Below are 72,089 nucleotides of genomic sequence, written 5' to 3' on the forward strand. Positions count from 1 at the left end.
TGGATGATTTATTCGATCTTGGTTTTAACTATTCAAATTTTTCTATGGGTTTTTAAATGTGGGATTTGAAGGATTTTATAAAAATTTATTCATTTCTAAAAGAAAATATTTACTAAAATATTTTCGCAATTTTTTAAAGTTTTTATTGAATTCTTTCTACTTAAACTTACCTAATTAACTTTCTCTCTTCATCTCAATTACTGGAGCTTGCCTTAGTTATATCATTATATTAATTATTGAATGTATAAAAATTTAATTTAAAACTTTTAACAAATCAAATATTGATAAATTACTTTATTTTTTATTATTTTTTGATTCAATAAATCTATATAATTTAAAAATAAGTGGATTAGAAGTTCTTTGAAAGTTAAAGTGAATGGGATTTTAAGAGAACTTGCAACAGTTTTTTTGAATTTAAAATTTTAGAAATGATCAAATATTTAACTCTATTCCCTTTTTCTATTTATTTTTCTATCTTTTCTTTAAGTTTTTCCATATTTTATATCGATTTTTAATATCTTAAATGTCAATAAAATGAGGAATAACTTTAAAATGAATTGTAACTTAAAAATTCTGCTACATCATATTCAATTATATACAACTTTTGTTAATAATATTACCTAAAATTATAAATTAATTTAATTAATTTTAAGTGAAAATTATTTAATTTATTAACAAAAATGTGACACCAATTTTAAATTCATCAAAATATACGAATCGTGTCTCATGGCTAATATTTAATAGTAACTAAATTAAAAGAAATTTTCGACCTCATTAATGTTTTAATTGTAATATTAAAAATCCTTAAACGTGTTAATTATTTTTTTACCAAAAAAATTTAAATAAATCTTTAGATATTCGGCATCGTCTTCAATGTTAAAATAATTATACACACACACACACACACACAATTATATAAAACTTAGTTTTAACTGCAGTTCAACTTTTGTCTCCGAAGGATTGAAAGACGTGTGATGACATTAATTAACTGAAATAAAGTTTTTAGTGTCGAAAGTCACTGCCTATCGAAGATCTGATGAAAATCAATTTGCATGTATATTGCTTATGGCTGCCAGCTGAAGACGCAATTAATTGAAAGGCATCATTTGGGAGCTATTCTTTAACTCCTCAGATGAATACCATTCATCATGCATTAAAGTCAGTTTAACTTTATTAAAACGTCTAATAAATCTTATTGGTCTTGCTCTACTTTAATTTAGAAAACCGCTTTCTTTTTTGTCTTAAAAATCTAAAATTTCGTGCTAATTGAGTATGTCTGTGTTTATTATCAACGGAGAAAGTAATCATATTTTATGTATCTTTATTCCGAAATTGCTATATTCTTCAATTATAGGCTATTAAATTAACATTTATCTACTTTGTACTGCTGTAAAATTTCTTAGAATAATTATCTGACTTATCGAAGTATTCATTTGAGAATGATTCAAACAAGAATTGATTATAAATTAATTTTAACAATTAATTTATAATATATAAAACGCTTTAATTTTTCTGTATTTTTTGAAGAAACTAAAACAAAGAATTTACTAAAGATAAAATAATTTTTAAAAACTAAACATTGAAAATCATCAAAGATAAACTAAATTCGAAAGTCTTCTTTCTATAAAGTTTAATGTTAAACTTGTATGAAAAGTCTACGTATTTAACTTTAAATTATATAATTATATATTTTATCAATTAATTCAAAAAAGTTTTCTGTAATTTTATACAAAACAAAAAAGTTTCTCCCCCCAAAAAAATCGATTTAAAAATTTATAAAGATAAGAAACGATTTAAAAACTTTACCAATTTAGTGATTATCTGGTATTAATCAACTATTTAATTCCAAATTTCGATCATTATCCTAAAAAACCCTAACACGAATTAAATCTAGACATTATATTTTATCGATGTTAAACTTTTTAATAAAAGTTTAAACGCGATTACTTATCATATATAAATTTTAAATAATAATAAAAAATAACCATATTTTTCTAACAAGAAACAACTGATAAAACTGGAATTTATTAACGAATTTTGATATAGATTTTACAGAAACAATCAACATTATTTTAAAAATAAGATAAATATGTTATTTTTTTTTTTGCAGCATACCCTGTCCAGTTTTTATTCCTCACGTCGTGACAACAACAGTAAAGTTTGTGATATTGGATACGTATATTTTTATCACGATGAGAATGCTGTCATGTTGCTCTCTCTCCACCCAAATAAGTGAACCAATATATAAAGTTAATGATTAAATAAATCACGGGAAACAACACGCGTGATATTCTATCGATTTTGCTCACGCTATTCAACTGCATAATGATTTTTCTTTTCTTTTTCTTCTTCCTTTTCGTTTTCGGTATTTTACGGCTATTAAAAAACGAACATCTTCGTTTATGTCTCGCACCATTTTGTGAAAGATTTTCGAATTGTAAAGATGTAGGACTTTCGTCTCCCGCTAAAGAGCATGCATTCGATTGTCGACGTGGCCTTTCTGTAGCTTGTTTCCAACATTCGTTATCCTGAAGACTCTCTGGTATCTATAGAAAGATATATTGGAAAATAAATAAATAAATAATCGTAAACAATTTTAATATTATTTATATTATGCTGAACTCTGTCTGGTGTCGTTGCTTTATCTACAAATGGGACTTTCTCGTCGATGCTTCCTTCTTCGTCCATTGTTTCGCTCTCTTCTGAATCTGTCGAAGCATCCTGTACTTGATTATCTGGAAAATAATGTTCTCCACTACCACTTTTAGTAAAATAATGAACTGCTGCGAATTCTACGATTGTTGAAAATATGAATGCGAAGCTAATTGCCACATAATAATCCAACGCTGTACAATAGGAAACCTTTGGTAAGTCGTTGCGACTTTCTAAACCCAGAAACGTCATAGTTAACACCGTTGTTATACCTAGAAATATAAAAATATATATATATATATCACTTATATATTATTACTTTGTCAAATATACCGTATATATATCATTAATACAGTCGATTATGTGTAACAAATTCGATCGTTTCTCAGAAATATTCTTGTTAAATTTATACTATTTATCAATTATAATTGTCTAGAATTTTATAATTATTAATTCAATATTAATTTTGGATATAATATCAAGTATTTAAATTTATTTTTAAATAAATAATAAGAAACTAAAATACATTATTAAACTAAATATTTTCCCCTTTTATTTATCTTATACTTAAAAAGTAGACTTAATAAAGTTTAAAATATAAATTATATTTATTAGATAATAGTTAATAAGCATATAAAATGAGTAATAAAATGTTTTAAGTTATGATGTGAATCTATGAATTTTGTGGCAATATGGCCAAGGTGGTTAAGGCCTCAGCCTATCCGGGATCGAATAAGGCGAGCAACTACAAAAGAGTTTTCCATGCCAAATATGTTGGGGCCCTTCTCTCACCACCCAGTTGTAGGCCTTCTTAGACCCATCGTAGGTTTGGCCAAGGCCTTCATTGTAAACCTTGCCAAGTCTAACAAAAAGGCCCTCTTAACGCCCACGGAAATAAGAGTTTAATATCTAATTATAATATTTAAATAAAAGTAATTTATCTTTAAAAAACTTTGTAAAATTTTCGACAAAATAAATAAAAGTTTACACTTTTTTGTATAATTTCATACGAAAATTAAGACTCAAATTAAAATTTAATTACTTTATCTGACTAAAAGCTTAGTAATACGAATTAAAAATTGAAACAACTAAAAGTATAATAAAATGATTTATGTTGAAAAAGAATTTTAATATTACTTTTAAGTTGAAATCATTTTTCATTTGGAAGAATCAACAGTGTGACACTCTTTAATGTACAGTACATATTGTCATTTAATATACTTGTTTACTTTACAAAACACGGTTCGATAATTTCGGAATTTTTCATTCAAAATTAAGCTGTATTTTAATGATATGGAAGAGATAAATTCCAAAGGTGTAAAGCAAAAAACAAGAAGAAATATCCATTTATAAATTCGTGACTTAAATTTATTGCCATGTTTACATTTCGAGTGATTTTTATTATTTCTTTTTAAAATTCCTATTCAAAATATAAACACATAATGTATTGTATTCTGATATTTGAAGATTACTCAAATTTATAACATATTTTTCCTTTTTTATATTGATATATAAGGTGCAAGAGACAAAGTTGCACTATTCAAAACAAGGCAATTTACTAAAATCAAAGCTCGATAAAGTTTTAAAATTGATATAAAAAATTGTATAGTTTATCTTTAAGCCAATTTTATAGTTATATATTCTTTAATATTCTATATTTATTAATTATAATTCTGATTTTTCTAGGATTTATTCACAGAACAGCATTCGATACCAAGCGCAATAACTGATAAAATATGTCAAAATTTTCAGAACTGATGCGAAAGAAGTGTTTTCTGAAAGTTATTTCAGTCTCTTAAAATACGAAAACATGAGAAAAATTTTTCGGATGCTGTCGTAAGATAGATAATATTTCTTATTATATATGAAAGTTATGTTAGACACAATATAACAAGCAGTTTTCTTCATAGTTGCAGTTTGTTTATCAACATAGCTGACAAATAATTTAAAATTTTTTTACTACATCAACTCGCTTTTCGATGAATAATGTGAAAAATGTAGAATGAAAACAACTTATGCAATAATAATAAAATTTGCGTTATAAAAAAAGTAAGGTTGCTACTTTTAATTAATAAAATATAAATTTAATTAAACAAATTCTATGGAGGACTTTCTATTAAAACTGGCCCCTATTTAAGGGGGTAGAAAATGTGAATAAAACCTGGAAAACTCCACGTGGCTACCCTGTTGAAAGGGTCGAACCACGACCAAGTTTAGTGATTTTGTCCACTTGGTCACTGGTGTGTACTTCATTTGGATAAAAAATAATTGGTCATTCGATCATCAAAATCGCTCGCCTTCACTTTGAAAGACATCAAAAAGATCTTGAGAAAATTTCCAAAATGTTACAAAAATCCCTTAATCGCCAATCGAAATTTCAAACAGAAAATTATTTTCGTCCATAAAGAGTGATTTTATTCTTATTGGAAAACATTGCATTAGACAATCAGACAGTTTTCTATTAGGTGCTATAAAAACAATGGGTAATTAAACGAGTTATTTAGATTTTGTATCTTGATTTGTGCCCGTAATGGACAATTGAAAGCGATTTTAGTTTCTAAGCATTCTTATTTAAAGTAAAAATACTTCGACTATTTAATAGTTTTATAAATTAAAGTGGCATATTTAAAATAAGATTAAAAATGACAACAATTTAAGTATTGCATTATTAATAATGAAATTTTAAAAATCATTTGAAGATTTTTGCATTTTTTGTTCTTGGTATGAAAAATTTAAAGTGACTAAAACATCACTTTAACGTTAAAAATCTGAGAAATTTCAAGAAAGAATTTTACATTTGAATGATTTATTCGAACGAACCCTTCGCTAAAAATCGTATATAAATCAATATTCAGATTTGAATTATAAATATATACAGTCGAACCTCGAATAACGACTTCTAAACAGTGGCCATTTCTTCACAAACCTTTGAAATGCATAAAAAATAATATGCAAACAACGGCCACCTCCTGACAACGGACATTTTTGTTCCCGTCAGTGACCGTTGTTCAGAAACTTGATAGTAATTAAGCATTATTAATTTATTTGTTAAGAAAATTTTTACATATTTTTATTATTTACTATAAAATTATTATTATTAAAACATAAAATTTCGATTAAATTAACTTTTAAATTATGAATAACTAACCAATATTTGCAGATGTTTCGTTCTAAAATAACTTATTTAATAATGTATTTTAATGTTATATGCAAGAATATAAAGAAAAGCATGTCAATATTATATTCAGATATCCTCAGAATATTGAGAAGTATCTGGAGATAGTTATAACTTCATAAAATCTTCTATATTTATTCCATATTCAAGAATTCTCTTCAAATTTTTATGCTTATCCTTCGTATAAAATAAGTATAACCTATACTTCTGTAGTTTCTCTTGTTTAAAGAAGTAATACAAGTATGTTAGATCCTTTCGAATACGAATTTTTGGTATCGTAGTTGAAGTATCTTCGATCATCAGCAACAAAACTTTTTCTACCAAAATAATATTAGAGCACGTCTCCTACTCTCTTAACAACTTTAGATTTGATACAATTGCAAGATATTGCTTTATGGATGCTATAGAATATTGTTAAATATAACACATAATCTATTATAATCAAATTTAAAAGTTATGTTTAAAACTTCTCGAACATAAAAGAATGACTTCATGAAATAAATAAGAAACTGTTCTTTGAAAGGTAATTTTATTAATAAAATAGGTTTACATACTTTATGGTTTTGAGAAATAATTTTTATTTACTACTTTAACTATTAAACTTTCCTTTACTTCCAGTACTTTTTCACTTGTTATATAGAAACTTCAAACTTAAATTACTAACATTTATTATTATTTATGTTACAATTTTACTAAATTAATTTCTGTATAATCTTTTAAGAACTTTATCTCGATCATAAAACAAAGTTCTTGTTGGAATTTACAGAAACTAACAAGTTATAGAGCAGAGTAATCAATAAAATCACTTTCAATTTACATGATAAGTATATTGAAAAACTTTGAAAATGTCTAAGGAAGTAAGAGCAATATACACTTAATGTATTGCTCTTGATCTCTATCAAAAGTTTAACAAAAAGTGTATGAAAAAAGAACGAATTGTTTCTATGTAAGATGAAGGCAAACAAATCTCGTTGAACTGTAAAGAAGCGTTGTTTAATCATGAAAACAGAATTTAATTGACTGAAAATAGTGTATAATCGAAGCAGTACTTAGATAAAAATGTCGATTCTATAGTCCAAAAGCCTGTAATTGTAATATAATAAAATTTAATTTGAAAATCTTTTTTTAAAAGGTCTTTCTAGATTTATTGTATACCTTTGAAAGCTATTCAAACTTCTCTTTTTAATGTAGATAATTTTGTATAATGATGATCTTTAAATGAATGCTAAAAGCAGTCTTTCATAAATCAACATTGATGCACGAGTATTTTCATCTTTTCTCATTAAATGAAATGTTCAGTATTTTTAACGAAGAAAGACTACAATTATATTCATTTTTGCGTTATAAATAATATATATTATAATATGTTAATTAAGATTAATAAAAATTTGAATGCCCATGAGTGCCACAACGATCGTTGTGATACTCATAGACACTCAAATTTTTATTAATCTTAAGAGACTAGAAGATAAAGTTGATCAATCGCTACCATAATATAAGTATATTTTTATATTTAAATATTAAATAACTAGCGATATAAGTAGAATATTAAATATTATAGTCCATATTTTAAGTTTTCAGTGGTATAATTTAATATAAATTGATAAATTAGACATATTTTACTTAAACTAATATTAATATATGGAAGTCTTTATTTACCAAGAGCTATTCTATCAGCAGTGGCTTCTCTATTAATCCAAAAGGAGACCCAGGACAAGACAACTAACATAGTACACGGGGCATAAACTTCTATGATAAAATTTCCTATATGTCTTTGAAGATGAAAACTCGCAACGAGTAATGATTTACGACCTTGATAAATATTAATTATATTAATAATATGACATTAATTACTTATTATTTAGCCTATCTTTCAATAAAAATTGATACCTTTGGAATGATACAACGACGTGTTTCCCGTAGGAGTTGATATCACGTCAAACTGAGACATTTTCATGTCGGGTGCTATGGCAACTCCTCCGGATGGGCTCCATTGATAAATAACATCATTTGGAGAATAACCAACTAGATGAGACTTACGAATTTAATATTGTATTATTGTAGAATATTTTTCGTAAGTTAATCAGGGTTCTTCGTAAAAAATATTTGTTTTATATTTTAAAGTATTATTCAATTAATTTAGCAGTTTTTTTTAATTCGTAATTTGGCAGAGATTAATACACAAAATATAATAATTAATTGATTTTATTGTTAAAATTTCTTTATTAATTTATACAAAAAATATACGAAACTTACAGCTACCAATATATAGAGAACAAGCTTGAAAATCCATCGGATAATTTGCTAGTTTCATTGGGCAACTCGCTCTTATTGTCAACCTATTTAAAAAAGGGGGGGAAAGATTTTCAATAATAATAATATAAAAATATATTTGGAAGGAAACTAAAACATGCAAAAATATCCCAAAAATATTTTTATTTTTTACTAAAATATTGTTTTATTTCGTGCTTTATAGATAAATTTTTGAAATATCTTTTGTTCAAGAAGGCTAAAAAATAAATAAATAAATAAATATAAATTTCTAAGTTTCTTTCATTTATTTATTTTTTATTTTTTAGAATTTCTTCACTCGTTAATATCTCTTTTTATTTTTATAAAACTGTTTTCTAGAAAAAAATTGAGACAAATAAAAACTAAAAATAAAAAAAACCGATGCATTAACAGATTGTTAATGTATACCTCATACATTTCTAAAAAAAATTAAAATAATATAATGTAAATTGTAATTAATTTTAATAATAATAATTATTATTATTATTAATATTATTTGTATTTATTATTATTTAATTATTATTATTATTATTATTCATATCATATCAACCTTTATTAACGTAGAAGGCTTTCGCCTGTTACAAGGGACGTGGTTTGGAGCTTAACAAAATAGTCCAACAAAGAGTAAATTTAAATAGCACTATTTCAGCTGCCTATGTATCAGAGATTTATAAAATTAAACAGTAACTTAATTAAAGTGTACAGTATAGCAAATATAATTTCACCCTTTAATATATATTATTGGGTTACTATCCCTAGTAGTTTATATATTTTTTCTTTAGGAATGATTGTTAGAACATTCACTTAGTACATACACTTAGTACATATCGTATTGACTTAAACATTAAAATTGTTCCAACTTTTAGAATTTTGGTTCACGTAATTATATAACTTAAATATAATATTCTTATTCGCTCTATCGAAGATCTCATATAGTTCACTTTCATTGGAAAATTAGATAATATACTTATTTCTAAATTTTGGGAAATTTCTTTTGCTTTGAAACACTCACAAAAATGTAGAATTTAGGTAGTAGTTTATTCCATTTTAAACTTATTCAACGAGAAGACCGACCAAACCTACTTTTCCGCTGGGCTATACTTATGATTATTCTATTTTCGTGTTCTAAATAGTTACTTTCTGCTTCAGACAAGTGTGTCGTCCATGTTTCTGTACTTCCAATAATTGAATTCGAGTTTATAAATTCTCTAACAGCGGGATTATATAGTCTATCCCCAAGATCTTGAATGTTTCAGAAGTTAATCAATAAATTTTTGGTGTCACAGTTTGACTTTCTCAAACCTATTTCTCTCTCTAATTTATCCGACACAACCAAATCAACTCCAAAATTTTAATGTTATCTATTTCCTGTTCAAACTCACACGAAACCAGGTTTACTTTGTTTTTATCTTCTATCATTTCTAAAATTAATTTGAGGCTATTTCTAAAAAATGGTTTAGTTGTATTATTTCTTTAGAGTTAATATCATAAGTATACATTATATCGTCCTTAATAAAGTAGTCATCTCTAACTAGTATTTTGTTGTTGGCTAATTTTTCTAACTTAACCTTAGATAATATCTGTTTTCTTCTGATTCTGGATCTTAGACATAAGTCTGCTGTTACTATTATTCTTTTCTTTGTTTCATCCACGATATTCGGTCTTAGTAACCAAAATTTTTTAAGTACTAAATTTCTAGCTTTGACTGTTTCCATCATGACTTTTATTATTTGCTTATTTTTATTATTTTTTAGATGTTCTAAGCCTACTATTTCTACGTTGTTAAGTCCTAGATCTTCTTTGATAAATGATTTAACTTCATCAAGTACGTGTACATCCACAGATTGAAATGGGTAATTAAAAATAATTAAGTTATTTTTTGTGGTCTCGTTTAATGATCTATCAAATTCAAATTCGACTATACCTTTTAAGTTGTTGGTAGAGTTTGACCTTGCTTCCAGATCGTGAATTTTTTGGCCAATTATCTTCATCTCTTCTTTAGCATTGAGGTTGTCTTCTTTCATCTTGTTAATTTCAGATTTTATCGATTGGATTTCTAAGTTTAACAGAGAAAACTTATCCTGAATCAATTCGTAAATTGATTTTAATGTATATCTAGACTCATCGCCACATTGTAGGTCAGATTTTGTTGCCGGTTCAAAAAAGTCTTTAATAGTTGAATTTCTTGCAGTGCCAAAAGATCCTTTCTCCTCTTCCTCTAGTAGATATTCCTCTCCCGATAATTCCACCAGTTGATTATCCTCCTCAACAACGTTAGTATTTTCCTTGCGAGGTCTTCCTCGCCCCCTCTTTTGCATAATTGCTTGATTAGTTTGGGGAGGGGAACGAGGAAAAGGACCGGGATTTGTTTCGATTCCCGCGATTAATAGTAATGTCTTGATTAATTTCTCAGATAATAAATTTTCTTGAGAATTTGCCGTAACTTGAAACTTTATAATATAACTCAATCTATCCATTCCGAAGTCAAACCAGGTACTCTACCATTATTATTATTATTATTATTATTATTATTGTAATTTAAATGAGTGCTCCTCGGAAAAAGAAATGTATATGTTTTTTCATGTGGCTAAGTTAAAATCTATTTATAACTTGTATAATTTTGTTAAAAAATTTGTAACTATGTAACTGTTTATTTAATGAATGTTGATCATAACTCCCCTTGTAACAGGCCAAGGCCTATTACAAATAAAAATGAATTGAATAATAATAATAATAATAATGAATTATTGTAATTAATTTTAATAATAATAATTATTATTATATTATATAATATTCATTGGAAAATTAGATAATATACTTATTATTATTATTATTTATATGTCGTTTCATATTATAAATTAGTCATTTTATCTTGGAGAAATAAAATTGATATTTAAAAGAAAAATTACAAATAATAAAATTAATTTTATAAAATATTTTAAAAATAATTTAAATAAAATTCTGAAATATTTTAATTCTACTTTTACAATTAAATTCAAATAAAACATTTTAAAAATTATTTAGTTTAAACCTACGTTTTTTTCCGCTTGTGCTTAATGAGATTATAATTATTAAAATAATTTACTTTTACGAATAATTAATTAAATTGATTTATGGCTAAAAATATAAATTGTAAAATCGTTAATAAAAGTATTTAATACTGTTCAAAATAATTTGAATCAGTCTATTTAGAATATCGAAAAAAAAAGTTTAGGTGATGAATATTCCTGAAAGAAATAGTGAACATTGCCAAATTATACCTTATAAATAAATCATTTACACGTTATATTTGGAAACTTAAATCTTATTTTTTACTTTTAAAACTCTAAAAATCTAAGAAAACATTTAAAAAAAAATAAAATAAAATAAATTTAATTTACTCTTAAGTTTCAGTGATGTAGTGTAAGTTCACTTTTAAATACTGTATATTACTCGTGCTATAAATAACTTCAAATAATTTAAATGGATTTAAATTATTATTTTATTGAAGAAATTCATTAAGAAATATGAAATTTCTAAAGTTAAATATATTTATCATCTTTCTTTATAGTAGTAAAAACGATTAAGATGTTTTAGTACAGTAGAGCGTCGATAAGTGGAACCAATTGGGGACTGGGGTCCTTCCAGTTAATGATTTGTTCCAGTTTCCGACTTTGTACGAAAAAATACATTAACCTGTTCGATGTTCAAATTTTTCTCCGTTGCGTGTCGCTTCGTGTTGAATTTTCGTCGATTTTAAGCCTAACGAAAATTTTTATAATAATCATCGAGGCTGTCGTATCGTTAAAAATTATTTCTGCATTTTGTACAAACAAAATAAATATATTAAAGAATATAAAAAACATGAAAATTATACTTTAGAAGTAAATTTAGTATCAAAAACATTCGATTCAGCACGACACAGTCCGACTGAAAATCGTTCCACTTTCCGGCCATTCCACTTACCGACGTTCCACTTATCGACGCTCTACTGTATTTTACTTTTATATTAAATTCTTATTAAATATAATTATTAATGAAGTGGAAGACAAATGGTCGAATGCGATGATCACGACAACATTGTGAATTCGTCGTTTTTTCGCTGTGATAAGTCTCAGTAATCTTTAAGAAACTATACACTAAGGTTGGCCAACCTCGTTCCGACAGGAGCCATGTATCTCCTGTCAGAAATACGAGAGCCGCATTCTCTATTGAAACTGTATTTTATATAAGTATATATATATATTATATAAATTATATGGGAGCCACAGTAAGAGTCTAGAACAGCCGCAGTCCACCATTCTATATACTATTATGTTCTATTTAAAAAAGAACAACTGTGCAATCTATTTTGAAAATCGAATTATTCTTTTAGATTTTTCACTAAGTTTATAACGTATACATTACAAATTATAACGTACTTGGGTTAATGATCGTTTTCGATCACAACGAACGGAATTGTTTCAGCGGATTTAAGAATTTAAATTTTATATCAAAAATTGAATAAAAAGCAATGCAGATTTTATCGTTGAGCAACATCCCGTTTCTTGCTTTTTCGTAAAAAGTAACATGTTATTAGGAGTGAACTGAACGGTGCTATGAGAACTTTTCAGATTTCAAGAATATTATTGATGTAACAAGTTTCTTTTTTTGCTTTGATTGAACTTATATTTACTGTTTGCCATTACAAGTTTACCTCAATTGATTTTTGTACGTGATTAATTATATTCTGTCTTGAAATCTAGTGAAGATTTTTTACATTCATTTATTTACAGTGAGACTCGCTTTCTTCTCACTATCAACATATCTCGAGTTGCTTGCACCTAATTGATGCTTACATCCAGAGATTGATCTTGGCCCTTTGCCACATGGCTAGGCACACTTTCATTATAACGAGTCTCTCCCACACATTTCACTAAGTTTATTATAAAAAAAAATTATTCTTTTTGAGAATACAGAAGACAATTCTTGGAGATTCATAAATACATGAATTCTCCGAAAACATGCAATTAAAAATTCTGACTAAAAGTGTTGAAACAATTTTTCATTCAATACATGAAAACGGGTAAAAGCACTATAGACAAAGACCATTATATCGTAATGCTGCATTTAAAATATATATAGCCGATAATCAAATTTATGGTATTATGAAAGAATTTCCGAAAAATTTAAACATATCATATTAATGATCATACGTAAAATGATCTATACGCTTTAACATATACTATTATACATAAACTGGACTGTCTCTTTTTATAATTCTCCACAATATAATGGTACAAAAATAATTAATAAAAGTATATATGAATTATACTGTCAACAATAAACACAAATATGATCGTACTATTCTAACTATTCGACTCAAACACTATATATATGGAAACTAGTGTGGATGAACCCATGTTGTATATTATTAAATCAAACATAAAAGTTATATGCTTGAACGTACAGTACCTAATACCAGTGGCTCCCAAACTGGGGTCCTCGGTCCCCTAGAGGACCGAGGATCCCAGTCCATTCAGGGAGACCGTGAAGAGATCACTTCAGAGAAAGCAGATGCACCCATCCCATTGAATGTACAGTACATACTGCATTTGATGACTAAGATTTGTTATTTTCTGAATAAATAATTGTTTGTCAAAAAATGTTTTGGTAATAGTAGCCAATATTTTAATTGCAGTTAATTTTAAAGGGTTCGCGAGCAATCTAAAAAATTGTAAACAGACCATCACGCAAGAAATCCTAAAAACGTTTAAGAAACCACTGCCTAATACCATTACAAGAACAGAATTCATACAAAAGCTATAACAACGAAAACGGATTTTTAAACTACTCTAAAATCTATAAAACAATTTAAAAAATAAACTGTAAAGATACCAAAAGATATATAGTCATTACTTGCTCATTTGAGAAAAATACCAATTAAAAAAATCTAACAACAAGTTGCGTAACTTTCCTGACTGTTATGAGATTTTATTTGAAAAATCAACTTCACTTTTTAATTATTAATCATAAAAAATAAATAAAAATATAAGTGGCGCCAAATATTATGAGATTTTGTTATAAAAACCTTATTTTTAATTATTGTAAAATAGCAAAAAACCTAACTTTTAGGGTAGCGATGAGTTTTATAAAGATCTGTAAATGCTAACAAGTAAAATTTTCATTAAACCCAACTTCATGCGATATATGATACGTGACCACCCTCTAACTTCCCTCCCCTCGACCTTTTATCACCAAAATTTAATAGCATCAATGCCCCTTACACACAAGCTGCCGTGCCAAATTTTGTTTCTTAATCTTCACTGCATCTTGAGATATTAAACGAAATAGACTCCAACATCACACACGATTGGCCAAATCTTAACAGAAAACCTAGTTGTATCAATTGCTTTATTAAAAATAAAAATCTGTCCCTTGATTAAAAAAATTAACCATATACAAGATGCTTATTCTGATATATAAGAGGACAACTACTGCAAAATCGAATTATGAATAATTTCAAAATACTTCAGATAAATCTGCAAAATCTGAAAATAATATTTAATATTTAAAAATAATTCATACATAGTTCAAAAAAGATTTAAACTTGCCCTCACTGTAATATTATCCAAGCGGAACTTCTTGCTATAAAAAACCTTACAATTTATTCATACAAATAATCGCCTTAACAATATATTTTCTATTATTATCCATAGTGATAATCAAGTTGCAATAGACATGATTAAAAGCAACAAATATGATAACAACATAGCCTATAAATTTCCAAGATGTATGAGATGTAGATAATATCCAAGTCATCTTATTTGGATATTATCTACATCTCATCGTATTAGCTTCCGTTGGGTGCCTGGACACAAGAGAATAATGGGCGGGGAAAGAGCAGATCATCTTGCAAAAAGTGCCAGTAATCACAGTTTAAAATATACCAATTCCAAAATGCCTTTGAAAGAAATTAAAGACATTTGAACTCAATATAAACTCTTGAATTGGCAAAAACGATGGGAACATGAAAATACTGGTGTCTTGCATACAAAGCCATACTTAATGTCATGATGTCATAGAATTAAATACTTTGTCCCAGACTTCTTCAATAGCCAAATTCTCAGCGGCCGTAGCAATTTTAAGGAATATCTACATAGATTTGGATTAATAAACAATAACATCTGCTTCTGTTTACAATAACGTAGACATTCAATCAAATCACCACTTTATTTTTGAGGGTACAGTACTTTACTTTATTCAATAACCAAAGGAATATTATCATACAAGACACCATAAAAGAAGATTTTCATTGACCCGTTACTGCTAAAGATCTAATTTTAACAAAGAACACATTTAATGTTTTAAAAATATTTATTAACATCATATAAGTTCTAAAACCACAATTCCATTGTGGTTGACGTATTGTTCTTGGCTACCTTATATAGGTTTTGGCTGATACTATTCAACTATTTTATCATTATCGTGGAGCTGTTACTTTTTATATTTACAATTATTTTTCGAGTTCACGCTTGACTTATTTTATTCAAATATTGTATTTTATTTTATACTTTATTTACTGTTTCCACAAATGTGAAGAAAACAGGTTTAAATTTTCTTGTAAACAAGTTATTATGATTCATCCTACTTTCCCAGTACGTTATTGGGATTTTTTCTCCTCTTTCTCATCCCCTTCTTTCGTGCTTCTTTCAGCTTAGACCTGTAAGTAGGCTCTACACTCTAACATAATTAATTTGATATATTTTTATATAATTTTTAATAAAATTTAACACAGTTATCAAGATCGGGTTTATACATAATTAATAATTAGAATGTAGAACCTACCCAAGGTTCTAGATGAAAAAAGGAAAAGAATAAGATGAGAAGGATGATAGGTAAGAAAGAGGAGAGAAGGTCCCAGTAGAATACAGAGCAGATAGGATGAATGAGAAAGTATGAAATACATACGATCTTTGTCGAGAAATATTTACATAGATGTTGTAATTACATAAAGTAACAGCTTCGCTGTAGGAATGTAGTGGGACAGTATAGTGAAAGACAATACAAATCTTGTGGCATCATGCTTTTAAATTTATTATTTGGTTTATCCTCTACCAAATAATAAATTTAAAAAGAAAAGGTCTCTTGTGTTTATAGCTTAGATTCACATCGAGTATAAATCCAGTTCTTATAGTAGCCATGTAAGACATTTAACTTACCTTGACGAATATAATACTTGTCCATCCTGATAGAGTCGAACAAATTTATTCGGTGAAGTAATTGTATGTAAATAAGAATATTTTCCATTATAGATATACGTGTCAGGTTTCCAAATTTTCTCTAACATGGAAATGGATAAAGCGAGTGTTGTCATAATTCCAGTAAAGGCTAATCTTTTATCGATCCATTTTTGACGAAAGTAACAATCTAAAGAAAACGTCTTCCAAAAAATACTTTAATTAATATCATTTTTTAACAATAAAAGTTCTTAATAAATGTATAAATCTTTTTAGAATTTACCATATCAACCTCTGAGATTGGGCCCATACTTCTTACTTCAATGTCTATGTACACTTTTGTTGGATTAACTAAAAAGTAACAATTCAACAAGAAAAAAATATTAATTCGCGAATTAAAAAGTAATAAATGGTTTGTTCTGTAATTTAACGCGGCATTGTTCACTTAAGCTTTAAAATATTGCTTCTTCCAACATAAAGAAAACTATTAAATTAGAAATAAAGTGTCTTTGTTGATAGAAGTTCGTAGTGTTATCTCTTTTTTTAAACGTTTGAACAAGCAGAACCAGATGTGTTTTCTTTCTTTCTATGCAAAAAATATAATTCTTTTTTATATATTTTATTAAAAAACGTTTTTTATTAAGTTCTTTCTTATTCACTTTTCTAATTTAATCGTCTTGTATGAATATAATTAAAAGAATTTATTAAAATAGACTTTTGTAGCACTTTTTTTACAATTAAATTTATATTCAACACGTTGAATAAAATAACGTTATTCAATATTAATGAAATAAATTATCTACACTAGTGTAATTAAATAAATTCATCATAAAATTTAAAATATAATTTTATTTTTATATATCAAGTAAAATTTGTTAACATTTTTTCAAAAATATTTCTTGGATTTAACTCATGAGAGGATCATTCTTAAAGCAAAATTTTCTAGAAATTTCATGAAAATGATTTATATTTTTAGAATTCTAGAACTTTTTTCCGTTTAGAATTGATTCTTCGAGTTAAATAACAAAATATTCACGCTAAATTTACCAAAATTCGGTTTGTTTCCTTTATAGTAAATAATTATAAGAGCAGTTTGATAAATGAAATAAATTCCGGAAAGATCTAGAAACCAAGTAATATATATGTATATAAATTTTAGTTAATGTGAAAATAAGAAACAAAGAAAATATCTATAATCTTACATTAAAAAGAAAAATATCTAATTTTCTTTTTAATGTAAGAAATAAAATAATTTTAAAAAATTGCTGATTCAGTAAAGTTTCAACATTGCTTAGATCAGCTTAATTTTTCTCTTTAGACGGTTTGCAAACCAAGACTTTATCTATCATTTGGGACAAAAATAAATTTGAAACTAGTTTTAAAAAATTCGAAAAAATACCAAAAAACCAAGTGATTTTATTGCTCTTAATGCTGTCAATGTCTATCTTAATTGCACTTTCAACAAATTATCTTTAAAAAAAATTACTTTAGACGTAAATAAAAATAAAGTTATCTCAATTGCTAATGTGCGAACTTTAAAAATTTTTAAAGTTTATTTTAAAAATGTAATTAAATATATTATTTTTTTTAATAAAATAGAAAATTTGAAATACCTTTTAAACTGAATATTTTTAGAAAACATTAAAGACTTATTTAATTAAAATTTAAAATATGGAAATAAAAAATACGTATTTTTTAAAAATAAATTACCTCCTAAACCGGGTCTTAAGTGATGATCGTAACCCTGTAAAAGACTATCTAATAATTCAGATACGTTTTGTGTGACGTTCTCAGCTACTTCTCTTATGTCCCTTCTGAAAAATTTCAAATTTTATTTATTAATTTAGCTGATAAATCATTATAAAATGCATATTTATAACAATATTAATTTATTAATTGTTACTGTTTATTCCTTAAAAATAATCGACACCCAAATCGTTACGTTAATGGCATGGAATTCTCTTTTTACCCATTCATGAGACACGGTAGGTGTGTCGATTTTTCGTGTTGTATTTTATTTTCGAATATTCTTTAAGAGAAATGTTGATTTTGTATGTAGTAATTCACTATTTGATCTTGTTCTACAACTTTCAAATGTTTATGTTTACTGTTTCTTGCTGGATTTTTCCTTGTTTCTAAGCTTTTCTATTAGGTTAAAATCGTGTACTTTAGATCTCTACCTTTGTATGTTTTGCTGTCAATTTATTCCAAAACTTTTAATTAGTTAAAATACTTTTGATAAAACAAATCCTGAATAATAATTTACGAGTCTAAATACAGAAGTGATTTATTTCTTTATATAATACTATAAATAAGAAAATAATTTATTCAGATATAAATTCCGCAAAAGTCAAGTTACTTAAGATTTGAATGGAAAATTTAAAGCTTGTGTATTTTATAAAATCACAAAGATTCTATCATATAAAACTTTATTTATAAAAATCTATATAATTTATAATTAATTTTGTTTATTAATTAACTCAAAGTACACGGTAAGCTATAATTACATCCATTACGTGTGAATCTGACCCCATTGTAGATCAGTAGAACTGTAAGGAATCATTCCCCAATCTGTACTGTTCGTATAAATTAGAGGTCTGAATTCGACTCACACCAGATCTCTATAGGGTTTTACATAGATATTTGTTTTATTTACAAAATTATAACTAAAATTATCACTAACAGGTAATAAGTAATCATCCATAGATAACACCGTTTTAGTTCCTATAATATAAAATACGTTTACTCTTCAGAAATTTATATTTTTATGTACAGCACAGTACATAAAATACTTTTCGAGTAATGCTCCTTTCAATTATCTATAAAAAATATTTTTATACAAATATATAAATTTTTCAGCTAGAAACCAATAAATTATATCAATAAAACCTTTTATTTTTTCTAAAAAAAAAAAAAAAAAATAAAACAGTTGAAAGCGTAACACCTTTCAAGAATTCTCAACAACAATCTACATAATTGAATTATTCTACTCGTAAAACAATAATAATTATTTATTTACGAATTACAGTATTATTTTTAAAATAAAAAATGCATATAGAAATATTTAAATTAGATTTTGAGCATTTTATATTGTTATTATTGATCACTATTTTTATTAAGTAATACAATTTGTTTTAATTTAATTTTATTCAAATTTGATTGTATATTTTAAACTGTTTAAGTTTTAGGTTTTAAGTTATAAAATTAACATAAATATTATTTTAATGGCAATTTGGAATATGCTATTATCGTAATTATAAATTTAATTTATTATTTTACTTGATTATTTGATTAAAATGTAAAATATCTCATACGTTATACAAAAAAGACCATCTTTCTATGCACTAAACTAAGAAGTTGATCACAATTTTATTATGATTTCGAAAGAAATTTCCATGAAAATTTTCGAAAAAATTAACAATAATGCCAAATTTACAATACTGAGATATGCTGAATGCTACATTTTGTTAATTAGTTCAATAAATAAATAATAAAAAGTATACAATAAATTCTAATTAGTCGGTACTCGAATACAATTGCTAGAGAAACATCAGCAGAAAGATCTCATCAAATTATTAAAATAAATTAATTAAAACGAATCTATTCTTATTTTTAACACTTAAATTTGAAGAAGTTTTAAAATATTTGTAAATTTTCAAAAATTAATTTTATTTCATCGATTTATACTTGATAAAAATTCTTTCAAGTCATTTCACACGCTGCAACATTTTGACACCATAAAAATACAGAATTTAATAAATTTATTATATTAATTGTTTAAAAGAATAAATAAAATGCATTAAATATAATAAAAATGCTAATAAGGAATTAAATTATAATTATTTAAAATTATAATTAAGAGAAGACGGAAGAAAGCTTAAGTTTAAATATAACTCAAGAGTAATATCAGTACCTATTAATTTATATTTAGTTAGTATTTTGAATAAATATTTTAATAGGAATTACACAGAATATCCTAAAGATCTTGCTTGATAATTTGATTTTATAATGCTGTTAATTAATGGTAAAGGATGAAACATTGCTTTGGATAGTAGACAATGCATTACTTTAATCACCTATTACAATGAAAATATCTAGATTATCATAGTTTTAAAATTTTTAAAATATTCAAATACTATTTAGCATTATTATTTTATTTCACAATTTATATTCAAATATATTTCTTAACGTACCGAAAATGATGATAAATTCACAAATTTAACGACTGATAACAGATATATATCTTTGACAAATTCTTAAAGCACATAAAATCAATTAGGTTTATTTTATTTAATAAGTAAAACTCATAAAGATAAGGTAATAAATTAATTATATTAGATGAATATAGATAGTATTAATTTCGTTAAACGTAAGGAAACTTTAATAAAGATAAGCTAATTGGAATTAAAATAATTTAGTACTTGACTATGTACACATAGTCTATGTACATGAATCCCAACAGTTGTTTCACTTGTTAATGGCATGACACGACAATTACTGTTAAATACAATAGTATAATGGGCAATAAACACATTCAAATACTGTAAGTTTTTCCATGTTCCATTTATGCTATTATCGCCAGAATCAACAATGAAAATAAAATTAATTGCACACGAAGATTGCAATACTCTTTTAATATAATGTTGCCTTTGAAACAGTCCGTTTCCCTAAGTGCTTCCATAAATCTTTATGTTAATAAAATATCATAATTAATTAGAGCATAATCTTTGTGTCAATAATTCAATTAATATGATCATTAAACGTTTAGTTTACATGCCTATACGTGCATATGAGCATGTATACTAACTATATGCATACATGCAAAGGATATGCATAGGCTTGTACAGTGCCCCTTTATTACAACTTATATTAAGGGTCCTGGAACGAAGCTAGGTCGTAATTTTAAAGTTTTCAATTAAATGAGTTTGTAATTAACTATTTTAACTTAAATTTCTTCTAGTTAATTATATACAAATCGACATACACAATATTTCAACATACGTACAGTACAATAATGATGGAGTTTAGAGCTCAGTCTAATGAAAAAAAAATTAATATAAAGTAATACAAATTAATTAAATTGACGCATTAATTAATATAGATATTAAATTAAAATAAATAAAAATAATTCGATTTTACATCGTTTTCAATGTGTATAAATGGTAAATTTAAATTTTATATAAAGATATTTAGTATGAAGCAGGAATAACTTGTTACAACTTTAGTGGATATAAGTTAATATTTGCAAAAATTCAGAAAAAATTTTGGGAATTTATAAATATAATTTAAGCTGACAATTTTAGATTTAGATTTTTAAATGATGTTTTATAAGATTCAATACTGCCAAAAAAAAAATTAATTAGACATATCTTCGCTGTAAGTTATGTGACAAAGGAAGTGAAATCAAAGCTTTTTTGGATTTGTTGTTCAATACAGTAAAACCTGTGTAAACCGGACTCATACGGTACCTAATTTTTCCTGTCTGGCATGTTTCCGTTTCGAACAGGATTTTTTAAAAAACAGAAAATCGCTGCGTTTTTAAGAATTTTTTCCGTTTAGGCAGGTTTCCGATTTATCAAGTTTCCGTTTTGTACAGGTTTTACTGTAAAATTAAATTATTAATAAGTGTAGAACAACTTTGTGGATAAAATGTATTTAAATGCGTAAGATATTACTAGGTATGATTTTTTCCTATCGATATTATGCCATTTTTTACCCTTTTAATATAAATTTCGAATAATACGTGTTAGTTTTTAAATTAGATTTTATAAAAGTTGTTTTAAAAATCTTTTATTTCGGTTTTTTGTCGTTAATCTGTTATAAGAAGCGAACTTGCAATTACATTTATTTTTCTTGTATCATTGCAACAGAACAGTTTTTTAATCTTGTTCAATATCATAGAAAAAGTAGTAGTAGGTTGGATATTAATAAAAATTTCATTAAATGCAATTCACTCTGAAGATCATATACAAGTTATCGTTATTCCGTTTCACTATAATTGGTAAAAAATAAACAACTTTTATTATTAAAAAGTATAACGTATACCGTATTTTAATTTATATTAATCCGGACAACGAATACATTCCGTTCATTATAACTAAATATTACAGTAAAACCTGTTTAAACCGGACTCGCACAGTACCAAATATTTTTCCAGTCTACCTGAAACAGTGGCTACAATTGGATACGCAAATTTTGTCTCATTGGTTTTGGGGTTGTCGTAAAACTGATGACTTAATAATACTTTCATGCGTATCTCTAATCTCACATTCAGTTCTACACTTTTTATTTAAAATTATAAACGTGAATATTCTTGCTGTATGTAGCTAAATTTTAGTGAATTTCTGAGCCACGAGTTCTCTACGTGAAGAAATTTTATGCAAGTTTGATTCGATAAGATCTAGTAGGAATGTTTCTAAAACATTCAATATCGAGAAAATTTTTAAACTCGATATGGCTTAAAAATTAAGAAACATTACAGATAAATAAAGTTTTCATATCTGGTCTCGTCTTTTATCTATCTAACTCCGTTCTCGAGATTAAGGAAAGACAGACGGACGGACGGACGGACGACAGTAGGAATTTATAGATCTACAAGATATAATTTTTTCAAATTGCAGCCCAATTAGTTATATTCTGATTCTTATTAAGGAGTTTTTAATTTTATTTTTATAAAGTCTAAACTTAAGAATATTGTCTTAGAATTTTCTGATAAGTTTTAAAATATTTTTTTCTTAATTTTCTTTTAGATTTTTCAAACTTTTCTTTAAAATTTTGTTTTAGGCTTTTTTAAAAACTGTATTGTTTGTCTAGCTACGCTATTGTTGCGAAGTTACGAAACTTTGCAACAATAGCGTAGATAGAACCGATATTAAGGGGAGTCTCGAATTAGAAGGTGCAAATTTTCGTCCATCCTTGTAATACTGTGGATGCAGCAAATAGCATTTGGATGAAGAATAAGCTCTTAGATATTGTACTGTACATACATGTGCATAAATGTGTTTGCCACATTTAAGTCTTTTTTCTGTACTTGTTTGATTTTTTTTCTTTCTTTATTTATTTACAAAGGTATGAGTCTCTAGGCCCTCTCTAGTTATGCTATTGCTTTCTTCAAGTAATCAATGGTACTTTCCGAACGTACTGTAATGTATAACGATATACTGCAGAGTGCTATAAAAATTCTACATAATATATTTCTATTTTAATCTTAAATTTTAGGTAAAAGATTTAGATTGAACTATACATTAAAATATACAATGACATTTATTGTTTAGCAACCCTATCATATAACTACTTAAGTCTAAACAATGAAGTTACCAGATATTTTATACGGTGCGCTTTCCGATATATTCTTTTCTCTTCGGTTCTAAACTTCATAAATTACAGCTTCAAAAATACATTTTCAATTAGCTTCGTATCCGAATTTTACCAAAGAATAAAAAAAAAAAACCCGAGTGCCCTAAGCATCTTAATGAACCTATTGTTCTCTCGAGTGTAGCCTACAAAAGACGTCCAAAACTACTCTTACATACAACAATAGATAATTGTAAATTAAATGCTCTATTCGATTTAATTAAATTATTATACAACTTTTAAAATTTTTAAAATTAAATATTTAACTATTAACTATTTTACAGATGATAATTCATTTAACTTTACCGACTCTTTATATTTTATAAATTTAAAATTTTATATTTAACAATAAAAAATTAATTTAAAAATATAAATAAGGCGATTTAATTTTGACTTTTTGTACATCCTTACTACATTTAATTCTAGAACACAATTATTATACGAACTAATGGGTTAATGTAGGTTATAACCATGTAAATTTTATAAAGTATTTCACTTTCCTGGATGTTATATAACAGAAGGAAAGTATGGCGATCGGTCAAAAACTGACTACCCCCAAAACTCAGAAGACTTTGAACGTGGAGAAATACAAAAAAATTACAGGTTTTTTTCCGTATGTATGGATTATAGTGTGTTTGAAAAAAACAATTTTTTCACCCAATTTGAAGCTTAATAACTACCGTTCCTTTTATTAAAAATTTCTAAAATTTTGCAAGTTGGTCTGTATATTAGGGGGAAATGTTTCTAGAAATTTTCAAGAAAATCGGAGAATTGATTCGGGAGATATGGCCCCATAATCTTAAAATGTCTCGAACTAATCTAAAGGCTGAAAGATAATGGTAGCAATTATTGCAATTATTAGGGATGAAAACAAATAAAGAATACCAGAAAAATTTAGTAAGAACGTTGTCAGCAATTTTTAATATATATTTATTAATTTTTTACTTAAAATATTCCTTTATTTACTTCTATATTATTTCAATTCAAATTTAAAAAATAACTTGAAATATTATATCTTTATTTTTCACCCTATTTGACATATTTCTATTTCAATTCGAATTTGTCGTAAGTCTTCGTCAGATTTTAAATCTCAACAAGTATGCTAGAAGATATTGTCACTCTTACTGACAATCTTTACTTTATATACTCTGACATTGTGACAATGCGTCAGAATTTTCAATTTGACATAAATATTTTTGATATCAAAACTCTTTTCCTTAAAATGAATTTATAAGAATATATTAATATTCGATTATTCTTTTCTCATGAATGCATATTTTCTTTAGTCTATATTATTTAAAATTAATTTGTGAAATCTTCCAGATAAATTTTTATGGAATTTTTAGAATATTCTTGGTTCGAGTTAAAAAGTTTTTAAAAATATATACGACTTTATTATATATATATTGAATTTACTCAAGTATTTTTAATAAAAATAATTTTAATTAACATTTAATTTGCTTATTTACTTAATGTTTCGTAAAGTAAATTCATTAAAGGTTTTGTTTGCACAAAGTTCTAATTATAGAAACATTAGAAAATATTCACAATTACATAAGATTTAACTGTGAATATTTCTGTATAATTATATAATGAATTCTGTTTATAATAGAAGATAGAATCTCGAAAATTCCGTGTAAAAAATACTGTAAAAAGAGATATTGTTCTTATGGAAACATGGAAGATTGGCTCTAGAACTTAAAAAGCGGTAAAATAATACGAAGAACTAATTGATATAATAGAATGTGTTCAAACAAAATATTTCAAATTTTAGTTAATAAATAGGGTGGGATTAAATTAGGTTGATGGCATAAGGCTACGCAACACTTGAACGATCTATCAAGGAGAAGGTTGCTTCTCAGAAGGACTTTCTATGGTATATTGGTCCCTATTTATGTATTAGACATGTGAATAAGACCCTAGAAACTCCAAATAGTCTTCGTTATCTTCTTCACGTATCTAATACCAGTGTTCAGTGGTTTTATTCACTTGGTCACTGGTGGGCAATTAGAGGAGGGACGATTATAAATTACTTATAAATTTATTAAAATTTCCTAATATTATTCGCATAAGCTTTATAGTAATTTTATTTCTTATTGACGTTTTAATCAAACGTCAAAATACCAATAGCTTTTAACACTAAATAGCATTCAAAACAAATACGCGATCGTACGAAAAGTCTTCAAACTTTGATTTAAATTTATTTTGACTACTTCAATCGCGGAATAAAAGATTTTGTGTCACTACAAATATTCAAATAAGTCGTAAAATACAGCCAAATCTCAATCGATGATGAATTCCAGAAGAGGTTAAGGTGTCAGCTTACCCCTATGAATTTCAGCATCGAATCCAACTGGTCGAAGCCCCCCTATATTTTTTGTTGGTCTTCGACCAGTTGTCCTGGATATGTTGGGTCTCTTTCTTCACCAACTATATCCGTGATATTAGAAGATCTTCATAATGCTCAAAGCAAGAGTCAAAAAATTAAAAAAAAAATCCAAATTTACTTTGAACGTAGCAATCTTAAATGCAAATTCTTTTTTTCTTTTTAAGAGCAATTTTATAGAAAAATAAGTACGAATATTTTTGAAATTAATATGAAATGGATATTTTTAAAAGATAAATCTATTGAAGGGCGTTTGATCAAAATAAAACGAGAATTGAATTTTTCCAGACTGCTTTTAAATCAAAGTCGTGTAAAAACAGAATTGGGCTAATATACGATGTTAAAACATTTTTCAATCTTTCTACCAGCTTTTTTTCTGTATAAATTACTAAATTTTCAAAATTAGAAAGATTTTTAATCACAAAACATTACAAGATTGACTAGAACGAAAAAAAATGTTATATGCTAATTTGAAATAATCGAAAACTTGATAAAATGATTGCAATTTACAGATTGTTTACATTGAAGTCCCCGATTCATATTAAGTTTTAAAATATTCTCAATATTCTTTTTATTGTTATTTTTCTATTAACCAGAAAATTACATATTGGATAAATTTGACTTCATTAGTAATTTTCTTTGTTTATTTACTGTGAATTATAGTTTTTCTTTCTCGTAAACTCAACAAACTTAAATGCCTCTTTATCCCAACAAATATTAAATTGATGGTACAGTTGCTAGGTTACGAAAGAGGACCATATAGCAGTTACAGATTGCAAGTAAATCAGAACTATCTAATCAAATAAACATGTAAAAATGGCCGAAAAGTTATACTGTAATTTTATGTTTTTTTTAATTCAAATCATCTATCATCAAAACTAAAGGAAAACAACCTTCTAAATTCTAAATATTTGAACATTTTAAAGTATCTTTTATAATTACTCTAATTTTTTACTTTTTTTCTATTTTAGTTTCAACATTAGACTTCTAGTTGAGGCTACAAATGTTTAGAAAAACTAAAACCTGGTGAATTCAGGATTGCATGGATTAGTTGCATGAAGGATATTGCAGGATTCCGGATATTTGGAAAACGTCTTACAACAGCTAATAATAGAGCACAGTGAAGATCAGTTATATCAGGAAGACTCAACCTGTAATACAAGAATGGAAAAAGAGAGATCAAGCTAATGTTTTATGTAAACGATATAGGAATAAAGTTATGTTATTTTAATGTTTACCTTTTCTTTTATCATTTTAAGTAAAGGTTTATTCCAAAATTTTAACCTGGACTTTATTTATTGAGTATGAATTTTATGCTTTAGAACACTGTTAACCTGTGAACACTGATTACATAAAACGAATCTTAATGTTTAAAATTACACAATAAAAGAATTTCCAATCAAAGTTTCTACTATACTTTTAGATAAGTTTTTGTTCATACCAAATATAAAATATAAATAATTTTATATAATTTTTCTATATTTAAACATTATAAATTATCACTTAATCTAGAAACAAATCTAAAAATAGTTTCGTGAAATTGTCTGTTTAATTTTACATCAATCAAATTTTTTGTTTATTTTATAAAAATTATTCAAATAAAGTTATCATCTCTTAAATTCTCATGACAAATAACGTAAATTATTTGCTAAATTTTTAATTTTTTTTTATTTTAATGATTTTTTCATATTCTAAATCAACACTTTTTCAAGAAAGAATAAGGTAGAAGAATAAGATATGTTAATAATTTATAGATATAAATTATAATTCGATAACGTCAATATGTTATTAATGTTATATAGTAATTTTTAATACAGATTTATTTGGTGACGTTCACGCGAAAGCATAAAATTCTTCATCTTTGGATAAGAATTTCGTAAAGTAAGAAGCAAACTTAGTAACTCCCTAGAGTAAAATTCAGGTAAACTCCAACCACTCTATTGAAAACATTTTAACTAAAAGTATTCTCCGTGGATTCGGTAGTTTCAAACTTGAAATCTAACTGTACACTTTAAAAAATTTAATTTTTTTTTTTACATATTAGAAAAATACATTTTTAAACAATTAATTCATTACAAGTTAATTATTTTATTTTATTTATAAGATTATTTATGATAATAATTATTATTTAATAATAAAAATTTTAAAAATAGAATTGTGAAAATAAATAATGTTCCAATCTCTGAATATCCTATTTATAATTCTTAATTAATTACATTATTAAATGTATTTATAACGTTAAAATACATTTAAATACTGTATTACTTTTATTTACTATTTTTAACACTAGAATCGCACCAATTTTAAACTTATAAAGATTTTTATTACAGTAAATAAATTCAAACCCATTCTGAATAAAAATCCATCAGATTGAACATCATTATAAAGCAGATGAAATAAATTCTAATTTTGCCATATAAATCATTATTTATCCAATATTTATGAAGTTTAATTGATTTTATATAATGTCAAACATTTTTTACAGCTTTTAAATGTTGAAATGACATGATATAGTTTTATATGGGTTCTACGAGTTATTGTACAAGGGGCTGTTTAGGTCACGAAATTATTTGGGTCAAAATAAGAAAAATTCCTTCTATACATCTCATACATTTACCTTCAGGGGTTGAAAGGGTTTAATAGTGATAATAATTTACCAAATAATTTCTAAAAATTTCTGGATACACATACCCAAAAATTTCTATTGGTTTCTATATAGAGATAGAGCAGGATCTTGATGATCGTTAGCCTCCACTGGTGCAACTTGGCCTATATGGCTCTTGGGCCAAAAAACTCCAGCCAACCTACAAACCAACCCGTTAGCCAACATATTTGTTATTCTCTGGTTCTGTTTTCTGTAGCTGAACCTATCAAAAGAAGCTTCGTGGGTCAAAGACAATTTTAAATTGTAGTGTTTTAGCTTAAAATTCAAACAAAATTAAGATAGATTCCACAATTATTGTGTTTCAAATCAATAAAAGCGTGTTCTATAATTTGTTTACAGGAAAAAATGTAACTAATGAAATAAAATCCAAATCTGTTCACTTTTCTCGAATAATGTTTGCACCCAGAAATTTGTTACGTGTTTTCCATATTCTAGGCACTACATTACTCACTTGTAAGCTCACGAAACACACACAAACATCTTGAGCTTAACCAATAAATTGTAAAGATTATGTAATTTGAGGTGCTATTCAAAGACAACATTAAAGAAAGGAGATTGGACATAATGCCAAAGATGTAAACAATGGTATCATAAAATATGTGTGGGAGCTGTTAGAAGAAAACATTTTGTGTGTGGTAAGTGCCTTTAAAATAACTACCTTGTTACTTAGCAATCACATGATATACAAGGTATTATTCTCTTTCATGTTTAATAAACTAACATATTTGTGACATTTAGCTTATAAATATTCCTAATGCGTTGCTTTTTTACCGTTCCGTCCATCTTTTAAATGTTACTGTAATGGAATAGAACGCATAAATAACCCAAGTAACCCCACGTGTGACCCAAATAGCCCCACATTTTTTCAATGCATGTATTGGGATAGACTTAATTTTATATTTTATATAATAAATCACGATAAAGCCAAGGCTTATATCTGTTTAAAAACAGAATATATTTTCAGTGGCATGGTCCATAAGAATTTCCAATTGCAAATTATTGAATAAAATTGAGTTTTTATTAAGTGCCTAAAATAGCCTCTCTAGCGTACTGACACTATATATTGCACTTAGGGTTTCTTCAACGGGATCCTGGCTGTTTTTTAACCCAGGAAATTCTTCTCATTCCGGAAAATCCCGCAAATTTCTTAAAAATTCACTCTTTTTTTATTATTTTGTGTTAAAGTTGAAGAAATTTTGCAAATAGAAAGTATAATTAACCCATAAACTGCCAGAATACATTTGTATTTATTAATTTTAAGCCTGTTTATTAGTTATATATATTTTCGCTTATCGCATGTCACAGATTGTTAATAATCAAGATGTAGCCTATTTGTGACATGTCTCTGAAAATTCTTTACTTGTCAGAACCTGTAATATTTGGGATAATTGTGCTTATGCTGTCTTAATTTTTAACCATGCCCATAGCTTCAATAACTGCATTATGCAAGGTTGTGAAAATTGGGCAAGGATACAAACTGGTACGAAGTCTGCAAGTATGAAGATTTTCTTTATAAACCTGATTATTAAAGCCAAACGAAGTGCCGAATTATCGGGCTGTAAGCTTGATGCCGCTATTACTGGTAAAACTATTACTTATTATAAAACTACTTATTACTTATTACTTATTATAAAACTACTTATTACTTATTACTTATTATAAAACTACTTATTACTTATTACTTATTATAAAACTACTTATTATTACGCTATTAATTAAACGCTATTACTTGTTATAAAACTGCCCAGGTAGACAAATCAAGAATACTAGAGAGCAAAACAAGTACTGCAACGCATCTCGAAAACAAACTAGAAATCTTCGAGGCTACAGGTGAAAAAACACATAACATCCGTCTTCTCATAAATTCATTAAAGATGATTCCACCCACATCAATTGAATCGAAAAGGGCATTCTCAGTAGCAGGACTTTTCTTTAGTAAAATAGGAATCAAATTGAGTGATTGGAGTATTGACCATCTTTGCCTTTTAAAACCTTATAAAAATTTACAATAATTTGTACTATATTTTATTTAAATAATGAAAATTATCTTCTAAGTTAAAAGTTTGATTTAAGTTTATTTTTTTTATTTAAATTTTCAACCCAATTCAAAGGCATTTTTGTTGTAAGCAATTTCCAACAAACTTCAATAAACTTTTTCTATTTGCGAAAATTTCTACCTAACTCAAAAGTAATTTTTTATACATATTTTACACAGCATTATTAATATTATTATTTTGGAAGTTGCAGGACACATTAAGTTACTTTAAAATGAAAAATAATTATATCATTCAATTTCAAGATTTATTTTATATCGTAAAAATAATTAATTATACTTCGGGATTTCCCGGTATCCCGGGAAACAGTTCACTGTTTTCCCGGAATCCCGGGACAAGCAAAAGACCGGGAAATGAGAAACCCTAATTGCACTCCTTAGTAAAAAGTACCTCACCCACTACTGGTTGAACGGATAAACGCATTTAGCAATTGGTCGTGGGTTCACACCTGGCCTCGTGGAGTTTTCCGAATTTTTTTCGCATATTTAACACTTGTAATATGAGCTAATTTCTCATAGTCCTGCCGAGAGGCACTCTCTTTGGCAGATTGCCATGTGTTGTGTTGCCTTACCCATCAATCCAATTCAATCCTAGTAAGGTGCACTCTTGACATAAGTTATTAATTTTCTAACAATAAAATTCACACAAAATGATTCCATATTTAATTTTATATATTTAAATAAAAGTGAATTTTTTTTCTAATTCTGTACAATTAAATTAATCCTAATTTGAATAAATTAACATTTGATTACAAAGATTTGCTCTTACTGATGGATTCAGCAATTAATACTAAAAAATACCTTCTTAAAACAGATAAAAAATTATTTATATTTATAATTAATATAAAAACGTGCGGAATCACTTACTATTTTAAATAAATTTTATAAATAATCATATAAAATTTAATTTGATTGTGGGAAAAAATTTACTAAATAATTTTTATATTACTCGATTTATAATATACTTCAACAGATTATTATTATTATTATTATCATCAGTATTTTCAAGTTACATACTTTTTAAAAATATTTTATAGCCTATATATTAAAAAAATTATTAATTTTAAATTCAATAAAATTGAATTTTAATAAATTTAAAATTAATAATTTTTTAATATACATTTCTGCATTTTTAAAGTAAAAAATTATTTTATTACATGAAATACTTCAAACATAATAATAAAAAACTTTAATATTTATATTTAAGAATTTTATTGTGTGATATTTTATATTTCTGAATATATTTACAATATTAATACATTTTAAAGTCAAAAAATAATACTTTATATTATTTATTCTAATTATTTCAAAAGAAATTTTATAGATTTATATATATTTATTTATTTTTAAAAATTTTCTATGTTATTTTATATATTTTATCACGTTTAATCAAAGTTAATTCTAAATGTTTAATATAATTAATATATTTAAAGGCGGAGATTTAAGTATTAAATCTCAGAAACGAAATTCTATTGACATTCAATATACGTTTTGATGAGATACTTTAATCTGCATCTAATACATCATTAATATTTACTAAGTTTCTATTATTCCAATAAGTAAACTGACTTATTTTAAATCCTAAAACTTTCTCCAAACTTAATATATAATTCTAAAATTATTATTTTCCTTGTTATAAAATGATTTTTTTAGTATCACTTCCATACAGAATGATCCCTTACATAAGTAAAATATTTAAAATTTTTTATACACTAAAATTTTAAACTGCTGCCATCTATTATCCAACTTAAAAATATATTTATGGTAATTAGAGGGTGTAATTGTAAATATAAAATAATATCGTTGTTTAAATTTTTAAAACTTTTTCAAAATTGCAAATCTGTATTATTCAGTAGAATATATATGAAAATGTTATCATTAAAATTTAGCGATAAAGTAATTATAAATAATTAAAACTAAGCATTTTTGTTCGCTTAAAACCTCATAAAATTAGTTTTTCCGTTACAAATTTATAGATATTTAAAATATACATTCGAACCTCTAATGACGGACACCTGTAAACAGCAGCCATTTTTTCAGTAATTGATTTATTTATTTGAACAAAAATGCATACAAAATAACCTCCAAACAACGGCCATTTTTTATGTTCCGGTCAGTGGTCATTGATTAGAGTTTTAATTGTTTTTAATATATTAAAAATATTATTTATACAAAAAAATCTTTTGATTACATTAAAATTTAATTAAAAATATGGCACGGAATTATTTAATAAACTAATTTTATGATTTTTTTCATGTTTTTAAAACACAAATTTACACTATAAAAAATATACAAGGGGTGGCCCAATCGTTAGTATACAGTTGTGAATCTGAGAAATACAGATGTTTGGTTTCATTATTATTATTATTTATCATTTATTATTTCATATTTTATATTTGTAATTTAATCTGTGCATAAAAATGCTTTTTTTTCCTCCATGTTTTTTTCATAATAACAACTGTAGGCCTATGCTTACTTTTGCACCCCATTGTATTTAATATAATAGTAAAAATGTTACGATATTTTTAAAATATTAAATTATTTATAAAATTTAACAACAGAATTAATATAGTTTTGTTTATTTTATTATTTTATAAAATGTAAAATAATGTTTAAAATTAATTTGTGTGTTTAGTCACAAATAACTTTGCTAAACGACGTAACTAATTATACGATTTTTCGTTAATTATGTACTTTTTAGATGGTTACTTTACTTTAACAGAATATAATAAGTCTTGTTCATTAGAAACATTTCGTTTTTCTTTTATAAAAGTAATATTTTTAAAATAAATCACTTTGAATTGAAACGTTTTGGTAAAATAAAACATCTCAAAAGGCTTTTTTTTTTTTTTTTGCATTCTTTCTTACTTAAACTAGCCAATTTTGTTTAATTTTTTGATGTTTTAATTGCTCATTTTTTGTATTTCTTTAAGTTAAATTTAAAATTAAAGATATAAAGTTACTTACCTGAGAACTGAAGGTGATAAAACATAAGCTACTTGGGATAGAAGAAACGTTCCAAGGAAACACTTATAGAATATACCAATAAAGAAGAGTAAGAAAGGATTACCCGTTGTGTGCAGCATATGTTCCTGGTTATCCTAGTTTCAAACTAAAAAAAGTATTTAAAAAAATAAGAAAAATAATTATTTAAATAATATTTTAACTTATTATGATCATTTTAACAAATTTGAACATATTTTTTGGACTTTTATGATTATAAGAAACTGTGCACATAACATAAAAGTGAATAGAATCCAAGAAATTTGACATTTCGCTATCTTTACTGTGAAATCTACTGAAGGATATCACATAGAATACTAATGATTTATGTTAGAAGGAAGATGTATTAGTTAAAGGAAAAGGAGTCGTGAGGAGCATTTTTATAAAGAGAAAATGTGACAAATCTTAAATATCTTTATCTTTCTTTTTTTTTCTTTAGAAAATGAAAAACAAAATGCCTTTAGTCTTTAGGATTTAGTGCATTTACTATTTGAAAAAATGGAGGATATTCTTTTAATTGTTTCTTTTTTACTATTACAATACATTAGCCAATACTGTAATACTTTTTCAATTAGTGATAATGTTTTTGGAAAATGGCTTTATGAAAGCAACATAAAAAATTGGGTATTGCTAAACAAATTTAAAAGTAAATGAGGAAAGAAAATGATTAAAAATAAACATCGAATTGGAATAAAATATTTGTTTTTTTTAATAACTCATTTTCCTAATTATGTAATATTTAAAACAGAATTCATTTCAAATATCTAGAAATACCTTTATATAAAATTAATTATTTAGTAATTTTTTAATACTTAAATGGCATTAATGATATTTATAATTGAGTTGATAGACTTAAATTTACAATTAAATTTAAGTTTGAAATATTATATATAAAAAAACATAATTAAGAATTAAATAAAATTTGTTAAAATTTAAGCATATTTACATAGAAATTTCTTATCATAATTTATTTTAAAGCTGAAAATTGTATTTTAAACTAAAGATATTAGAGTATTAATTAAAATAAATAAACTTCTTAATTGTAATTAATTAATTTACATAAATTTAAAGTTATAAAACTCAATTGTTATAAATTTTTATTATGTATCATTAGCAGCAGAGCTTCAGTTTCTAAGTATGAATATTTGCAAATTATTATTGAGTGTCTAAAATTAACTTTAGTAATTTCTAGAAATCTCTACAAGTTTAAATCGTTCTATAAATGAACTTGTAGGTTTATTATAATGGCATTGTAACGTAAACGTCATCTGGCTCTTTGCCTGATTTCTTGGCTGACCCAGACTAAAAGGCGTGAAAGGGGATTCGTGACATGTTTGTCCACATTACAACCAACGTTGTTACGAAGAGATGACGAACAATATGAAAAATTGAAAACTTTATTGATGTACCAAATAGTTGTTAAATAGAGCGACAGTAAAGGAAGTAAAATACAAAATAGACTATACACTTATAATTGTTTTAGTTGTAAAAAATAAGTAATACTTGATTTAAAAATAATGCTTGAAAATAAACAAAAAATCTGTGTATTTTACTTAAAAATAATTGTTAAATTTTTGTAATTGCTATATTTTTTCTGGAACTTTATTTGTTTAATTAGTTGCTTAAAATGGATTTGTTTACAGATTAATTAAAGCAAATATTATATTAATATGTATTTTTGTATGTTAAAATACTTTTTAAAATTTTTTTATATTTTAAAAGTATATTTAGACACTTATAAGTGTCTAAGTATACTTATACCTATACTTAATACCTATAAAATTAGTATTAAGTATAGGTATACAAGGTAAGGTACGGTATAGGTATATATAATTAGATATATAAGTATATACCTAATTATATTATATATACTTAATAACTATTTAAGTACTTAGACCCTAAGTATTAGTGTAAGTACTTATTATAACTGTCTAATTACCTAAGTACCTAATTACCTAGCTAAAAGTTCTACCTATTTATACCAGAAAAATAAATGTATTAATTAATTTAATTATATTGCAACGAGATATCATATCACTTTGCATACATTACATTAAATTTTCCAATGAAACCATTTGTTTAATGATCATACGAAACTATATGGAGCACGAGTCGTAGTGAAGCTATAGAAATGTAATCATATCAATCAATTCTTAGTAATAATATATAAGATTTTCACATATCAAGTCAAACATTCCTAAATCTTGAAAAATACCTCTTCATATTGAATAAGGTATCTGCGTTGAATTAAAACACTGTTATCAATGACTTTTCTTTAATAGGGGAAGTTGGATACGACTTCACACAAAAGATGTTTTATTCATTTCAAAGAGTATAAAATATTGGAGATAATATTAAATCTTTAACCCTTGGGTCATATTCGAAATGTCGTAGCGATCGTCTTCTATTTTATCTACTTAGAAGTCAATATATTTTATAAAATGGAAGAAACCATACCTTAACATGTCATTCAGATTGTTCTTAAAAACTTATTTATAAATAAGTTTCGTTATAGTTTTATTTTTATAAGGGAAATAGGGGGGCTTGGTTCCCTCCCTTGTTCAAAAATTCGTGACAATTCATCGATTTTAGGTACCGCCATTTGTATTGGGGGGGCAGAAAAAAGTGTCATGACGATTTTAAGCTGTGTTTTATATACGGTACATAGAGTAGATTTAGAAATCAGCATTTGTTAATAAAACTAAGAATTATTTTAAATTAATGCTCTGATTGCCTGTTTAGGATATCTGAAAAACAATTTTAATTTAAAAAATTAAGAAAGTGAATTTTAAAAGGTAAGATAGAACCGTGCTATAACGAGCGCCATTATTATCGTTTCCTGTATAAGAATTACAGTGCAGATTACATTAAACTTTTAAATAAAAATCTGCTGTAAATACTTGAAATCGTCGATTAGATCTTCAAAGTGAGAGAAAATTATGGCGGCACTTCCGGTTTTCTGGAGTGCGGAGTTGAAGTTGTACAATTGGCAGAATATAGATCACGTGCCATAGTTGAAACTTCGATTCTGATTGGCTACGCCTGATATTTCACTATCCTTATTCCTTCACGTGCACTTTACATAGATGATTTAATTAAAGATTTTTAGAAAGGTTTTAAATCGTTAAAATTAATACATTTATATAAAAAATAGTATTGGTAGATACCATCATGGAATAAAATAACTATAGGAAAAAAAACTAAAAATTCGGACAAATTTGGTAAGGTAAATGTTCAGTTGTCTATCACGTAATTTTTTCCATTATTGATTTATACAATATTTTAAAGCTTAGTCAGGCTTACAATCAAACCTGTAATGAAGGCTATCTCAAAACACTGTCTATTTTTATGTTACGTCAGTGGCCATTGTTCAGAGGTTTAACTATATTATACATTTATATATACTCATACTAACGCATTTTTTATGATTTTATTTTTTGATATAAACCTGTAAATTCTGTTTATATTATACATTAAACACGAATAAATATTCTTAATTAATTGTGTTTAAATTTATAAAACTATCACAGGACATATTTTATAAAATACAACAGAATTTTTGTGTGAAATTAATTGAATTAGAATAAATTTTAATTGATTTCGTTCAAATAAATTTAGCAAAAATTGGGAAATAATTTCGTAATCTAATTAGGAAACAATGGACAAAACAAGTAATTTTTGGAGTAAGTTGTTGTAGCCCGAGGAATTCTACTGGCTTCAATTATTTATTACTTTATTAAGTTTGTTTTTCCTACCAATTTTCTGAAACTATTCAGCATTTTTCCTGGTGGCGATCAACATTTTTACTCCGCTAATTTGAATACAATACTGTTTACCCAACAATTGATATTGTGAATATTTAATGTCGTCATATTATATAAATTATATCTTTAAAATAAATTATTTAACGAGGAAAAATATTTGAATAAACTCTAAATTCAATATTTATAATTTATTCACCACAGGGAATAATGAAAATATTATTAAAATTAGTTTGAATTCATTTAAGTCTATGACGATTGATCAATATTATAAATATTTTCTGACCATTGAAAGCGTGAAATTTATATTATTTTCGGTCAGAAGATTTTTCAGTTGGTGAATTTATGCAGCAGATTATGTTAATGTGTAAAGCCAAGGGTGAATGTTCAACTAATGACACCGATATTAACTAGACGAATATAGGACATTATTTTCTACTAAAAAAAGCTTTTTCTTCGCTAAAGCTAAAAAAATATTCCAGAATTACGTAAAATAATCCATATTTTAATAATGTAAAACATTACTTTCATTTTTTAAGATAATTACATCAAATTTTTTATTAGTTATAATCATACGTGGCATTGACATCGACTTAAGTATAGGTTATCATACGTAAATTAAGCACTAAGAATCGTAAATGGCTCCACTCTTATAACATAAAAAGTTATTTTTTTACAGTTTTTCGTATCAGATATCAAAGAAACATTTAAAAATAATAATATCAAATTATTTAATTGCTACTATTAAATTCAGACGGTAGTATTTTTAATACATTTTCTAAATAATAATTAAAGATTTAAGCGAGAATAATTTAATTTAATTTAATAAAAAAATTTATTATTTTAATAGAAATTAATCTACTAAAAGTAATTAAAACTATAGAAAAACTGCATACAATAAGCAATATTTGAAAGACGTCATTTGATGTACAGTACGTGCTTACCACTTTGTAATTAACTATCAGCGTACTTAATTACAATTAAGTATGCTAATTGCATGCTTACAGCTTTAACCTTTCGCAACTATTAAATTATAAACTGAACATAATTCAAAATACCATAAATATTTTACAATTTTAAAGTTTAAAATTTGGATTCTGTTCGCAGAAATGTAAAAAGTTGAGTTGAAAAAAACATCATTTCGAAATAAATTTATGAAAACACGACTTTAAGAGATATTTCTTGAAAGAAATAGAGGAATTCATTTAAAAACTTTTAAAATTATCATAATCCAATGGAAAGAGAAAATTCTTATACCCAAAGAATTGTTGTGTCAATGAGAATAATTTGATTTAAACAAAGTTGCGCTTGGATATTTTTTAAATGACAGATTTCGAAGAAAAGATACAAATTATAATTGTAAATCTTTTGACAATTTTGAATTTCTACGGTTAAAGTATGATTATTTCTAAATTTTCGTCCATTCAATGTTTTTATGTTTTCAGGACCTTGCAAACTTTACCTTTCCTACAGAATTCTGTTTAATTTTAAAGCTTCCCATTTAAATTTTTATTTTGTTAATCCATAAATTCGTGTTATTCTTTCAAAAAAAAAAACTTAAGTTATATTTATTTTTATTACGTTTTACAATTTTTTCATTTCAACTTTCTCAAACTTTTTCTTTATTGGACTGATGCATCACAATGATTTTCTTCAAACTTAAATAATCTTGTTTCTTTCTAAAATAATCCAAATTTCAGAAATTTAATTATTTCTTCTAAAATTTTAGACTTTTATGCGACTATATCCCGAAGGATTGAATTAAAATTAGTTAAAATGCTTCGTTTTCATCCTCTTCCATTCGCATATAATATCACTTCATACGCTCAAATCTTCTCTCGCATCACACATCAATACAATAATTAATTATTGATTTATTATAAATAAAATTTTAATTTTTTAATTATAATATTATTATATTTTAATACTTAATTTATTATATATATTTATATCCTAGACGTTAGCTAATATTTATAAACATCTCTTTCGAAATAACCTTCTAAAAACTGATTTTAAATATTTTTTTGAATATAAAAAATTTTTTTTCATATTTTTATATTTAAAATTCTTTTTTATATTATATATTTTTTATTTATGAATAAATTTATAAATAAAACTCTTTTAAAAAGTAAATTCTCCTTAAGGTTTTAACGTAAAATTATTAAATAATTTTTTTTTTAAATGCAGAAAGAGCAATTTGCATTAAAGAAAAATAATGATAAATTTCAAATTAATGTAAATTCATTCATAAAATTTTCTATTTATTTATTTTTTTTTACATTTAGCATAATATTTTGCATTCGCTACTCCTTAAAATAATCTACAAATTTAAATGTTGGTCGCAAGTTATGTATTATAATTACCAAAATTTTATCACCATTATTATTTTAAACTTTTATTTTAACAAATCATCTACTAAAAATGCTTGAGCTATTTTAAAATTTCAATTTAAATTCGTGTTATAAATTTTTTAACAAAATATTCTCACGTCAACACATTGATGATTCTCATTATTCATTTAAATTATATTAAAAAATCGAAAATTAAGTATTTTCTTAGCATTTAAAAGTATTAATTAATAAACAAATAGAATTTTACACAAATCTATATTAATTTTAACGTAAAAATAAACAAATTATTAAGTTAAAAAGTATGTTTATTTGTCAAAATCAAGTTTCATTTCGCTATGATATAGTAAGAAGCTCACACATTCATTTGGAAATCCTCAAAAATTCAAAATAGTTTCACATAAACAGGAATTACAAAATATAAAACTTATTTACAGCCATTTCTGTTGTATACTTCATAATATAACCTTTTCGTCAATAATAGTTCTGGAGATAATCGCGAGTCATTAAGAAAGATGTTGACAGGAGAGCAAACAGAATGCGTTGTTTGCATTAAACAGAAATAAACTTATATAAAAAGTGATTTACTGTGTTCTGAGAATAATCAATAATATTCTAATTATATGTTCCATTAATTAAATAAATAAATTATCACTCCAATCATACAAATCGTAAATAAAATGCTTTGAAAATATAACATCGCGCAATAATTTATAGAATTTTACAATCAAATAAATAAAATTTCAGTTGAAGAATTTAGTTATATTGTCAATTTTATAACAAATTACCACTGATTTCAAGTGATAAATCGGTATATTTTTAGATCATTGATACAAAAATTGAAAGAAACTAGCCTAGAATATAACCAAAAAATTTTTTAGAAAGGAACGAACCCACGACTATAAAAAATCGTGGGTTCTTTCACAAATTCTATACACTTTGAAGCAATTTATCATGTGTCGATATTTTATTTTCATCTTCTCAACAGTACTTGAGATTTGTTATCAAACTTAATATAAAAATTAATTAAAAGTTTCATTACCTTTAAGTGATTAAACATTCGAATGTTTTCCTACGTTTATAATTTTTTTTAAAATATTTTATAAATTAAAAAAAAGTTACTTGCATATACGAGTTTCGTTTAGAAATATGTTTTATCATTTAATAAATCATTAATATTTAATACGTTTTAATTTCGAGGATATTGCAACAGAAGAATGTGATTGTTTAATAGAATAATTTTTATTTTTTTAAATAAAATAAAGTTTAATTTTATATTATAATTAACGAGCAATTATTTATAGTGACATCGTCACAATTCCGGGCTGCAATTTAAATCATATTTTAATTTATTCAATTTAAAATATATGCTCGCCACCTCTTGCCCCTGTACGTCATACTTTTCCTGATAACAACACAGTCATGCCGTTCATCTATGTAATTCCATTCAGGGAAAGTTTTTGAATTGAATTCATGTGACTTTCAGTCCAGACCAGAAATTTGTACATAATTAACCGGGGCTTTCTGTTCCTACTCTTTCCACATCTTATCTCGATTTTCATCTCTCTAATATTATTCTGGAGACTAAAGGAGGACAGACAGACAGACTAACTGACAAACGAGAGTGCGAATTTATAGGTTTACAATTTTTTTCAAATTTCAGCCTAATAATGCAAATTATCATTTTTATAACAATTAGAAATTGCCTTAATTATAATTATAAGCACAAATAAACTACAAAAACGAGTTTCATACGCGCTTAATTATCTAGTAGTGATAAAGTTTATTACTTTTATAAGGTGTTGTTTGTTATAAGTAAAGTTCTTAAATTTATTTGTCAACGTTTTAAAAACAAAGTAATTTTTTTTCAAAATGCATCGAGAAGAATGACCTTTTTTATGCTCTGTATATTAGAGTAATATCTTGTTAGTTTATTTTGAATGATCGACTAGTTTAACGCTTGTTTGCATTTAAGCATGTTCAATCTTAGCTGTTTGTGTAGCGGCAGCAACTTCAGTTCTTTATCGATCACTGCGATTGAATGTTGTTGCATTAGTAGACACTTCTTGTCAACGTTATTAGTTTACCCTGTAAAGAAATCGACAGTTGATTTCGAGCGAATTTATTTTATATAAAATCATTATTATCCAATTAAAAACATTTTTCTTTATAGTTTGAGTAATAAAGTTTAAGTTAAACTTAGTTCGATGAGTAAATAAGTAATTCATTTCGTCGAAACTAATTGTAAAGAGAATGTCTTTGATCTCGAATGAGATCAGAATTCCTTTGCTTCGCTAATGTTCTTTTTATATTCACTAAGATCTTTACTAATAACCTCTTCTAACGTAAAACTATAAGAAAAAATATATTTTATTAGCTCATAATGCTATAATTCTTATCAATATATTACTAAAAGACCTGGATTCGGATCTGAATGATTCGAATACATCAATATTTTAATTCGTTTCATTCGGCAAATGTTCGAGAATTGTCTCGATTTTTTCGTTTATTAATATTAATTCTTTATCTAATTAATGCTAATTCTGTTTATTAATTACATTTATTATTTAACTAGTTGTATGTTATTGTGACAATGTCACAATGCCGGGCTGCAAATTTTAATCATATTTTAATTTTAAAAACCACGTGTCTTCCGGTCCAGGCTGGTAGTTCGTATATAGTTAATCGGGCTTCCGGTCCTGATTTTCATCTATCTAACTCCGTTCTCGAGATTAAGGAAGAATGGCGGATAGACGGACAGACGAACGATAGATAGATTTGCATTTAGAGAATCGAAGCCCAATAACGAATTAAGACTACATTGACAGGAATTTTAAATATACTTATAATTAAGCATAAAAATATAAATTTCTCTATAATAAGTTGTATTAATAACACGTAAATAAAAAGTGTCTACTATTAAATTTTATAAGTAAAATACTTTAATCTTATAATAAAAATAGCTTTATAGTAAATTTTAATATTTACCGATTAATTTATTATATCCATTAAAATTTACTCAAACATTCTATTTTAAAAAAATAATAAATTTCTACTAATTATTTAATAATTGTAGTTATTATGAAATATTCGTAAACTCTACACTAGTAAGCCGATAAATTATAATAGAAATAATACAAAATACATGTATTTATAATTAATTATTAAGCTTTATAGTGATTTTTATAGAAGCACGAAACGATCTTCTAAATTTCCAGTAAATTTTATAAAAATTTGTAACGTTTTTAACATAAATTAAACGAAAAATCTAAAATTCGATTAATAAAATTAATTTTTATAATATATTAGACTATTAATTGTGTGAAAATATCTTTAAAAATCGAAATTTATGATAAAATAAAACATTTAAACATTACAGTTTCGATAGTAAAATATATATATATATATATATATTATTTTTTTCTTGTTTTAAGAATATTTAAAATTCTCGATTTAGCGAACAGACAAACAGACGTTATGGCATAAATATTGTCATAAATTTAATTCGTTTTTATGTTATTTACTTAATTAATAAATACAGTAAATATATTTAATTACTTTATGTTATTTTTTGCTCTAAACATCATTTCTTTAAGTGGAGAGAGAACAATTGTCGGAAATTTTTCTTATTCAAATTAATAAAACATGAAATATTTAATTTCGTTCCTTTTGTTTAAATTTAATTAATTAACTGTATTTATATTATTCAAAGTTATTTTTAACAAAATGTTTATAAAAATAAAGTAAACTAGCGAGAATTTTAGAAATAGTGAAATAAGGAATTTTAATAGAAGTGTTATAAAGAAAAAAAATTATTTTTAATGAATTTAATTATTTAAAATTATTTCTAAAGATAAATTGTACGTTGAGAATATTTTTGTTTTCGAAGAATTAAGTGATAAGACACGAAAGGAAATAATTATTTGTCATCTGTTCAAAAGTCTTTACTCGCTAAATTTATTAAAATGCACGAGTAAATAAAATAAAATATAAAAAAATAATCAAAAATTTAGTTTATGAATATAAAAAATGTTAGAAAAAAAATTACATTTAAAAAGTATAAAATAAAAAATGATTGAAGTGACTATTCTGTAAGTCGTCTTGCCCCCTTTCTCCTTCATTGTATTGTATTTTATCACGTGTTTAGAAATTAATAGAATTAAAAATAATGTTTTAAAATTAATTAATTAAGCTCTTCGTTTATATTTTTTTACAGAATAGTAATGTTTATGTTTATGTATTACATAAATATACATTGAAAGGTATTGCATGAAAATTGTATATGTTGCATTTTATACGATATTCAAGAATTTATATATATTTTATGTTATAAATATTTCATAAACCGTATAATATAGTGTATTCTATATTCTGCTTTCAAATATTTACATATATATTTTATTTGCTACATTTTATGTTATATATGCTAATATTATATAATACGTGGATTTATTACATAAACTGTAGTTAGTAAAATCATGTGAGTTCTGTGAACTTTAACAATACACAAGATTTTGTAGTGTAGGTTAATTAGTATTTATAAAAAAATAAAAATTATGATAAAGTGGTTAATGCTCTTTAATTCTGGATCTGGTAATATTCATTTTTACTTTATAATTTTGTGTAAACAATGAATCATTTTTGTTCATTCCCCCATATACGTTAATGTGGGTGGTGCATATATGAGTTACACTACCCACATTACCACAAAAGTCTATCTCAGATATTGAATACACTCTCCACTAGCATAGTTATAGTTTTATAAAACTAGAACTCCTTTATAAGTAATCTACCTCATCATATTTTATATTATATTTAAAAAATAGTTCAATAAAGTATTGTTACACATGAAAATAATCGTCGACTAGTCAATAATAAATATTTATATAAGTTTTATTTATTAATTCAGTTATACATTACACACCTATAAATTGAGTAATTAAAATTAATTGAGTATTACGTAAGGAACATTAATTTAGAGTCCAATTTTCACACGTTTCCATTAGATTTTATTTCATTCCACAATTCAATATTGACATTTTCTTTGCAGATTTTATACAGAGAAGATGATATTGATGTATCTTAATCGATTAAAGAGTAAAATATTGCTAAAAATGTACCGCGGTTTAGCTCTGTTAATAAATAAATTTAAAGATTTTTCTTCGAAATTAAGTCAATTTTATTAAATTTTTTCTCTTCTATTCATCGTAAATTTAAAAAAATTTAATTTAATTATAATATTAATGCTTGTTCACTTCTAAATTAAGACCGAATAAGCAAGAATAATTAAACACGAGATAGGAAATTAGTTAAGAATGGAGAAAGTTTGATTGTGAACTGTTTTGACAATTTGATAAATGGAAATGTTTCTGAACCTTCTAGATGATCATCTCCCCTTTTAGAAAGCCCGTATTGAAAGATAATAACATTATTCTTGAATATAGTTGGCTAACCTCCCGGGGATCGCGAACCACTGATTGGAAACTGTATATATTAATCTCGTATATTAAATGAATTCAAATGAAGATTACGTACGCAATCATACTTTAATAAGGTTATTTAATGTAGTCACTCTTAATTAATTCTATATTTAATCACACATTATCATTAAACCTACTTTTTTTTAAATATATAAAAGAAAAAAATCATTAAATAGTTAAATGACGATAAGGATTTTAATAATAAAAAAAATGATAATAAATAAATAGAAACATTATAATTTTTACGAAAATTACGGATGTTATTCTTAGAAAATAGATTTTACTTAAAATAAAAAATTAATTTTTTAATAAATAAAGTTATTTATATATATTTTACTGTATAATCTAATAATAACTTAACGAAAAAATTTGAAAATTAATAACAAAATATATTGCATAATAATATTTTAAGCTTTAATAAGACATCACTTATGACATTTTAAATCACTTTATTTTCGCTTTTCAATTTTCTTTGAATATATTTTTTATGTATAAAAGAATACAGACAATAGGACGCCTAAAATTGGACTTGTTTCAAAATTTTCCTTTCTGACCCGGTTAGCAGAATACACTTTTTTTGACAGAAAAACCAAATCCTATACACGGGAACACGAGAATAGTTTCTTTAGAAACAGCTTTTTTTATTTTATTTTATTTTATTTTATTTATTTATTATTTTTTACAAGAAAGAAAGGAGGGAAAAAAACTTTTTCCTACTCCAACAACCTTCTAAAAATTTTTAAAATCTTACATTAAAATACATCCTTTGATTAAAATTCTTTTACTTTCTTCTCATATTGTTCACGTTCTTTTATAGTAAATCTATTGTTTACCCTTCTCTTTAAACAATTCTAATATTTGTTTATAAAGAAATTCAAATAAAATAAAACCTCAACATCAATTTTTTTAAAGAATTTTAAAACTGATACAACGATTTAAGAGCGAATCTTTATGATAAATAATTCCATAAAAAATAAAGGAAAAAAAAAAAAGTTTAAATCTTATGTAAAGAGAAGGAAATCGGTACTTCAATATCTTTCTAAATGAGAATTTAGAAACAATTTTTTTGAATATGACAGAAACGATATGAATAAATCAAATATTCTTTCTTTCATCAAATTACATATTCAGGAAATCTTTGATAGAATTACTTGAATGCAAATAATTTCACAATTTCGAGTCCATCAACGCTTAATCCTATCTCCGATATCATTTAGGAAGTAGTTTTTTTCTTCTAGTTATTTTTATATGTTTATAACGGAAAATACAGTATATATTTGTTAAAGAAGTTAACGAAAAAAATCATAAATTTATTGTCCATTTTCGAGGGGGTTTTGAGAATGTTCATTCGAGTAAACGTTCCAAAATCATTGATCTTTCTTTACTTTCAGTATGATATATATGGTGTAACTATTGGCACTATTGTCTAAAAATACTTCGAAAAAGTTTTTGATAAAATTAAGTAAATTTTTTCAAAAAATTAGTTTTTCTATGTATAAAAAAAGCCTTGAGAGTCGAACAATTTTTACTTTCCCAGCTGCTATGTATACAGTTATAACACGGAGAAGTATTTTAATTGTGTGAAATTTGACCCCCCCCGGGATTTTTTCAAATCTCGACGTTTTGAAACCCTCTGAACCCAAAAAGTGACAAAAATCAGGAAAAAATGCCTTAGATAGGTATATATGTATGTTTGTGTGTTGAAATGTATTTAGTTTAATATCTCAGGATGAGATAAAGATTGAGTAACGAAATTTGGCATCATGACTTGTATATAAAGGGCATTGATGCTATTAAATTTTGGTGGCTACAGTTCGATGGAGTAGGGAGATAGACGCGAAGACGTATCACATCTCGAGTAGGGTCGGACTTAATGAAAATGTTACTAATTATTTTCATTTATAATTGTTTTAAAAACTCATCTCTACCCTTACAATTAACCCTTTTTGTTTTTTTAATAATAATTAATAATATAAAAGTTATTTTTAATAAAATCTCGTAATAAAATGTAACACACAATTTTAACTTTGTGCTAATGTGTTCCTGACACAAATACTTACAAGTCCGTATATATATGTAACGAAATCATTTAAATTTATGTTTAGATTTTATTAAGTTAAATATATTCAAAAACAGCATATATCCCTCATATATAACTCGAGAAAATTTATCACGAAACAAGAAAATTCTTATAACGTGTCACACTCCAAGTGAATATACTTCAATATAATTTACAGCGTGATACATGTTGATGTCTTTACAAGTAAAATCTCTCTCGTAATACTGTTATTTACTGTTTTATTTCTTTAAAAATATCCCGACTGAAAGTGTGCTTTTAGCTAAATCATTCAAAAACAATTTGAAATTTATAACTGGAATAATTTTTACCATTCGCTCCTTCAGAATTCACGCTTCGAAAAATGGAAAATGTGGGGGAAAAATCTGCATTTTTACTTTTTTTGATGTTATATAACAGACGGAAAGTATTACGATCCGTCAAAAAAAAATGACCCCCTCCCAAGATTTTTACATTTTTAAAATTAATTGTAAATTCTGCGCTGCACCGATGCACCTCTGCACATGATTCACATCGGCAATTTAGGGCCTAGATATAAATTTCAATATTCTTACTACAGTAATGAGTTTATACAAGATCGGTTTAGGGCCCTCAGATGGTGGGGTTGGTGGGCCCCAGGCAATTGCCCTTTTTGTACATAGGATAATGTGCTACTGATTTGTATGTATGGATGTTTTTAGGAAACACAATTTTTTCATCCTATTTGAAACTTAATAACTACCGTTCTATTGAGAGAAAATGTTTAAAATTTTGCAAGGAGATCTATGTGTTAGGGTAAAATTTTTCTAGAAATTTTCAGGAAAATCGGACTATTGATTCGGGAGATATGGTACACTCCCTTAATATGTCCCAAACCAATCTGAAAACTTAAATGTAATTGTAGCAATTATTAGTGATGAAAACAAATAAAGAATGCCCGGAAAGTCCAGCAACAACGTTACCAGCTCTATTGAATGTTATATCTCGAAATAGTCAAATAACAACATGTTATAAATGAAAATTATTCAAATTTTCATAAATGTTAAATCATATTTTATTTGAAAATTCGCCTAACTGTTTAGAAAAAATATTTTTGCTCTTAGCATCTTATTATTATTTTTTTTAAGAAAATATTTATTGAATTGAGTTTATTATAACTCGAGGATACAATTTTAAAGATTTGTAATGAATAAATAAATTTCTTTCGTGAATATAAAATAAATAAAAGTATTCTTTATTAGAAATAATCTGAATCATTTCATAAAACACATGTCCAGAAATATTTTAATATCGCGTATTATAAAAAATTTAATTATTATTTTTATTCCGTGTAAACACATCAAATTAATTTTCTAATTTTAGAAAAATATGTTTATCAGCCTATATATATAAAACTACATTAAATGATAATGCCTTTGAATTATGACCATTAATTGAAACATAAGAAATGCTATTAATTAGGGGTTATTTTGTATAAATTCCGAGAACAAACGTTCCTGAAAAATGACTGCCATTTACAGATGGCCGTTGATTAGAGGTTGTCTTGCATGCATTTGAAAAAGAAACGTTCCTTAAGAAGTGGTCGTTATTGGAGGTTCGACTGTATTTAAAAATTAAGTACTTTATTAATAAACATGATAAATATTTTGATTTATTATTAACGATTAATTATATATAATATTTATATATTTAAATATATAAATATATATATATATAAATATTAAATATATATATTTATATATTTAACGTTTAAATTTTATTAATAAAGTCACTATACGAAAACAAAACACAGTATATACAAATATAATGATTAATATTTTATTCAGGAAAAAATTTATTACTTAAAATAAAACAAAAATAAACATTTAGTAAAGTTCGTGCGCCTATTTATTTATTTATTTTATATTTAAAACAATTTATTTATAACTAATTCGAGAAATAATTCAATTTTCTAAAAAAGAAGACAATTTATTTTTACTTTTTCGAAAATTTTGTAGAATTAAATCCGAAAATGCACATCAAAATTTACATTTTTTGTGTTTTTTTTTATAAGATAATATTTTTATAAATTATCAATTTATTTTTTTTAAATTAATAAAGTTAAATGTAATAAAATTTGAAATTTATTTATTTATGTGTTAATATAGATAGAATATTCATTAAATGTTAATAATTGGTAGGTAATAAGAAACTAATTACCTAATGATATAATTTATGATAATGAAAATCCATATCAGAACAATTCTAATTGATAATAATACGCACGAAATTCTCGTATAACAAATTTATTTAAGCCGTAAATTTTAAGATTTTTATTAAAATTCGATATTATAAAGTCAATTTAATTTGATTGAAAGTTAAATTTAAACATTTTATTTTGGATTTTACATTAAGTTGATTGAAGAAGACAAAAAATTTACAAGTCTAAGCACTTAACAATGCATACACTACTCGAAGGGGATAGAATTTTATTTTATTTTGAAAAACAATAGTTGGGTATTTTGTTTTATTAAATTTACTATTTAATAATATATAATTGTTAAAATTTTTAAATTTTTAAATAATTTATAATATAAAATTTATTATTAAAATTGTAATTATGAAGCTTTAATGTGTATATACATATACACTTCCGAATAGCGGATATCTCTACTTAATGGACATTGTTACAATCTATTATATTTACCTCTAAATAGCGGACAAACTTCTCGGTTTTTACGGTGTCCGCTATTCGGAGGTTAAATTGTATATACACTTTAAAGCTTCGTAATTACAATTTTTACAATACAATACAGGTATATACAATAAATTTTGAGAGATATTTTGGTAAAAAATGTAGAAAAAAAAGCTTGAATTATAATTTTACAACAGAATTTTCATGGAAACGACTTTAGACGGAAGGCTCCTGAAAGAGTAAAAGCAAAGTATTGCAATTATTACCTTAAATACGGGGAAAATAGAACATTTTTTAAATGAAAACGATGTTTAGAGCGCAAACATTTTCTTGAATAAGAAGATAAGTGTCCTCTTGCTAACATCGATTGAAAGTTAATCCAAGTCCCGCTATTGGACAAGAACTAGAAGACGATTTTTCTTAGCAATTTGTAAACGTAAGCATTTTAAAATTGATTCGATGACGGAAAACATTATTGTTAATTCCGACTTATCTGATAAAAGTATCATTAACTTAAATATAAATGGATATTATCTTTCTAATTGAGAATAAATTCGTGTTAGAGGTTTGTTAATTTAACTCGATTAATATAAAATTCGCCAATTATAAAGCGCAACACGACATACACTACTAAAGACTAGTGTAAGGTAAGGTGATTAATAATAGTACATAAAATTGGGATATTGTTCTTGATAAAAATAAAAGAAGAAATCGTCGCAGCATTTCAACTTTATAGAAGCAGATCCATTGTTGAAAGAATGAAGAATGAATGGAAAGGATGAGATTAAATGATTCGGATATTTGAAGTAAATTGAAGAAGAAACGATACTAAGAAAAACCTTAAAAATAAAAGAAAAAAGGACCGCCAAGGAGACTTATAAAAATATGAAAGGAAAATATAAGAAATAAAACAGAAGATTGAGAAATAAATTGTAAGATTCCGTTACTGTTGAGCTGTCAAAATAAGGTGGAAAGGATTTACTAAACTGTTTTATAATAGTCTAAATAATAGAAGATTACTTATCGTGTTATGTTGACTTCTTATTTTGAAAAAAAAATATATAATAATTCAATACTTTAATATATATATTTATACAGTGAATTTCTTATATTTCCTTTTGTGCTTTAAAAATATTTTAATTATTACTTATAAATAACAAAAATATGTATGAATTTATTAAGATATTTAAAAAGTAAGTGTGAAATTTTGAAAAAATTATTATTAAATATAATAAAATTTTCTTATATTAAATAAGTGTTTAATTATAAACCAATGTTTAATTACCTAAGTGTTTAATTATAACACAATTTTAAAAAGTGTGTATCCTTTATTACACAAATTCCTGTATTTACTATTAATTCTTTGTAGCCTATAGGAGTAACAATATTATCTATTTTTTCAAAAATATTCGTATTATTTGCCTAAAATTAAATACATTAATTTAAGATAATAAAACTGAATAAAGATCTATGTTAAGATGAAGCTGGTGTATAAGATGGAGTTTTTATAGATCAGAAAAGAACCACATCCCTTTAACAGAAAATCATGGGTTCAGTTCATATCAGAATTAGTTTTTATAGATTAATAAATTATAATTTTTTCAAATAAATATGTTCTTAATAACAAAGCTTATGCTTTCTATGTTATGATGAAGCTGATTAATAATATATAACATCTATATATTGGAAAAGAATCACGTTCTTTAAGAGAAATTATGGGTTCGCATCCTATCAGAATTAGTTTCTGTATAAATTACGATTTCTTTCCTTCATGAATATGAAGTTAATAATAAAATTTAATGATTTATACGTTATTTATTAACCAAATTATTCATTCATCTATCCTATATTAGAAATTTATATGAGACTTTGATGAAAAGTAAAATAACAAATGTCCTGTTTAAAGATTTGTGATTTCACTCATGAATAATACACACCATGCAATTAAAGTTATAATTAAACAATGTCAAATCAACATTTTAAATCGGATTTATCTCTGACATTTGAATTATTTACGTCGTCAATACAATAGAAATTTGATATTTTCTGATTGTCGTAATTAAGAAGTGACTATACCTTATAACAATTAATAATAATTATAAACTTAATTATAGCGTCATTATCATTATCAATATATTATAATTATATTGTTATTTGAGTGTTGTTTACTCCATATTTGAATGTGCCCTTCTATTGTTTCTCGTGATTTTTATTGAGCTAAAATATTGAAAAATATAAAATAGAAATTCACTTTATAGGAAATTCTTCAGATATAAAAGCAATAATATAGATTCAGTTGTCCGTATAGATCAGTATTAAAAGATGATATCTAGAAAATATTTCGAGAATATCATCTCTTTAATACTTATTTATTTATTGTGTAAAACTTTTATTCTTAATTTCAATATTTAATATGAATTCTTAAGTTTATAATCTTTTATTGGCAGGCAGATATACAAAAAACATTTTATTTTTAGTGTAAAGTTTTTAAAGTTTAAGGGACCTTTTACGTTACAGCTATAAACAAAACATTAAATATAGTTTATAAATCATATTTTCACAAACTTAGACAGAAGAAATGTGTTTTGATTGCAAGATGTGGACTGAACCCACGTCTATTAACATAAGGAGCGATTTCAGTTCGTGTCTGGCAATCAAAACCCATCTCTATCTATCTGATTCTTAGTTTATTTTTTCAAATGTACATATGAATTTATAATTTCATATACTAATCAAGTATTCATTCATAATCATGATATATATATATATATAGAATTTATGTTGAGTGTGTTTACTAAAAACACACTGCTATATCAATATTTTTTTATATCTTATTCTATAAGTTAATTTGCTTTATGATTTTTGTGATATATTTTTCTTATTTTTATGCTGATTAAATATAATTTTGTAAGTGTTCTAGATACGTTTACCCAATCTAGAATAAATGCTAAACATTCCACGAAGTTGAAAGCACAACTAACGCTACAATACGAATGATTTGCTTCAGTTAACAGTCCTTGTATAATAAAAGGATGGTAAACTATACCATATTTATTTTAAACTTTACAGTTACTATATTTTATATTAAATATTATTATATAAACTTTATAAATCTACGAATATAATGTATATAAAATAAAGTCTTTTTACAAGAATTTACTCTGAATTCTTATAACACTAAAGTAAACTTTTTCCAAGTTAACTAATATTATCCAATATCAAACAAATATTTTGAATAAATACATAAAGCACTAAGTAGTATCCAATAATATAGATATTTAGTTTTCTAAATTTATCTTGTAATATTTAAAAAACATGTTTTATAATATAAGGAAATAGATATTTATTTAGGTACACACGAGTTACAAATTCAAATACTTATTCAATCAATGTCATCTGTATATCAGCTGAAAGTAGACAGATTTTTTTTTAAGAAAAAATACTGAAAATCCCAATGGATAGACCACTCTAGAGAATATCAAAAGTGCGACGTAACTACTAAAAAAATAAGAAAAAAAGTATATAAGATTCTTGAAAGATGTATTGATTGCTCCATAAGAAAGAACTGGTTATATACTTTATCACTAATTCATTCATTAATATATATTACAAATTATGATTTTATAGTTAATAAAAGAATAAATATTAAATATATAAATGATTTAATAATATTTCGACAATAAAATTTCCTAAAAGAAATCATTTTTAAGTTAATAAAACACATTTTATTATAGATGACACTTTAATGGAATGCTAAATAAATTATTAATTCCAATATTCTTAACCCACTTTTCTGTAATAAATTTAATGATAAATATTGTTTATTTTGTTTTTTTATATTATTATAAATTATTATTAAGAAAATTTATGTTTATAGAAGCATGAAAATTGTATAAAAAACAGTAAATTCTAAAGTGTTGTAGATATAATCTTAATATGGCTTTAGCAATCAATCAATACGACAAATGCTTCGGACACCTTATTCGAATTGTATGAGATCGTGTCAGGTACAAGTAAACCGCTTCTCTTTGACTAGCCGAATCTCTATCCATTAATTGGCTCCTATTCCTTGTGAGCACACCGCAGAAACCCTCACCAACGTCACAAGTTATCCCATTTTTTTTCTTTATTGTATCTAGTTATACACAATGACTCGTGATAATTTTTAAAACTCCATTGACTCTAAAGTGGATAATCACATTTTGTTCCATTATAAGCACAGCTGTACACCTAAAATTGTATATTCATGCTATACTTTACTAGAAATTTGTGATTAAAAGTTGATAATTCCTACTTCCACTAAACAGATGTCAATTCTTATGAATAAATTTAGATTTAAAATTCAATAATAAATTTTTGGATAATTCCCAATTTAAGAAATTTTATATTAGAAAAAAAATACTTATTTATTAAGTGATTATCTAGTAGAAAATATATACATTTTATAGCCTTTAGATATATAGAAAACTTCATTACAAGTAAGAAAATTACTTTTTTTCGAAATACATTAATATTCTATTATCTAAAAGTACCAAAAATGCTATGCTTAAATAAATTTTTACCAATTTTAACATAATATATCGAATAATTTAGTTACAAACATTAAAGCAGTTTAAGACTTTTTTTTTTGTGTGTGTATTTCTTATTTATAGAAGATATTTTTTGAATTTTATCAATGATAAGGAACTAGAAAAACTTCTATTCTTGGTCATAAACCATTAAAGTCGAACGTATAACATTACATTTTAAAGTTTCTGAATTTTTTTAGATCGAATGATTAGAAGAACGTTAGAATGATGATGATGTCTAATAAGAGAAAAAATAATAATTCTCTCGTTTCTACGCTAAACAGAACTTATCTAAATCGAATATTTAAAAAATATTTGTTATAAAAAAATCTCTTTGTTTCGATTGTTATCGATAGAAAAAAAATCCGTTTAATTTATTAAAATTAAAATCTTCGATCACCTGTTTGTACTTAATTAACTCGCGGAGTACTTTAACAGCAACTACACAACTCTATTATTATTTTGAATGATTAATTAATAAAATTTAATTACTAAATTTTAATTTTTATATATACGTAATATATAAAGAAGATAAAGGAAATTTATTAAAGTTTACTTACTCACCCTTGTCATTGCAACATACACTTATCCAACATCTTTGTATTCATGTGGTATTTTCGCACGAGTTCACGTATAAACCGCAAAATATGATTGCGTTAAATGTCATTTTATAAATAAAAATATGATTATTCCGAAGTAAAATATTCAGCAGCATCTATATTAATCTTAAAGTAAAGCATCCTCCGTCTTCTCACACATCTATCGCACACTGCCGACAAGAGTCGACTGCATGTCCCTATAGAGGACGCTACAGAAACTTTCCAACATTCTTGTCTCGTGCAGTAGCACGTCCCCTCCTCTCCTTGCTCACCACAGCAAAAACTAATGCAGAATATATTTCTTATACCCTAAACAAATCGCCAAAATTCACTTCGTTATGTGATCCTGTCCTAACCAAATTGACAAAATAATAATAATAATAAAATTTAATTACGAAGAATTCTTTTACACGTCTAATAAATTTATCAATTAAACTTTATTTGTAACTTATTAAATAGGGTGACATCGACTAAATCTGGTTCCGTGTCGCATAGACATCATCCGAATAATTGATTAACTTGGAAAAACTTAATTAAACATTCTTTTAAGCTTCAATAGTTTAATTAAAATTAATCGATATTTAGAATATTTATGAAGTCAATTTTTATCATAAACACAAAATTAACAATTGTTTAATTACAATTTTACGTCTACTTTATAAATCTTTTATGGAAATTTAAATGATTTTAAAAATTCTTGGAATTTTCAAGAATTTTTACAAACAACTTTATCTAAAAAATTCTATCTTCAACCGATTTTAGGCTTCCACATTTAGATAAATTTACATACTTTACAAGCCTTTAATTGATCTAAACACACATAAAATTTTTACAGCCAATTTTCTAAATGATCTGTAAAGATTTTATTATATCCTGTATCCGGTTTGAGTACGTTTATTAAATTGTAGAATATTTTTAAAAAACTAATATTACTCGAAATGTTTGAAAGAAAATCTAAATATATATCTATATATATATTTTAATTTTTTAAATTTATTCGATAGTAAACGTTTCGGTGTCATTTAAAGTATTATAATTAATGTGTTCAAGTTGGCAATAATAATAGAGTGACTAATTTGGCATACATGCCAATGACACAACAACTCATCAGTACCTCCCACTTTGAACTTGTTAATGATCTATCTTTGTCTATTAATGAACTTTCTCAATATTGAATAGGCTTCTACGGAGAATTTTCTCAGTGTTTAACGTATAACACGCACTTCACGTACTTATTTTTACAATTTTTATGATGTTTTGTATCCAAAATATGAGAGGATTTATCTAAAGAAAGGCGATTGACAATAATGGAAATGTGACGGAAACAGTTAGAAGAAAACGATAAAAAAAATTTTTGAAGGATGCCATAAAAATTAAAATCATTTTATATTAAATAAAGATAATGATTCTTGACGATTGTTCATTTGAAAAATTTTATATTTGCATATTTAAATTCCATAAATTTTAATTCTCCAACCTGCATTTACGTCTAAAAATATTTATTTTTACATGTTGAAATCTAAAAAATCGGTATGACGAGTTCGTTTTTCGGAGGTTAAATATATTAAAAATTAACTTTAAATAATGATGATGATGATGATAAATTACTTAAACAGGAAAATTTTAATTAATAAATTGTAGTTAAATTGTGATTTAAATTATTATTTAAGAAATTCTTTATCGATAGAACAAATAAAATAGTAATTTAAACAGTAAAAAATAAGTGAATAATATAATATAAAATTATATTAAATATTTATATGTAAAAGAATGAATATATTATAGTATACATTTTCATATATTTTGGAATAAAAATGTTGTAATTCTCAGTTAAAATATGATTAAAATGAGAAAATAATTTCTCATTTTAAATAAAGTTTTTTTAACATTTACATGAATTCTCTTCTTTTAAATTATAAAATATTGATATTATTTAGAAAGAATTCTATTTAAAAATAATTACTTAAAAGTTTAAATATGCAAATTGTAAATTTATTTTAAAAATTGAAATAAATTTTTATTGATATAAACATAAATAAGTCTATTTTAAAATATTCTTAATAATAGATGTAATAATAAAATATAAATAAAATTATATTATTCGATTGTTTACTCGATACAAAGATTTTGCATATACACTTTCTTAAAATACAAAATAATTTTAAAATGTGTATAAAATCTTTAATAAACATTTGAAAAAGTTATTAAAGTGTCTTAAAACGTAAAAATTTAATATTTTTTATATTTTATACGTGGCTTTGATTATAATTAAATATGAAAAGAAATATTTTTATTGAAATTATTATTGATAATTCTTTTTAAGAATAAATATTGATATGTAAATTGAAAATTAAAAATTGGTAATATGACGTATACTTTGATGTTATTTATAGATAAAATCTTTAATTTGTATCTAATTACTGCTGGAATTCTTTTCTTGGACTTTCTTTGATTAAAATAAACATATTAATTATAAAATAACTAAATTAGAAGAGAAATTCAGCATTCTTAGTCAAAATTTTATGTCGTTTCTGTGTGTAATAGAAGTGAAGAACACTTTTTAACAGTACGCCATAATTCTCGTAAGGCCACGTGTTTTATTGCAGGCTACATATATTAATTGTCTATGTTTAGCTTACAGAATGCTTAAAAAATATAAATATATATAGACAGATGACTTTATTAACAAAATATCATACTTTTAGAACTCAAAATTAAACTTGTACTATTTTATATTGTTATCAGACCGCAGTAGATGTCACAATAGATCACGTGAAAGCCTAGAGTGATCTTCCACGTGAAGCCTATTGAAATATTTTATAAAAGTCGAGTGACCTTCCACGTGAAAGTCACAAGAAACCTTTTATACACCAAAGGCTTCCCCACCCTTACGTATAAAATATATGAGATGAAAATTTCTATGGATATTAGGTGAAAATGATATAAAACAAAAATTTTATTTTGATATATAAGTTTAATTAAATCATAATTATTGATATGTTTGTAATTGGATAAATTTAGGATAATCTTAATGAGATTTGTGTGTCTTGGAATGAATTAATTAAAAATTTTCGATACAAATCAATACTAAAATTAGTGATGTAATAAGACTGAAGTTGAAACTAGAAGAATAAGTAAATTTTTATAATAGAAGATAATATTGATTATGATTTTCAATGAAGTATCAAGCTAGTGCAGTATACTAGGGTCGGGACTTTAGGAGCCCCGGTTGGTCAATCTCATTTTGGAGGAAAAATAATATTTTTCAAATATTCTATACTTTTGTATGAAATATTTGAATGTGCATGCTATATCTAATTAACAAAAATTTAAATTTTTTGCTACCATAATGAAAAAATTTGCACTGAGGCCCATGATACCATTACTGATCTTTCTATAACGATTTTAAAATTAACAATCGATTTAAATTTTGATATAAATTAATCTCTATATTATCGTTGCCATTTTTATTCCAACATTAATTATTCTACAAGTTGTAAAATATCAATCGAACAACGATTTTTTTTTTTCAAATTGAATATCTGCTTGTTAAAATTATCGTGTTAAATATACTTCGATTATCATATTTTAATTAAAATTTTAAACTTGAATAAGCAATTTTTCTCATTAATATAACATATTTCAAAAAGAAATTTTCATTTTACTCGTATTTAAAATATTTTTACCGTTCTTGAAGACGGTAATGTTGTGATTTGAATTAAGATTTACTTGTAAATTGTTTAGGATTACGCTTAATCTAAAGTGTGTAAAGTTTTATAAGCTATTCAAATTAAGTTTTGCATGTTGAAAACACGAAAAGTTTGATTAGAGTTTATAAAAATTAAGTACATCGGAAATATTCCTGTTATAATACCGTATATTTGAATTTGGGCTGCTTTTTCTCTTGTTCTTGTGAATTTTGAAATGAATAATGTTTTTGTGTTTACATGTACTGTACAGTATTTACAGAAAAATATATACCCATAAATTTTATTAAATTATTATCTGAATAATATTAATTTAAATAAAAAAATTTTTAACGATTATTTAAATTCTTAAGCTTCCAAAGACAGATAAATGTTAAAAAAGATTCATGATGTAAAATTACACAGATATAATTCGAGGATAAAACTTTTAAAAATAAATTTTAATAATAAAAACACTTACACAAAATTTTTAATCATAAGAAATGTTAAATAAAATAATCCAGAAAATTTAAACTACATTAAAAATTGCATATTTATGTATGGAAAATAATTAAAACGATATCATTTATTGAGTGACTTGTCCTATATTATTTGAAATTGAGTAAGATTTCTTATAAAATACTGTAACTAAGACGTTGTTTACAGCAGAAATAAAGATATAATAAAGTTAAATTTTGTATATCCTATGAAAGATCGATGATCAATCGATCGTTTGATCTTTAATGTATACGAAAGGCAATTTTTTTCGTCTCTCCATAATTGTATGATGTATAGACAGCAAATATTTTACATCAATGTATGATTACGGATGTTTACTATAACGTTTCTACAAATGCAAACATATCTACTATAAAAAACGAATGATTTTCATCGAATTCTTGATAAAAATTCTATTTGATTTTCCGAATATTTTTTCCTTTCAATACACGAATCTTCAGAGTACAGAAAATTAGTATACATTATAAAATCTTACGTTTTTATATACAATTCAATGTCCCAGATTACTATACAACTTTTCTAAATAATCAAATGCAAACAATTTATCTTATATGAAAATTGTACTAATTAAATATAAGTTATGTTATACATGTAATAAAACTGTGTAAACCAGAATAGCATTTTTTCCGTTTTATACAGGTTTTATAAATATTGGCTTGAGCCTATATTTATAAAACCTGCATTATCTAACTAATGGTGGCCTAATTATCAATTACAATACTTAAATATAATATTTTTTGAATATTTATCAAAATCTCTTTGCAGCTAATTATAACACCTTTGACGCCTGTGATCTTCAATTTTAAATTTAATATTATATTACAATTAAATTTATTTATTAATTTGTATTTTAATATATAATTGGTAAAAACTAGACTCGAAAAAATGAAAGAATATTTTGGTAACTCTCTTCTAGCAATGAGTTAAAGAAGAAGATTAGTTTAAAGTCTTTGCTGATTAAATTTTTCAGCTTGGAAATATAATTCAAGTCTTAGCAAACATTATTTGCATTTATTTACTTTTGTCGGGAGGTAGAATAAAAATATCTTAATTGGTTTGTTAGACATGAGTTATAAAAATTCATTTAATAAGCCAATATTGTTCTAGAACAAATTATACTCCACTGGATAGATTATGTTAAAGTTGATTTATAATTCTTTTATTCATTCATACTTGCATGAAATATTTCAAATATATTATAATATTGATGAAATTAATATCACTCTGACAATATCACTCGGACTTTATTATGTATTAAGTAATGCAATATTGTAGAAGCAGTTTAAAGGATTCAAAGTAAGTTCAATTGTTCAATTCACGAACAGAAATGCAAGAACAGTCTACAGAATGATTCTCGTAGGATTAGAATGTGGAGAGAGCCATGAACCCCATACATTCCCATGAGTATCGTGGAAAGAGACCAGTTTGCAGGTTGTGATATCTTGGTCTAGGAACGACATTATGCTTAACGGCCATACTGATCGGCATATTTTTTGTAAGGAATGCCGTCAGTGATGTATTTAGAAATACGGTGCCCTTAAGCCCACAATATGTAGGCATCCCCAAACTAATAGTGCCATTTTTGTATCGAATAATTCTATTTTGTAAATTTAATTCTAAAATAATTGTATTTTTATAGATTTTTAAATATCGAAAGGGCAAAGGACACTGCTATTGAAAATCCATCATTAGTAAATGACGGGTTTTCAATAGCAGTGTCCTATACCCCTCGGTCCAGGCAAAATATATTCGTATGTTAATACTGTTCAACTGATATCTTATTTTGTTCCTAGTTAGGCTTTTAATTCGCATTAATCATTTTGTAAATTGTTTCTGCATAAAATTATTTTTTTCATTATTTTATTGTTGATTTTTGTGAAATCGTGTTGTAGTTCATGTTGTTTGCAATTTGTAACTAGCGTTCTAACTGAATAAAAAGATGAATAACCTGCCAAGTGTTTGAAAGAAGTCACTTCATTGTGTCAGTATAGAACAAACAAAGAACACTATTTTATTGTTATTATTATTATTTTGAATTTTTGCGCATCTAAATTCTTGCGCCTTGAACCCGGGTTTACTGGGTCTAATGGGAAATCTGCCACTGGTTGCTGTTTTTTCAAAGGATGCCATTATTACAAGAAGGTTTTAAAACCCTTGTAAGACTTTTCCGAGATACTGTGGGTGCAGATTTCATTTTCATGGACAATAATGTCTACTCACGTAAGACGGTACTCGTCAATGACCTTTCTTGACAGATCATCGCAGCAAGATTTCAGCACCTAAATCCCATAGAGCATGAGTGGGATGTACTAGGGATATGTGTTGCATTTCATCACAGTCCACCAAGATTATTCCAGAAGCTTTATGATGCTCTTTTCAAGAATGATCTTTGCTCCAACAGAACTAATAAACAACCTTATAACAGTACTTAAACAGTGGAAGACAAGTATTTTAACTTAAGTTTTATGTTATGACCTTAATTATTTATAGTTTATTAAAAATATTAGTCATATTATCTCCGATATTTATGATGACTTTCGATATTATGCATTCAAAATTAAAAGATATACCATCATCATCAGCATAATCTGTATTTATAATCATGCACTAGACTATTTATTAAATAAAAAAAAATCAAAATTTTCTACATTTTATTTTTGAATTGAATTGAAAAATATAATAAAAAAAACATTTATTTTTCTATAAATTTTATTTAACTATTTTAAATATAAATTAACAAAAAAATAAAAATTACTACTTGATTTGTTCATTTTATACCTTACAGAAATAAGAAACTTTAAATTGATGAAATAGGAAAAAAATAGTAAATAAAATATTACATATTACAAAAACTTCTTTTGTAGTATATAAAAAATAAGTTTTAAACAATAAAATTTGAGAATCACTAGAAAATCACACAAAATTATGCATTAATATAATATATAAACTCTAGGTTTACTTATGTTTATTTTGAGTATTACGCTTACACAACAGAGTATTTTTATTGTATCTAACATTACGTTATATGAGATTTCTTCTATAATAACGGTAAGTTTTGTATGCGGATACCATTTACGACAGTTTTTAAAGGTCATATTTTATTTACTGAACTAACTTCATCTATTTATATAGACATTCTGCGTGAACGTCTTAGTAATGCTGAAACGTTTGATAAGGATGCATAGGGATGCTTTGCTATCAAATTTAGTCAGGAATTTTACAAAAATTTTTTTATATATTTATATATTTTATAAAAATTTATCATTAAATCTCTTTCTCTTGTTAATTAAAGTTATTCGTTTTCTTTATTTTGATTAATTTTCAGTCTTAAATATTATCTGTGACGTAACATTTAAGTAACCTTAATAATGATTGTAATGATAAAAATTAGCATCTTAATATAGTTTTAATTAACTATCTATTGTATTACTATATATAAACTGTAAAACCATTCATTACTACATAAAGAATGGTAATTAAAAAATTATTGTAAATAATAATTTCGCAAATATAGTTCTTAATAACTAAGATAGGGAAGCTTTAATAAAATTAAATGAAAAAGTAATAAGAGATAAGCATAGTTACAATTAGATTTATTAATTCTTAAATATACTCTTTGTATTATATTTTTTTTATATATATTAGGAACATCATACTGAGAAATATTAATACGAAAATATAAACCAAAAATTTTACTTGAAAAATTCGGAATTTCTCTGATAGTATTGGAAGAATTTTAGAAAATGCGAAGAAATTATGAAAGGTGTAGTATCAACATAGATGTAACAATAGGATTTACTGAGTTTAATATAGAATTTACAGTCTTTATTTATAGTTTAGATTTTAGATTTTCAAAAAAAAACATCAAAATATTTAAATATATTATCAACCAAAGATCAGATTATTTTGAAAAGTATATATATTTCTCTTAAGCTTCCTTATTATATTAACTTTATTTACTATTCTTTTGATAAAAGTAATCATATATTTTACCCAAAATAGGATAAATTTTGTTTAGTTTTCATTGATTTTCCTAGAACTGAACGATCAAATCTGTATAATTTACAAATGAAATAAACTGCAGTTTTTCTGATTCTCATAAGAAATCTGAAATTCAAATTGATGATGCGTTGGAGACGAAAATGGTAAAATTAAAAGCAGAAGTTGAATGAGACTTTAGGATTAGCAGCTTTTTGTTTTCATAATATATAATAGGCCTTATAGAAGGCATATTAGAGTACTGACAAATGACTTTCTTAAGATTGTAATTTAAATTAAGAAATATAAAAAATTGAACTTCTGTTTAAAAAATGGATTGGTTGAGTTGATGAGATAAGGTAACGCAACACAAAGGCGATTTGCCAAGATGGAATGCTCTACTAATGGCCAAGTGAATAAAATCACTGAACTCTAGTAATTAATTAATCATGGGTTCTCGTCTCATCAATGGAATGCACAGGTAATGTTTTCTGGGATTGTTCACGTGTTTATTACCTAAATAGAGGCCATTTTCCCATAGAAAGTCCTTCTAGGAGGCTTATCTCCTTGGCAAATGGCCTGTGTGTTAACGTTGCCTTGTATCAACAATCCAATCCAGTTCAATCCAAGGAGGAATGTCTTCTGGGAGGACTTTATATGGTAAACTGGTCTCCACTTTGATATTAAAAAGAACACAGAAAAATTCATGTCATCAGCCTGTTGGTCAGGTGCGAACCCATGACAAGATTTGAAATTCATAAATTAATATCTATTAATTTTTAATAAGAAATAACTTTCTGCTTTTGAACTTTGTTTCTCTTGTCTCTGAATACTGTTTACTTGATTTGTCAGTTTATAACCAAATTACTCGATTCTGTAGTGGATTATTCTTTTCGAAAATAGTTAGATTCGTGAATATCAAGAGGACAATTTCAATGTGAATTATTACTTGAATACATAATTCTTCTATTTATATTGGATTACCGAAGGCAAAGTAAATCATTTGTGTAGAAAATAAATAGATTTAGACTTAAAAGGACTTTTGAGAAGATTGATATCCTCTTAATTTCCTGAAAAGTAATTTTAAGTAAAATAAAATCATTTTGTGGCTGTATTTATGAATTTGGAAATGACGTTAGAACGTTGAAACTTTCCAATTAAATCAAAAAATATTAATAGGTTCGAAATCTATGGACGAAGATCGATAATAAAACTTTTTGTTTTCGTGAAAATTTTGAGATTAATTTAAAGAATTTAACATAAAAAATTACCATTAATAATTTATTTCCTTATATATAGTATACAATGCACAGGTAATAGTTAAATACTATATTAAATATATGAATTAAATTAGTACTTGAACTCCAAAACAAAAATGTAATGTAGAGTGAAAAGTTAATTAAAAAACAGTCTAATCTCATACTTACAATAATTTGCTTTGATACACCATTTATCTTCTTTCATGCTGAATAAGATTGAAAATTCTGTAGATAAGTTGTATCAATTACCTTTGCACATAACATTATTAAAGATTAAATAACGAAACATTTTCCAGTAAAATATGCACATCTACTTTCGATGAATTTAAACAATTGGCAATATTAAAATTACAATAATTTCTTGTTTAAACGAAAAGCATATTGGAAGATGTGAAGATTAGAAGATTAAAAAAATAAATTTTGATAATGTTTAAAGTGTGTGATTTTTATAGTTATTGCTTAATAATATTTCAAGCCCACATAAATAATCCACACTTTAAAAATTTGAAACTTCAATAAGCAAAAATATTTAAAATCTATTTGAAATTAAACATTTCAAAAAAAAAAAACAGTAAACAAACCATAAATCTGTTGAGAAATATACCATAATACATCACAGAAATTACACTAAATACAATCGACCTTTCTCTTCATGCTACTCAGATGTGTTCAAAAAAGCCTCATTTGTCTCATGTTTGTCTCATTTAAAATAAATTTTAACAAAGTCTTTGTTTATTAACAGAACTAATTATTCCATTATCGAGTTACCTTTTCACATGGTACACAATTTGATAATGGACAATGACATTTTATATTAATTATTCTTGAAAGTTTAAATTTTCACTCTGACAATATAACTTTAGAATTTTGAAGCGCTAAATCGAGGTATTATTAAATAATTGTTTTCTAGTTAACAATAATATTAATAATTAAAATTTTATATTAAATTAGCATAAATGTGCGTATTGTACATTAAACAAAAAAGTCGACAAAAGAATTTCTAAGTTTATTTACTAATTTATTAAATAATAATAGTACAATTTTTAGAAACTGAATTCGGATAATTTGAATGAATTTCAGGATTGTTGGCTCGAGTATTAGTTACATCTTAAAAAAGAAAATTTAATGTCAAATCGATTATTTTCCAAAGAATCTAAGATTTCAAATAAACTAGAGCATCGATTTTATACAAACTTATTTGGAACCAGAAATGTTTGTCAAAAAGATTTTTTGGATAAATGACATTCTGTTAAATGCGAGTGAAGTTGCTTTGTCAATGTAATCACATACTACACACGTTTAAGTTACGAAAAATTGGATAAATTCGTACTTTTAACATCAAAAATATATTATTTCGTGAAGTTTCCTTTGACTAATTCGATAATTCATTAACAGGTAATTAAGATTTTTTTTTAATATAAATAATATTTTCGAATGATTTATAACATCAAATTTATATAAGGTAATTGGGTCATTTTTGTACTTTAAACGATAATTTCTTTCTATTTTAATATTTGTTAAAATAAAAAAAATAAAATAAAATATCAAAAATTCTACAAATTAATGTTTGAAAATAACTACGCTTATTCATGCATTGATTATTATAAATTATCGCTTTGCTCTAATTACGTTTCATAACTTATCATTTAAATAATATTTTTAGAATATCTTTAAATTTTACTTTAATGTTTTCCTGAATTACATTTAAAATATCTCGTTTCCTAATTTGATTAAAAATATATTAAAAATTTATTTTAAAAAACTTTTTTCTAATTTAATTTATATTACATAATGAATTATAAATTAAATTCTTGTTTCTTTTTTCGATTTACTTATTAAATAAACCATTTAATAACAATTAATTCTGAAATATATTTATTATTATATTTTAGGATTTTATAACATTAAAAATCGAATATTTTTTTAAATTAAAATCTTTTCTAAACTCTATTGAAATATAATAAAATGGTCGACGGCAAAATAAACATTGTTCAATAATTAAATTGCTAACAACTAAACCGAAAAGTTTAAATCTTTTAATGAATTTTAATAGGAAATTAATACATTTTAAATGATATATAAATCATTATACAAGAAAAATACAAAGAAAATTCAAATTTTTATTCTACAAAATAAATAAATTTTGTTAATTTAAATTCTAGATTACGAAAAAATGTTTAAGTAACGTTAATTTAAATATTTACTTAAGCATTTTTAGTACTTTTTAAAGTTTTTTTTTTTGTAGAAAGTAATCAAGATTTTAACGTTTTAATTGCTACGAGTATCTTAAGATTTAATTTAAAATTAGTTCTTTTCTTGTTGTAACCCTGCGGTTATAATTGTTGCTATGGATGTAATCTGTAGTTCCTTTAATTGGAGTTCAAAGTATTGAGTTGAAACGATCACAAAATTGTTTAAGTAATATGTTCTTAAAGCTAATCATTGATTTATTGTGAAATATATGAAAAGAAATCTAAACGTGAATTTAGAAAACAGGTTGTTGATAATATTTGCAAAGTGATAATATATTGTTAACTTTTAATAAAAATGACAGCAATTTCAGGGATCCTTACGTTGCCATTTTTTAATGTTACTTAATCTCCTTTAAATTTCGTGGCCAGAAGCCGAATGGATAAAAACTTGTGAACACTCGTCGCGGGTTCGAACTTCCATAACGCGTTAGCCATGCCGCAATGTCTGAATTTTTTTTCTTTTTTGTAAGAACAAGATGATAAACATCACATTAAACGTGAATATAAACAATGTATTACTAAATGAATTAAAGTAAAATCTGTGTGGTAGTCAAAGAAGAATTTTACTTTAATTGTAAGAGATACTTTTCTTGCATGGTCATATCAATAGACACAGTTTTATCACTGATCTGAGATCAATCTTAGAAACTATTCATTTATAAAAATTACTCTAGGATGTGTGTTTGAAATAAATAACAAGATGATATTATTAACTATGTATATAATTCGTCTCTGAAATCCAAAAGGTGTTTGGTAGACGGTCTCACAGCAAACTTTAAGTTAGGAACTCTCTTTTATTCCTTAAAAAATGACATATGCATTTCGGGTTGGTATATTCATCCAACCCCTCCTCAGTGCTAATTTTTCAAAAAAACATAAAAGAGAAGGTATAATACCCAGCACATGACACAAATACATTACAAAATGTCACACTTACTCTTAAAGTGAAAGTTGTGTATGAGCTACCACTACATCAACACATCCAACCATTTGCTTTCCATTTAAAAGACATTACTACCAAACACCTTTTGGATTTCAGAGACGAATTATATACATAGTAACATACAGCAGTCCAGATACAGGATATTATTAACTTTTTCTAAGGAATCATAAGAAACAAAATAAATATGTTCTCGAATGCTATAAACATTTCATATGAACTTTTGGACTATTATGGTTAAAATTGACTGTACAGTACAGTCGTTGTTTCGAAGAGGTGAAATAAGATTTCATCTAATTTTTCTAAATATAATATGAATATTTCATATTATATAAACGTACTGTACTATGAGTAGTATTGTTAAATAAGTTATTCAGGCCTCTAGCTTTCGTAATACGCTTTTCAATGAATTAGATAAAGATGAAATCAATAAATTGAATTACTTAAATTATATAACAGAAACTTCGATCCTATAGAATACTGTTCTTGGCGGGAAAAGAACGAGTTCACACAAGATCATAACATTCAACTTGGTGTGCCTCCTGCCTGTAATTGTGCGCTGACATCGTATGAATATATGTCTCAACAAATATAATTTGCAGAAATCCTATTTCATCTAATTTTTTTTTATGAATTACAACAAACAAATAACATTATGGAATGATCACTTGTGGCATTAAACAACATATACCAGGCATGGGCAAATGCGGCTCCGAGAGCCGCATGCGGCTCTTTTTGAGTTACATGCGCCTCTTGCTGAAAGTGTTAATTTCTGTTTTTTATTATTATTTTTACAATTTTATTTTTATAATTTTGTAAAAATATGTTTATTAAAAAATTCAATATTTGTTTTATATTATATTTATATTATATAATAAAATCGCGCGCCTTACCATACTATCCGCCACAACAGTACAGAACTGCGGCTCCCATGCATTTTGCAAAACCTACATTGCGGCTTCCACTGAACTCTTGCTTGCCCACCCCTGACATATACCTTTGTAATTTTAAGACGTTTAAACAAAAAAAGGTTTATATATAGTGTAGGGTTTGGAATCGCCTAGGGAAGCGATTTCCGCCCTGTTTTATTTTAACGAACTTTCATAACGGAAAACCGTTAGAAACGGCCGTTAGAAACTTCCGTGGGAAGAACCGTTAAGTTTCAAATCGACGACCGGCGGACGATTGGCCGGCGGGAAGTGACCGTTGGTGGACGTTATGGAAACATTCGAATTTGATTGGCGGGGGATTCAAACGCCGGACACTATTTAAGCAGTAGTCTCGGCGGGAACAGCGGCTCGTATCGGGATCGGCTGAGTTCGTATCGGGAAGATCGAATCGGATTAGGATCGTTGTTACCGAAGTTCTAACTGTCTCGCTCGTTGGACGCTACAGAAATCTGGGGAAAGTAACTCCAGTGTTTTAGTACGAACTTGTTCCTGACTCGGAGGTGCTGTTAATTACAAGTCTGTTTGTGGAGGTCGTAAGGAGTTTCTTTCGACGAACGTGTACGGGAATAGTCGGTTGTCGTTGGATTAGTGTTTGTGCATATGTAATTGTGACTCTAATTTGTATTATTTTGTACATTTATATTGTAAATATAAACTTTGTGTTTCGTCAAACCGACTGAGTGGTTATTTTTGAACATTACTTATAGAATAATTTGAGATGAATCAATACCATAAAACTGTAGGAGAATATTTTCAAAGTTCTTATTATTTCTTTATTATTTAAATACAATCCGAATATATGCTTATTTGCTGTATTGTATTTTTATACAATATATATTCTAACAGAAAATTTATAAGAATTTTATTCTTATTGGTAATTAAATTATATCACAATTCATTTATGTTTTAGAGTATCGACATATTTTACAGACATTGCTTCTTGGGGATTTCAAAATTTATTTATTATAAATTAAAATGATATCACAGGAAAATTCTTCATAACTTTAATGAAAAATAGTTTAAAACTTGCTTCAGAATTTCATCCGTATAAGTCTTTATTTTTGTAATAAAACTTTAACATTTAGGCCTTATCCTCATCACCTGTCGTTTATTGTAAGCGATGCCCACCCAAGAAAGGCCTAAAAAATAAGACCTCTTAGTACACAAAGAAACCTTTAACTTATGTTTATTTATTAAGATATGTTTATTTAAATTCATATAAATTTGTAATTAATACACTAATTAAAAAATTAAATTTTTAATATTACGTAAATACTGTATTTTATATTAGTAACAAGATTTATTGAATACATTACGTTCAAGCTAATAAATTATAAATAATAATAAATAAATTTCAAGAAAAAAAACGTAGTAATCATTAATCATAATGAAATATAAAGATTAATCTGAAATTAACTTTTTTGAAAAAGTGAAAAGTGATATATTGAAAATAAAAGTTTTTGAAACTCGAGACATACAAACCGAAGATAATACTTCAAATTATTATTGTTTAGATTGGAACATTTCCCAAACTTGCAAAACTTACTTTATTACTCATAAATCATAAGGAGAAACGTTTTTACTACTATAAACATGTTTTACGCCATTCGCTACAAATACATCAACGCGCCGTCATTTGTATTCCTTTATGATCTGATATAAATTCTTATATGCATAAAAATCGACTGAATATTTGCGATTAAACTTAGCTAAGAAGAGGGAAAAATTATAAAATATCTTAATTATATATATATATATATATATATATATATATATATACATATATTGTTTTGTTAAGTTCCATATGCTGAATGCTTTAAGAATTTTAATGTACGCCTTTACTCATATAAAACTGTTAGTTAAGAGCTTCAAAAGTACTTTACGAGATAATTTTAGAATTTTAAAGTTAAATTTATGATTCAGACGTATGTTTAACATGTAAAAAATTATTATTTCTGAATATTTTAAGTTGAATATAATTTTAAAATGTGTAAAATTACAATTTAAAATATTTAAAAATTTATCGTAAATTCGTTGGTAGTACGATTAAATTATTACACTGTAATAAAAAAATAAATATTAAACAATTAAACTTTTTAAATTATGGTTTTTACTTTGTAATTAAATTTTTATTTAATTTATTATTTTTTTAAATAATCGAAGATAGAGTTAGTTGTCTATAATGATATATGTTATTGAACATGCATGAAAAAAATAATAATTTAAAAAAATATAAATTAAATTAAATAGTTTAACTGAAAATTATTAAATTAAACTGTTTAAATTTAACTTATAAATTTATTAAATTATAATTTAAAAGTAATTTAAACTATTTTAAATGAGTTATATTGGATTGGATTGATGAAGTAAGGCAATGCAACATTTGGGCAATCCGCCAACGAGTTATCTCCCAGGAGGACTTTTTAAGGGAAGTTCTGGTCTCTGTTTAGGTGTTAGACTCGTGAAGAAAACACGGAAAACTCCACGTGCCTGGCCTATTGGTGAGGCGCAAACCCGTGTTTAGTGGTTTAATGACGTGACCATTAGTGAGCTAAATAATTTAGATGTTGAATATTTTATAAATCTAGTAAAAGTTTGTTTTAAACATTATTTATTTCGTAATTATTTAAAATTTATTAAATACAGAAATATATAAAACTTTATGAACAATTTTAAAATATTTGTTAAAATTTATCGCTTAAATGGTTTTTAGTCATTTGCTAATTAGTGGGGGGAAAAAACCGAAAGTATTAGAAATTTAACAATTACGAATTTGATTAAAATTCTAAATACGTTCCTCTAATTTAATTTATAAATGTTAAATATTTCTCTGAAATTTTTGCCATTTTGATTCGTACTCGTAATTCTGAAATGTCAGAATTTCTCAAATTAACTAATGAAATTTAAATAGAAATATGTAAATACCTCTATTAATTAATTGAAAGTAAATACAGACTAGCCGCAAAGTCCCTATGCATGTTAGAAGTTACGTATGATACTCTTCATCCATTATCTAACAAATTTTAAGTTTCTCTTGTGTTCTTCAAGACATCTTTGATGTTGATGGCTCGAAAATCGTTAAAACAGTCCCCGACAACTGATTGTTGTAAAGAGGAGTTAAGAAATTTCCTCTTTCACAATATTCGAAAGCAAATTATCAAGTATCGTTCATTAAAGGCCGATTCACACAAGAACTATCGTCAACAGAAAGCTCAACCAATCATCACTCAATTTTCAAGGTC

At 25.2% G+C, this 72,089-nt stretch overlaps 1 protein-coding gene across 2 annotated transcripts; it reads right to left on the bottom strand.

The window, feature by feature from the left end:
* Positions 1-2,005: 2,005 nt before the first annotated feature.
* Positions 2,006-55,504, bottom strand: LOC136968176 (gamma-aminobutyric acid receptor alpha-like). Of its 2 annotated transcripts, XM_067262148.1 has the most exons (10): positions 55,229-55,504; positions 33,742-33,886; positions 18,028-18,131; positions 16,601-16,668; positions 16,300-16,520; positions 8,084-8,166; positions 7,718-7,852; positions 7,487-7,639; positions 2,623-2,924; positions 2,006-2,546 (listed from the first exon to the last, which is right to left on the bottom strand). In XM_067262148.1, exons 2-10 carry the CDS (start codon positions 33,858-33,860, stop codon positions 2,205-2,207), a joined length of 1,527 nt encoding a protein of 508 aa, XP_067118249.1. In that variant the 5' UTR covers positions 33,861-33,886; positions 55,229-55,504; the 3' UTR covers positions 2,006-2,204. The 2 variants fall into 2 exon arrangements, with proteins under 2 accessions (XP_067118249.1, XP_067118250.1); XM_067262149.1 differs by lacking the exon at positions 33,742-33,886.
* Between the last annotated feature and the right edge of the window lie 16,585 nt (positions 55,505-72,089).

Source organism: Centruroides vittatus, unplaced genomic scaffold (assembly GCF_030686945.1).
Source record: "Centruroides vittatus isolate TY-2023 unplaced genomic scaffold, ASM3068694v2 contig_1408, whole genome shotgun sequence".
NCBI lineage: Eukaryota > Metazoa > Arthropoda > Arachnida > Scorpiones > Buthidae > Centruroides > Centruroides vittatus.

Bases quoted from the DNA above. Each gene is read 5' to 3' on its own strand.
- LOC136968176 (XM_067262148.1), bottom strand. From the start codon at position 33,860: ATGCTGCACACAACGGGTAATCCTTTCTTACTCTTCTTTATTGGTATA. The intron at 16,521-16,600 runs GTAAATTCTAAA...ATTTTTTGGAAG, and splicing joins CAATCTCAGAGGTTGATATG to ACGTTTTCTTTAGATTGTTA. The intron at 2,547-2,622 runs GTTCAGCATAAT...ATCTTTCTATAG, and splicing joins AAGCAACGACACCAGACAGA to ATACCAGAGAGTCTTCAGGA.